At 39.9% G+C, this 72089-nt stretch overlaps 2 protein-coding genes across 6 annotated transcripts; one reads left to right on the forward strand and one right to left on the reverse strand.

Annotated features, from left to right (window-relative positions):
* Nucleotides 1–9291: 9291 nt before the first annotated feature.
* Nucleotides 9292–33446, reverse strand: LOC126483706 (uncharacterized). Of its 5 annotated transcripts, none has more exons than XM_050106798.1 (4): nucleotides 33423–33446; nucleotides 24362–24552; nucleotides 11258–11463; nucleotides 9292–11102 (listed from the first exon to the last, which is right to left on the reverse strand). In XM_050106798.1, exons 2-4 carry the CDS (start codon nucleotides 24370–24372, stop codon nucleotides 10612–10614), a joined length of 708 nt encoding a protein of 235 aa, XP_049962755.1. In that variant the 5' UTR covers nucleotides 24373–24552; nucleotides 33423–33446; the 3' UTR covers nucleotides 9292–10611. The 5 variants fall into 5 exon arrangements, with proteins under 5 accessions (XP_049962755.1, XP_049962752.1, XP_049962753.1 ...); XM_050106795.1 differs by lacking the exons at nucleotides 24362–24552; nucleotides 33423–33446 and adding exons at nucleotides 31253–31369; nucleotides 33120–33377; XM_050106796.1 differs by lacking the exon at nucleotides 33423–33446 and adding an exon at nucleotides 33120–33373.
* A 481-nt stretch (nucleotides 33447–33927) lies between these two features.
* LOC126484510 (uncharacterized) lies at nucleotides 33928–36632 on the forward strand. Its single transcript, XM_050108047.1, has one exon. It carries the CDS (start codon nucleotides 34074–34076, stop codon nucleotides 35625–35627), a length of 1554 nt encoding a protein of 517 aa, XP_049964004.1. The 5' UTR covers nucleotides 33928–34073; the 3' UTR covers nucleotides 35628–36632.
* Nucleotides 36633–72089: the final 35457 nt, after the last annotated feature.

The raw sequence follows: 72089 nt of genomic DNA on the forward strand, positions 1-72089 counted from the left end.
TTTCTTGGATTATCTCTCCTAGATATTTCAATTTTTTTAACCCCCTCTATCTGGCCAATATGTTTTCAGGAATTTTGGAGCATCCTTAATATTCGTTAAAAATTTTGTTTTTTCTAGAGAAATTCTTAAGCCAGTTCTGCTGGCTATTTCTTTCAGGAGATTATTTGTGTTATAGCAGATGCTACATTTTTCGAAAGTATAGCAAAATCATTTGAAAATGCAAGACAGTCGATTTCGGTCATTTTGCTTCCTCTTTCCAACCTTACTGTCGAAACACTGAGTTCAGTATGTTTTTTATTCTTAAGTCTCACTGTTTTCTCTAACACACTATTAAAAAGAATTGGGGATAGGCTGTCACCTTGTTGTACACCTGTTTTTATTTTGAAAGGCTGTGAAATTTCTCCCATAAATTTTACTTTACACACTGTACCTCTAAGTGTTTCACATATTAGGTCTGCCAGTTTAGACTTTATGCCAAATTCTTTAATTATTTTATCTATAGTTTCTCTACTAACAGAATCGAAAAGCGTTTTTGAAATCCACAACAAAAACTACACTGTCCTTTCAGTTAAGTAATCTGTGGCAAATTACTGACTTGAGATTACATATTTGTTCTGAGCACGACCTTCCTTCCTAAAACCACCTTGATATTCACCTAAATAACTGTCTTGTGTTTTTTCTATTCTGCTTAATAAAATCCTGGAAAATATTTTATACACTACTGGCAGTAAAGACATTCCTCTGTAGCTGTTCACATCCTGTTTATTATCTTTTCTGTGGAATGAATGTATCAAGGCAACTTTCCATTCCTCTGGGATTTTTTCTGTTTTCCAGATTTCTTCCAAGAGTAAATTTAGCTCATTTGCTATATTTGGCAAGGGCTATGTAATAGAATCTTCTTGATTAGCTTTGTTGTTTTTGAGCATTTTAATTACTTCTTCAATTTCTTTTATAGCGAGTGGTAAATCTTCTTACAAGTTTTCAGCAATATCTGAGAATTCCAATTTATGACTTGGTTCAGGACAGTTCAGAAGCTGATGAAAATATCTTGCTAGTATTTCACAATTTTCAGTATTGCTTAATCCAATTTTGATTTTTTCCGTTTTTGAAATGTCACGGGTATTATGTTTCACAAAGTTTTTGTTTATTTCTAAAAGTCTCTCCTTTTCAAAGGCTCATTTGGTATTTATGATTAACCTGGCTGTTTCCTTTCTTTGTTGTATAAATTGATCATACTCTTCAGTTTTTTTGAGCATTTCGATTTTAGTCCTCTTTGCTATGGCTTCTTTTCATATTTCATTCCCCCATATGTTTCTTTTATTTTTTATTGACCCAAATGTTTTCGGTGGATATTTCTTGCCAGTTGCCATGTTTAGCCACTTTAATTGTGGCTTGATAGTTTTTAATTGATTCTTTCGTTATAGCAAATTAGTCTGTACCATATTTTATTAACCTTTGTGGTTTTCTTTGTTGTTTATTAGGTAGGAGTCTGACTTTAGTTTTAGAGAGGTGACTAGAACCAAATTCACCATTCCTTACTACTTTCATATTCATATCTTCCATTGCATTTTTTTTGCAAAATAGCCACATGTCCCAACTGGAATTCTCCTAACATTGGGTTGGAAGGTATCCATGTTTTGGCTTTTCTTGGAGGTTTCCTAAAGAAGATTGACATTAGTTTCAGGTGAGAGCTTCGACACAAATTGATTAGTCTCATACCATTTGTGATGGTTCTTCTACTACATTTGTAAATTTCTTTTCTCTGCCTATTTGTGCATTGGAGTTGCCTATGGTGTTCACCTTTGGATCTTTCAGTTTCCAAAACATGCCAAAATTCCTCTGTTTTTTGTGGACTTTTCCTGTTGTCTTCATTTATTGGTGCACGGCAATTAACAAGTATGTATTATTGTTTTTGCATTTAATTGATAGGAAAGATATTCTCTCCGAGGTGAATTTAAATTCTGTTGCATTTCCTATTATACTTTTACGAGCACAGAAAGCTGTATCCAATAATGGAATCCGATTCATAATTTTGATTGCTGGTTTGCCTTTGAAGATTCTGTAATTACAAGTATCTACTACAATTTCATCTACGAACCTTTCTTCTTGAACTGCTTAAATCTGTATTTTGTTTGCTCTAAAAGTATTTCTAGTTCTTTTTGTTTACCAGTCTTGAGTAGAGAATTTACATTTAAAGTGCCTAGAAAGAATTTCTTTTCGAATTTTATTTGAGAAAGATTCCAAGGTTGTTCCAATTCAACCTTTTGATTGCAATTGTAGAGACTCCCCAGAACCTTTGGTCCGAATGCACTGCGTGTCACAATTGTGGATTTCTCTCTCGAGTTACCATGTTGGGTAGTGCACTCACTTTGCGGACTTTCCATAATGTAACTGAAACTGTAGTGCATACAAAATAAGGCATTAGATTCCAAGATAAGATTGGATTCCTATTCCGAAATTTGGTTTTTTGTTTGAGGTTTACTCCACTTATTGTTATTATTTTAGTTAAAACATTACTACTACTACTACTACTACTACTACTTTCTCAGTTAAAACATCAAATTGTATCCAAAGTTACACACCCACAAAGTGATACCTTGTGTAATTCTTTCTGTTACTGTTATCTTTATTTAAACACTAAGACAAAATATAATCTTCCCACACATAAACAACCAGTTTGTTTTGTCCATGATGTTTAACATTTGGCGTATCTTTATAGAGCGGGTACGTACACATATGAGCAACGTTCACTTTAAAGGAGATGTTCAAAGCAACCACCTCGCATCTGCAAACACTTCACCGCTCGCTGGTTCAAACTTTACTGGACTGTACACAACATATCTGCATCCAGCACTGCTGAAGCGACATGCACATTTGTGGGTTGAGTATTATAAACTTATTCCTTTATGTGTCCCCAAAAATGAAAATCTAGTGGATTAAGGTCTGGGGAACCAGGAGGCCAGAACACTGGACCTCCCTGACCAATCCATTTTCCCAGGAACACTTCATTTACATAGTTATGCATATTCACTCTGAATTGTGGAGGTGCACCATCATACTGAAACTGTAGGTGTCGCCATACATCAACTGAAACATTTTTAATGGGCAAGCAAAGAGTACATGTTCGGCAATAGGTAAGGGCCCAAAAGCAAACCTCCCAGGATTCCAGCCCACAGATTTATGCCAAAGCATGCCAGAAAGCCACATTCGCTGTTGATATGCGCCCTGTTCCAACCAACAATGGCTGTTGTAGAGGTTGGATATAGCTTCAGGAGTTAAGCTAGATTTGTCAGTCCATGTTGTTGTTGTGGTGATCTTCAGTCCTGAGACTAGTTTGATGCAGCTCTCCATGCTACTCTATCCTATGCAAGCTTCTTCATCTCCCAGTACCTACTGCAGCCTACATCCTTCTGAATCTGCTTAGTGTATCCATCTCTTGGTCTCCCTCTACGATTTTTACCCTCCATGCTGCCCTCCAGTACTAAATTGGTGATCCCTTGATGCCTCAGAACATGTCCTACCAACCGATCCCTTCTTCTAGTCAAGTTGTGCCACAAACTCCTCCTCTCCCCAATTCTATTCAATACCTCCTCATTAGTTATGTGATCTACCTATCTAATCTTCAGCACTCTTCTGTAGCACCACATTTCAAAAGCTTCTCTTCTCTTCTTGTCTAAACTATTTATCGTCCACGTTTCACTTCCATACATGGCTACACTCCATACAAATACTTTCAGAAACGACTTCCTGACAAACGTCTCAAAAATGAGATCGACAGGAAGTGCAAAATGGCTACGCAGGGATGGCTACAGGACAAATGTAAGGATGTAGAGGCTTATCTCATGAGGGGTAAGATAGACACTGCCTACAGGAAAATTAAAGAGACCTTTGGAGAAAAGAGAACCACTTGCATGAATATCAAGAGCTCAGATGGAAACCCAGTTCTAAGCAAAGAAGGGAAAGCAGAAAGGTGGAAGGAGTATATAGAGGGTGATGTTCTTGAGGACAATATTATGGAAATGGAAGAGGATGTAGATGAAGATGAAATGGGAGATATGATACTGCGTGAAGAGTCTGACAGAGCACTGAAAGACCTGAGTCGAAACAAGGCCCCGGGAGTAGACAACATTCCATTAGAACTACTGACAGCCTTGAGAGAGCCAGTCCTGACAAAACTATCTGGTGAGCAAAATGTATGAGACAGGCGAAATTCCCTCAGACTTCAAGAAGAATATAATAATTCCAATCCCAAAGAAAGCAGGTGTTGACAGATGCGAAAATTACCGAACTATCAGTTTAATAAGTCACAGCTGCAAAATACTAACGCGTATACTTTACAGACGAATGGAAAAACTGGTAGAAGCTGACCTCGGGGAAGATCAGTTTGGATTCCGTAGAAACACTGGAACACGTGAGGCAATACTGACCCTATGACTTATCTTAGAGAATAGTTTAAGGAAAGGCAAACCTACATTTCTAGCATTTGTAGACTTAGAGAAAGCTTTTGACAATGTTGACTGGAATACTCTCTTTCAAATTCTGAAGGTGGCAGGGGTAAAATACAGGGAGCAAAAGACTATTTACAATTTGTACGGAAACCAGATGGCAGTTATAAGAGTCGAGGGGCATGAAAGGGAAGCAGTGGTTGGGAAAGGAGTGTGAGAGGGTTGTAGCCTCTCCCTGATGCTATTCAATCTGTATATTGAGCAAGCAGTAAAGGAAACAAAAGAAAAATTCAGAGTAGGTATTAAAATCCATGGAGAAGAAATAAAAACTTTGAGGTTTACCGATGACATTGTAATTCTGTCAGAGACAGCAAAGGACTTGGAAGAGCAGCTGAACGGAATGGACAGTGTCTTGAAAGGAGGGTATAAGATGAACATCAACAAAATCAAAACGAGGATAATGGAATGTAGTTGAATTAAGTCGGGTGATGCTGAGGGAATTAGATTAGGAAATGACACACTTAAAGTAGTAAAGAAGTTTTGCTATTTGGGGAACAAAATAACTGATGATGGTCGAAGTAGAGAGGATATAAAATGTAGACTGGCAATGGCAAGGAAAGCGTTTCTGAAGAGAAATTTGTTAACATCGAGTATAGATTTAAGAGTCAGTCCATAACACATTATTTCTAAAAGGTCTGCTATCCTCCACTTGGTGCACAACTCATTCACAAAACTGTACTTGTAGAATGCAATCTTCTGGCCGCTGGTGCTGAGTTACAGTAATGTGTAATGATATGGACCCAGTTCTTCATCATGCAACACTATAACAACCAGTCTTTGAGACATCTGGAACTACCCTGCAATATCGTGGATACTTCACTGAGGTGATTGGTGAACGGTTTCAAGAATCACGTCCTGTTTTTGTGCGGTATGTCTACTCCTTGAGCAATCTCTGTCCATTACTTGTGGCCGAAGATTACTGGTTTCCCAAAGGCATTGCTCTAGGCGATGAAAAACATTCTCATTGGGATGGTGCTTTTGAGGGTACCACACAGCACACAACTGAGCAACAGCAGCAGCTTGGTTATCTGGTGCATCCAGCATCCGATTTTGCTTGATAAACTTTTGTCTTGATCTGGATGAGGGATTGCATGCCAACAACCCAGTGGGGAATTTTTTCTTCACCCCATATATAGTTAATTTTTCTTGGGCCTTTCTTGTGTACTTCTTCAGTTTAAAGTAACCACTTATGAAGTATCATAAATCTCTATTTTGCAACCCCAATATTAATATATTTAGTAATTCTTTCAAGCTTTCTTATTTCTACATATCATTCATTCTCCCCAAATGATTATTTTGAAATATAATAGTTGTGAGGTTCTGCACAGCTATATCCTGAAATACATTAGTCTGAGGAGCATTGGGGGGGAGGGGAGGAGGGGAGATGTAAAATTAGCAAATTCTGGCTTTGTCTAAACCATAGTTTAACATTCACATTAAGTATTAGATTTGACAATTTGCCTATAAGGAATGTTGCTAATTTAATACTTCATCTGACACGAAGCATATTAATCTCATTGAGTATGTAACTTGTCTTTTACACTTAGTAGAAATTATTATCCTTATGAAATGTATATTTATTGCCATATTGAGTGTTTATGTTTATGCCATGTAAAAGGAATTTATAATTTTGCTATGAGTTTGCATTTAAGATGTAAGGAAATCTGTAATTCATACCAATTTCACACATTCTTTACACTCCACAACACTTATCATTTTTACTAGTCAGATGCCAGTTTTCTGAAGTAATACAGCAATAAAAATATTTTCACAATTTGTATCTCAGGTAACAGAACAGCTTATACTAATGGAAGACGCCACATTAAGACAATTTGAACTGTTGTTTGAATGTTGAAGGCAAAAAGGGAACTAAAAGGGCTAAGACATCGGCTATGGTGAACAGATGTGGACCAAGTAGGTTATCATCGTGGACCAACTATTTTTATTTGTAAAAATATTTGTGAATCATTTAAAATATGATCTTTCATTTACACGAAAATGGACAATGAATCAAATGAAGTTGAGGGGGGGAAAAAATTCTTTTATGCTACACTCCTGGAAATGGAAAAAAGAACACCTTGACACCGGTGTGTCAGACCCACCATACTTGCTCCGGACACTGTGAGAGGGCTGTACAAGCAATGATCACACGCACGGCACAGCGGACACACCAGGAACCGCGGTGTTGGCCGTTGAATGGCGCTAGCTGCGCAGCATTTGTGCACCGCCGCCGTCAGTGTCAACCAGTTTGCGGTGGCATACGGAGCTCCATCGCAGTCTTTAACACTGGTACCATGCCGCGACAGCGTGGACGTGAACCGTATGTGCAGTTGACGGACTTTGAGCGAGGGCGTATAGTGGGCATGCGGGAGGCCGGGTGGACGTACCGCCGAATTGCTCAACACGTGGGGCGTGAGGTCTCCACAGTACATCGATGTTGTCGCCAGTGGTTGGCGGAAGGTGCATGTGCCCGTCGACCTGGGACCGAACCGCAGCGACGCACGGATGCACGCCAAGACCGTAGGATCCTACGCAGTGCCGTAGGGGACCGCACCGCCACTTCCCAGCAAATTAGGGACACTGTTGCTCCTGGGGTATCGGCGAGGACCATTCGCAACCGTCTCCATGAAGCTGGGCTACGGTCCCGCACACCGTTAGGCCGTCTTCCGCTCACGCCCCAACATCGTGCAGCCCGCCTCCAGTGGTGTCGCGACAAGCGTGAATGGAGGGACGAATGGAGACGCGTCGTCTTCAGCGATGAGAGTCGCTTCTGCCTTGGTGCCAATGATGGTCGTATGCGTGTTTGGCGCCGTGCAGGTGAGCGCCACAATCAGGACTGCATACGACCGAGGCACACAGGGCCAACACCCGGTGTGGGGAGCGATCTCCTACACTGGCCGTACACCACTGGTGATCGTCGAGGGGACACTGAATAGTGCACGGTACATCCAAACCGTCATCGAACCCATCGTTCTACCATTCCTAGACCGGCAAGGGAACTTGCTGTTACAACAGGACAATGCACGTCCGCATGTATCCCGTGCCACCCAACGTGCTCTAGAAGGTGTAAGTCAACTACCCTGGCCAGCAAGATCTCCGGATCTGTCCCCCATTGAGCATGTTTGGGACTGGATGAAGCGTCGTCTCACGCGGTCTGCACGTCCAGCACGAACGCTGGTCCAACTGAGGCGCCAGGTGGAAATGGCATGGCAAGCCGTTCCACAGGACTACATCCAGCATCTCTACGATCGTCTCCATGGGAGAATAGCAGCCTGCATTGCTGCGAAAGGTGGATATACACTGTACTAGTGCCGACATTGTGCATGCTCTGTTGCCTGTGTCTATGTGCCTGTGGTTCTGTCAGTGTGATCATGTGATGTATCTGACCCCAGGAATGTGTCAATAAAGTTTCCCCTTCCTGGGACAATGAATTCACGGTGTTCTTATTTCAATTTCCAGGAGTGTATTATTCATCTCATTTGTACCTTCTTATGTAAATTTGTGTGTGCACCATATGCATGGACATTGAAACAAATGCGAAAACATAATGATAATTTTTAAAATGTTTGCATCTTTTTCTTTCTTTCAGACATTCTTAACTGGGTTTGGTTTTTACACAGGATTCTGTTAAATTACAAAGTACAACTAAATCTGCCAAAATTTTTACGTTTCTAGATGTACCTAATTATGTTACTTTCAGAATTGTGTGTGTGTGTGTGTGTGTGTGTGTGTGTGTGTGCCGGGGGGGGGGGGGGATACGGGCTGGGGGGGGGGGGGGGGGCATGTGCGTGCGCTCACGTGCACTTAAGGGGAAAGGGATGGAGGTATTATAACAAAGCTGTTCTACAGGGACTTCTGTTCAATAGTAGACTAAAATACATATTCTGATTAATGAAATGTATGATTCATTCCATTTTTCTACTGTGTGTTTTGGAAAATTGCATTTTAGGTTCAAAAGGGGAGCCTTTGGGATCGATATAATGTGTGACAACATTTATTTGAAATTTGACCCTTTTTTGACATTTTCTGTAATTTTTTAGATTTATATATTTTATTTTTTACCTTTTTGTGTCATGAGATTTCTATTCCAAAATTAAGTCCAAAAATCTGTATCTTTAAGTTTTGTTTATATCCTGAATATTTTCTTGGTGTTAACTCAGGCTTATAGTGAAAATGTATCGTTGATGCACAGCACCAGAGGGAGGTATCTTTATTTAGTTTAGAAGTAGCAGCAGCAGCAGCAGCAGCAGCAGCAGCAGCAGGAGTAGTAGTAGTTAAGCGGGAGTAATGGAGAGAGGACAGTCATAAAAAAGAGAACTGTTACGAGTAATTTTCATGTAAGATGGAGTGAAGTTATATTTTGTAGATTTTAACTGTGACAATCTTAACCAAGAAGAATGTCAATTTTTATAATTCAGCATCACTTTAAAGGAATACAGTATAATGAATTACAAAACCAGTGATAATCTGAAACGGATTCTCTGTAACACAACTCTAAGTAATTGTTGGATACATTAAAGTTGGAGACAAACCACATTGATTTATTATCAGCAAACTAATATCTTCTGTAAAACATCAAAAATCTGGGCCTCTTGAACAATCATACCCCAAAATATACTGGACAACAAACTTAGCCATGATTTTCATTGAATAATCTGGATGAGTGTCACTATTATCTTGTAGTTTATAAAGCAATAAAAGAAAAACTTTTATCTACAGTGTAGTTTCCCAATATTTACTGATACTTATTTACACACCTGGAAGTTCGGATGAAGAAATGTTACTGTTAACAATTAAACCATTTTATTAATTTTCTGTTGATGGGACAATGGGGCTGCAACTGTTAGAACTGGATGGATAGTTAGTTCTTGGAATGTTTTCTGCGATACAGAGAGACATGCGCAAAATCTAACAGCGCTCTCATCAAAGAAAAAGCACACAGTCACAAGTGGCAACCAACTGTAAATCTCTCCAACACTTCATTTAAAGAACATAAGTAACTTAACAACTGTAACACTAATTTCTTAAGCCCAACACTTATTTCTTCATTCCATTATACTTCTGTACAATAAGGAATGTTTTCTGCATTAATACACTTCTACCTATCAACTTTTCCTACCACTAAACTGATTTTGTGCTTTTAGACAGAAGAGTGAAGGATACCACAGAACCTTACATACACAAAACTGAGCACTGAAATACATAATTTATGGACAAATATGTTGAATCAATTTGTATACCCTTAATTCAAACATCCACAGCAGCTTTCCTGTTTCTCAAACCAATAGTTTTATTAATATGCTCAAGAGTACTTGGGAATAATGATCGAGCATGTTATAACACAACAGCCTAATAGCTTGGAAACCATAGATTCATATGATTTACTGTCCATTTTTAAAGAAGTTATTGGTGCCTATGTAACATATGTTAAAGAACTCAAACATAAAATTCACACAGCGATGATCTGTAAGAAAAATGAATAATTTTTTCAACAAAGAAATCCCAAATTGGTGAAAATAGTGAATGTATACATATTTGAAGAACCAGTTGATTTGTACAGTAATATACAACACCAATATTTTAATTTTAGGTGTTACTTTCAATGTATTTCAGCTTATGGCATCTGAAAAATTCCTCATTATTATGGTAATTACAATTACGCAAGTACTAGGATTACTAGCAGACATTTACCCAGCAAATTCAGCTAGAATTTAATATGTTCAAATTTATGGTGGTCTGAAACACTAGACCACACAAGAAGTTTTTAACATTAAGCCACTTAACAAATTGATTTCTGACACTGATACAGTTGACGTCATCTTCAAGGATTTTTCAAACGAATCATCACACGTCTATGATTTCTGCCTCTGAAGTCTGTTGTTACAAACAGCAGTCTGTCCATTCACTTTCTTCAGGGAACTCTTCTGAACACTAGATGAAACAGTTTGGTACATGACAAATTTGGTAGCACTTTGGCGCTACAGGAAATAAGTGTTGTTCATATTTTTGTGAGATACATGCACAGGTCCATGCTTCTTCTCAATCTATCCTTAAATTGATTTTGAACTTTATTCCTGTTTACATTTCAGCTACTAATATTTCAAGGTCACATGTCAGTCTTGCTCACATCTTCCAACATTATGCCAGTTAAATGCATTAAAAAATCATCTGCTGAGAAACTGGCCCTTCTAGACGCAAAGTTTCTACTCAGTTTTTTAATATTTGCTTTCCTCTTCTTTTCTTTGGCTTTAGATATCCCTGTAAATATTATTTTTCTTGGTTTCTTAGGCCCAAGAATGCAACATGAACCATTTTTTCTAATTACTGGCTCCTCATATATAGTTTCCAGGTGTCTCGCAAGTGGTTTCTGAAATTTCTTATTCAAATAATAACTCTCAATATCTGCCACATCCATTTTGGCTGGTTTCAAACTGCATCGTCTGTTCTGTGTAGCAAAATCAGTTGGCTTTGAACAGCTTCTGGTGATCCTTCTTTGAGAGTCCATATTTTCCACGATTACAGCATCTGGTACTTCACTTCCAACATCACGTAACTTCAAATTAGCCATAATTAATGGAAGTTCAACATCACTGTCTCCTAGAACATAAATGTTACTCTAATAGTAAAAAGACAACATGATACTGTGAACGCAACACAGCATTAACCTGCAGTGAAAACTGAAGCAGAATCAAATTTTATGTAGTATTCCTGAGGACATCACAAATATGAATACACCACATAATATGAATTACCTATGGCGCTGTTAACAGAACTGCTGCTGTTGAGAATAGTTCCATAAAGAGGATCAGTAGAACATGCAATGTTATTTCTCTTATTATCTTTGGCTGATGTCACAGGGTTTGCAGAAACTGAATGAGACTGTTGGTTTGTTACAGAACACATCAGATGCAAACCAGGTACAGCACGTGCTACCTGGTGGGATACCTTTGATGGCCTCCTAGAGTAAACAAACAGAAAACTTTGTTGGCATTACAGCATTTTTTGTTCAACCGAAAAGAGAGAACTTGATTTTTACCTTCAAGACAGGATATATGCAGTGCAAGGCAGAAACAAATATTAATGGCAAATAAATAAACCTTCACTCTGATTTAAATGGAAACCAATCTGCAAAAAATGGGTTGTAATATGTGCATGATTTGTTGCTGATTTATGATGCAATAAATTTTCAGGAAAAATGCAGAAAAAGATAAACTCTTTATTAATATGTAGCATACATTTTAATGGCGTGTTTAGCTGACCATCTACCACTAATGCCTGCAAATACAAAACTATTCACTCACCATTAAGTACTCTTTATTTCATTTCTCTTTCAACTTGAGTCATTACTCGTTTTAGTCTTTCTTCAGTTTTTAAAATATCACGGCGCATTGCATAAATTTGTATTCACAACTGATTTTTACTTCTATTTCAATGTGAACCTTTACCCAAAATGGCCAGGGGATTAAATGAGTACTACACAAAATAGTACGCAACTAGTTATTGTTTATTACGGACTCTTTCATACCAGAAAGTGGATTAAAATGATACTTGTCAAAATTCATACTACAATAATTATGAATGAAAGCGGTTGTAGGGTAAAGGTACTCAAAATAGAAGACAAACTGTTATTTATTAAATTACATTAGAAAGTATACTGTGCAGGTGAGGAAGAAAAAGGGGGAAAAATTGATTTAAGAATCTAAGAACTAGTTTTAATCAGACACTGTTTGACACATCAAATAATATAATTTTACACTGATGCAGGAAGTTGACACCTGGTCCTAGCCTTTATAAAAGATTTGCCAAAGAAAAATACTACAGCTAATTGTAAAACAGGGACAAGCAAATGCCATAGACCAGAATACAAGAGATACAGTCATGAAACAACAAAACTGAAGAACTCAAAGCTTTTTGTTCACTGGTATATCTTCAGACTTTTTCAGGCTTTCCAGGAGGCTCGTCTCCCATAACAAGTTTCTGAAAGACGAGCTTACCGAAGTTTTTTTTCCACTAATGTTTTCTTCTAATTGGACAGCAAAGCATTACTATTAAAAATAGTTTCAGTTGCACAGATGGAGATAAAGAATGGTAACTTTAGCTGGTTAATTTGAAAGCATTCTTTCTTTCAACACAATGGGACCTTTCTTTTGTGAAATGGGAGTGTCGTGTCTGAAGCGTATCTGCAGGGTGTAGGTGGTTGTTACGAGTATGTATAGAGTTCGGTGTTACATTAGCTCACAAGATAAAAGGTGGAGGCTGAAATCCAGAGTAGACACACAAAGTTCATTCAAGCAGCAGCTTCCAACAGTCTCAGGTACACCTAGGGTGGAAAATTTTGCTCAAGCAGAGGACTCCCCAGCTCCAAACTGTTTGGGACTGGCCAGAAGCTGTTCGATCAGTGATCACAGACAGCTGGAAAAATTAACAACAAATCAGGATTTTTTTCTCATACAGATTTGCTAAAAACTAATATAAATTTATGTGTTATAACGTCTTTTCTGAAAATATTTGTCTGGAGTGTAACCTTGCACAGACGTAAAATGTGCCCAATAAACAGTTAACACAAGAACAGAACATAAGTTTTTAAAATGTGACGCAACAGAAGAATGCTGAAGATTGGATGTGTAGATAATATAACTAATGAAGAGGTTAAATCAAACTGAGGAGAACAAAAAAAATTATTGCACAACTTGACTAAAAGAAGGGACTAGTTGAAAGGACAAATCCTGAAGCATCAAAAAATAGTCAGTCTGGCAGAGGGTGGGAGGGGGGGGGGGGGGGAGGAATTGAAATTTGTAGAGGGAGACTGAGACCAAGTAGTGTCAAGATGTGGGTTCAGGTATTAACCACGAGATGAAGAGGATTGCACATGATGGATTAGCATGGAGAGCTGCATCAAACTGGATCAAAGACCACAGCAATTATTACAATCCCAAACCAAAAATCAACACATACGTAAAACAGTATGTATACAATCATGCAGCTCTCCTGCTAAATGAAATCAAAATGGGCTTTTGTGACTGAAAGCTGCCAAGTGCTTTCAAATACATTTCTTAACAAAGCCTTTTATTTCAGAGTTATTAGCAGAGCAACCAATGTTTTGCAGAATGTTGAAGATTTCAGTTTGAAAATTAAATTTGGCTTTTATATACTTGATATTTTTTTCATGTTTGCATCCCCTAATGGAGAACCACAATGAGGTCTCTTCTTGAGTGTGCCAGGTGCTGATCAAGCTGCCTTACATGGGTACGCATCATCTTCATGTCCTTCACAGTACTAGTCAGTATCTGATGCTGTCCACACAGCTTATGTAATTTACCAGGTCTAGCAAAACAACACTAAACACGAACAACACTAATGCACTCTGGTGGCTGTTCACCTGTCAGAGAGAACTGCAACTACAATCATTAGTTTACTTGTATCTGGATGAACAGACTTTAATGACAATTGTCGCCTGTCCAAAATTAATCCGAAATAAATTTGCTGACTGCAAATATCTTGGCATCAGCGGTGACATTTTCCTATATTATTAAAATAGGTTGAAAATCTACACCTAACACAGCTGATGCCAAGCTATTCGCAACCAACAAATTTATTTCGAACGTAATTATTTACATACACATCCGTGAGTACATAGTTACATCAACATCCAGCTGTATGTTCAGGGTGCTTCACTTTATTAGTCAGACAGTATAGTATGGTGCCTTGTACTTGTCACTCTAACTTACACACTGTTGTTGTTTAGAAAAAAGTAATGAGAGCAATGAATGGTACAAAACAACATGCACATATAGAAGACCTCTTATCCAACATTAATCGATTTCACATCTTGGCATACTAAGGACATCTAAGTTTTCTGGATGCAAAATATGTTCTAAATATGTAAAACGACCTCCCCATGAACCATGGACCTTGCCGTTGGTGGGGAGGCTTGCGTGCCTCAGCGATACAGATAGCCGTACCGTAGGTACAACCAGAACGGAGGGGTATCTGTTGAGAGGCCAGACAAACGTGTGGTTCCTGAAGAGGGGCAGCAGCCTTTTCAGTAGTTGCAAGGGCAACAGTCTGGATGATTGACTGATCTGGCCTTGTAACAATACCCAAAACGGCCTTGCTGTGCTGGTACTGCGAACGGCTGAAAGCAAGGGGAAACTACGGCCGTAATTTTTCCCGAGGGCATGCAGCTTTACTGTATGATTAAATGATGATGGCGTCCTCTTGGGTAAAATATTCCGGAGGTAAAATAGTCCCCCATTCGGATCTCCGGGCGGGGACTACTCAAGAGGATGTCGTTATCAGGAGAAAGAAAACTGGCGTTCTACGGATCGGAGCGTGGAATGTCAGGTCCCTTAATCGGGCAGGTAGGTTAGAAAATTTGAAAAGGGAAATGGATAGGTTAAAGTTAGATGTAGTGGGAATGAGTGAAGTTCGGTGGCAGGAGGAACAAGACTTCTGGTCAGGTGATTACAGGGTTATAAACACAAAGTCAAATAGGGGTAATGCAGGAGTAGGTTTAATAATGAATAGGAAAATAGGAACGCGGGTAAGCTACTACAAACAGCTTAGTGAACGCATTATTGTGGCCAAGATAGATACGAAGCCCACACCTACTACAGTAGTACAAGTTTATATGCCAACTAGCTCTGCAGATGACGAAGAAATTGAAGAAATGTATGATGAAATAAAAGAAATTATTCAGATAGTGAAGGGAGACAAAAATTTAATAGTCATGGGTGACTGGAATTCGAGTGTAGGAAAAGGGAGAGAAGGAAATGTAGTAGGTGAATATGGATTGGGGCTAAGAAATGAAAGAGGAAGCCGCCTGGTAGAATTTTGCACAGAGCACAACTTAATCATAGCTAACACTTGGTTTAAGAATCATGATAGAAGGTTGTATACATGGAAGAACCCTGGAGATACTAAAAGGTATCAGATAGATTATATAATGGTAAGACAGAGATTTAGGAATCAGGTTTTAAATTGTAAGACATTTCCAGGGGCAGATGTGGACTCTGACCACAATCTATTGGTTATGACCTGTAGACTAAAACTGAAGAAACTGCAAAAAGGTGGGAATTTAAGGAGATGGGACCTGGATAAACTGAAAGAACCAGAGGTTGTACAGAGTTTCAGGGAGAGCATAAGGGAACAATTGACAGGAATGGGGGAAAGAAATACAGTAGAAGAAGAATGGGTAGCTTTGAGGGATGAAGTAGTGAAGGCAGCAGAGGATCAAGTAGGTAAAAAGACGAGGGCTAGTAGAAATCCTTGGGTAACAGAAGAAATATTGAATTTAATTGATGAAAGGAGAAAATATAAAAATGCAGTAAACGAAGCAGGCAAAAAGGAATACAAACGTCTCAAAAATGAGATCGACAGGAAGTGCAAAATGGCCAAGCAGGGATGGCTAGAGGACAAATGTAAGGATGTAGAGGCTTATCTCACCAGGGGTAAGATAGATACTGCCTACAGGAAAATTAAAGAGACCTTTGGAGATAAGAGAACCACTTGTATGAACATAAAGAGCTCTGATGGAAACCCAGTTCTAAGCAAAGAAGGGAAAGCAGAAAGGTGGAAGGAGTATATAGAGGGTCTATACAAGGGCGATGTACTTGAGGACAATATTATGGAAATGGAACAGGATGTAGATGAAGACGAAATGGGAGATACGATACTGCGTGAAGAGTTTGACAGAGCACTGAAAGACCTGAGTCGAAACAAGGCCCCCGGAGTAGACAACATTCCATTGGAACTACTGACGGCCTTGGGAGAGCCAGTCCTGACAAAACTCTATCATCTGGTGAGCAAGATGTATGAAACAGGCGAAATACCCTCAGACTTCAAGAAGAATATAATAATTCCAATCCCAAAGAAAGCAGGTGTTGACAGATGTGAGAATTACCGAACAATCAGTTTAATAAGCCACAGCTGCAAAATACTAACACGAATTCTTTACAGACGAATGGAAATACTAGTAGAAGCCGACCTCGGGGAAGATCAGTTTGGATTCCGTAGAAATACTGGAACACGTGAGGCAATACTGACCTTACGACTTATCTTAGAAGAAAGATTAAGGAAAGGCAAACCTACGTTTCTAGCATTTGTAGACTTAGAGAAAGCTTTTGACAATGTTGACTGGAATACTCTCTTTCAAATTCTAAAGGTGGCAGGGGTAAAATACAGGGAGCGAAAGGCTATTTACAATTTGTACAGAAACCAGATGGCAGTTATAAGAGTCGAGGGACATGAAAGGGAAGCAGTGGTTGGGAAGGGAGTAAGACAGGGTTGTAGCCTCTCCCCGATGTTATTCAATCTGTATATTGAGCAAGCAGTAAAGGAAACAAAAGAAAAATTCGGAGTAGGTATTAAAATCCATGGAGAAGAAATAAAAACTTTGAGGTTCGCCGATGACATTGTAATTCTGTCAGACACAGCAAAGGACTTGGAAGAGCAGTTGAATGGAATGGATGGTGTCTTGAAGGGAGGATATAAGATGAACATCAACTAAGGAAAAACGAGGATAATGGAATGTAGTCAAATTAAGTCGGGTGATGCTGAGGGAATTAGATTAGGAAATGAGACACTTAAAGTAGTAAAGGAGTTTTGCTATTTGGGAAGCAAAATAACTGATGATGGTCGAAGTAGAGAGGATATAAAATGTAGACTGGCAATGGAAAGGAAAGCGTTTCTGAAGAAGAGAAATTTGTTAACATCGAGTATAGATTTAAGTGTCAGGAAGTCATTTCTGAAAGTATTTGTATGGAGTGTAGCCATGTATGGAAGTGAAACATGGACGGTAAATAGTTTGGACAAGAAGAGAATAGAAGCTTTCGAAATGTGGTGCTACAGAAGAATGCTGAAGATTAGATGGGTAGATCACATAACTAATGAGGAGGTACTGAATAGGATTGGGGAGAAGAGGAGTTTGTGGCACAACTTGACCAGAAGAAGGGATCGGTTGGTAGGACATGTTCTGAGGCATCAAGGGATCACCAATTTAGTACTGGAGGGCAGCGTGGAGGGTAAAAATCGTAGGGGGAGACCAAGAGATGAATACACTAAGCAGATTCAGAAGGATGTAGGTTGCAGTAGGTACTGGGAGATGAAGAGGCTTGCACAGGATAGAATAGCATGGAGAGCTGCATCAAACCAGTCTCAGGACTGAAGACCACAACAACAACATGTAAAACGAATCTCCATGTTCATACAACAGAAAACGTTGGATTTTATAATCTTTTTTTATCAGCATACCATCACCAACACCACCTACTGGCAAAATTGTTTGCATTATGCCATGGTGAACTACTTGTGTCAGTCTGGGCAGTGACAGTGTCAAGAAATGGAGTAGGAGGTGGCATTGCACCCATTGATTTTGATAGGTTTGTCTCTCAGCTTCAATGAGTTGCCACAATATATGTCTTTTAATATCTTGTCTTACATTGTACATTTATAACACAGATCTGATGAAACAAGAAAGGAAGGACATGAACAGAGTGAGAAAACATGTTTATTATGCTTATTGCAGCAGAAAGCAAGAAATAAGAATAAAAACTGACAACAATCAACACCAAAGGTTTTCAAAATTACAGCCCTGGACCGTGAAGCAGGTCTCACAGGCCTGGTGTATTGGTCAGCGAGATCGCCAGGCCTCACTTGTCTAGACTACTTCCTCTGAGTATATGTCAAGACATTTGTGTATAAAATCCCTATTAACAGTGCTGAGGAACTTTGTGTACACATTGTGGCAGCTGCTGGGGAAGTCCAGGGCATGTCCGGTGTTTTCCACGACATCATATCTTCCATTTGCCAGAGATGTGTGGCCTGCATTGTAGGGTGGGCCATAACTTGGAACACCTTCTTTAATGACAAGTGGTGGCTGTTTTAGTTCTTATTTTTTGGTTTCTGCTGTACTAAGGATAATAAACATGTGTTTTCACCCTGTTTGTGTCCTTTTTTCCTTGTGATTTTTGCTGTCAGTACAGCACCTAGAAAATGCTTTGACCATGCACATGTGATTTTGCATCATCTAGGTTTTACTCTATCTCACCTCAAAGTTTGTAGTCATGCTGAAACACCCTGTATACTGGCAATCAAGACAAGTGTATTACCACTTCAATACACTGTTGTACTGAGTGGTGCAGGTGACTGGATGGATGAAAATACATATTGTTTCAGTTTGCTGTGAATAGCCTGACATAATAGGTCATCAAGATTTATTTGTACCCAAATGTTGAGTAATGGGAGACAATTATCTTCCTTTATTTCAACTATGGATTTTCACATTCTCAGTGTCCACAACATTTGTTACCAGGGCCTGCTTGCCATGCAGCCTTAAGATGGAAGTGTTCAAACCCACATGCAGAGATAGATGGGTTTGAAACACATGTTTTCAATGGTAACTTTCTCAAACTCTTCAAAATATAGATTGTCTGCTTTAAGTTTCAGGATGGATTCCATAGTTACACTGTGCATTCGCTTATACTTTTGAAAATAAGTTGTGGGAAGAGTGAGTTGAAAAAGTCTCACCATGCATGGTCAGAGGCATTTGGTTGAATAACAACAACACTGAATTTCACCAGTTGGTGGTCTTTGCCAAGTCAGACATTCTTCAGCAAGTCTCACAAATTCACCCATGTTTTTCCACATGATGTCAACAGTTTCTCACAAAAGGCTCCAGTACTACTTTCTGATATCTGGCCATTTCATAGGTCAAACAGCTGATGACAGTGACAATCAGCCGTAGACGGCATTCTCTCCTTGCGAACTTTTGAAAGCTCCTATAAACTATTGAGACATTTTTGCCTTAAGAGGCCATCACACACTCAATATACTGAGTACTGCGTAATGATGTTGACTGTGTGAGGGGGGGTATTGACAGTGTGCACCCAGATTTGGGTTCCTGCTACTCCCTAAATTTTGAATCAAAATCATCTGCAATGTTGACAAAGTCTTCGAGCATAGGAAATCACCCTCAGTCAGCCAATGGCCTTGTCATAGAGGGCGGAGGAGTGGGCAGAGGTTCAAAGAACACTTTTGCCTTTAGGAGTGGGAAATTGCCCCTAAAGGTGAAGAATCAGCAATGATCGATGGCATGAGGGTGCCGAAGGCAATGGAAACATGGGAAACACCGCATTAAAGACACAATGTGTATCCATAGGACATGTGACCTATAACTGATGAAGTATCATGATGATCTCTCCATTGGCTTAAGATTCTGGAAAAGTCCACCATTCAGGTCTCTCTGAGGGGGCTGTCAAGAGGCAGATGACCATAAGAAAATGATTGAATAACCAATGAAAGGATAATGTTCAATAAGTCGGGACTTGGAATGTCAGAAGCTTGAACTTGGTAGGGAAGCTAGAACATCTGAAAAGGGAAATACTGAGGCTCAATCTAGATACAGTGGCAGTCAGTGAAGTGAAATGGAAGGAAGATAAGGATTTCTGGTCAGATGAGTATAGCATAATACCAACAGCAACAGAAAATGGTATAATAGGAGTAGGATTTGTTATGGAATGTAAGGTAGGGCACATAGTGAGTTACTGTGAACAGTTCAGTTCAATGATAAGTTTGTTCTCACTAGAATCTACAGCAAACCAACACTGACAATGGTATACATGCAATGTTGCAAGCCGATGATGAAGAGAGAGAGAGAGAAAGTATATGAGGAAACTCAAAGGGTAATTCAGTATGTACAGGGAGATGACAATCTAATAGTCATGAGGGACTGGAACACAGTTGTAGGCAAAGGAGTAGAAGAAAGGGTTATGGGACAATACGGGCTTGGTAGTAGACACAAGAGGAGAAAGACTGAGGAGAAAGACTAATTGAGTTCTGCAATAAATATCAGTCAGTAATAGCAATCACAAATACTCTGTTCAAGAATCACAACAGGAAGAGGTATACTTGGAAACAGCTAGGAGATACAGGAAGATTTCCAGTTAGATTTCATCATGGTCAGCCACAGATTCCAAAATGAACTACTGGATTGTAACGCTTACCCAGGAGCAGATATACTCACTTAACAATTTAGTAATGATGAAGAGCAGGTTAAATTTTAAGAAACTAGTCAGGAAGAATCATTGTACAAAGACATGGGACTTAAAGTAGTAAAAAATGAAAAGATGCATTTGAAGTTCTCTGAGGCTATAGATGCTGTGATAATGAATAGCTCAGTAGGCAATACAGTTGATTAGGGCTGGACATCTCTAAAGATAGCAGTTATAGAAGTTGGAAAGAAAACCTTAGGCACAAGGAAGACAACTGCCAAGAAACCATGGATAACAGATTAAATACGTCAGCTGATCGATGAAAGAAGGAAGTCAAAAATGTTCAGGAAAATTTAAGGATACAGAAATACAAGTCACTCAGGAATGAAATAAATAGGATGAGCAGGGAAGCTAAAGCAAAATGGCTGCATGAAAAAAAGAAAGCTTATAGGAAGAACAAATTCAGCATATCATAAAGTCAAGACAATCTTCTGTGATATTAAAAGCAATGGCAATAACATTAAGAGTTCAATGCGAAATCCAGTCTTAAATGCAGAGGAGATAGCAGATAGATGGAAAGGGTGCACTGAAGGCCTCCACAACAGTGGATGATGTGATAGAAGAAGAAACAGGAGTCAACAGGGAAGAGACATGAGATCCAGTATTGGAATCAGAATTTAAAAAAGCTTTGGAAGACTTAGCATCAAATAGGGCAGAAGGGATAGATAATATTCCATGTCCAGAATGAGATTTCCACTCTGCAGTGGAGTGTGCGCTGATATGAAACTTCCTGGCAGATTAAAACAGTGTGCTGGACCGAGACTCGAACTCGGGACCTTTGCCTTTCGCGGGCAAGCACAGCTTGGGTAGCTCAGTTGGTAGAGCACTTGCCCGTGAAAGGCAAAGATCCCGAGTTCAAGTCTCAGTCTGGGACACAGTTTTAATCTGCCAGGAAATTTAATATTACATCTGTTCTAAAATCATTGGGGGAAGTGACAACAAAACGACTATTCATGATGGTATGTAGAATGTATGAGATTGGTGATATAATGTCATGCTTTCGGTTAATCTTCATCCACACAATTCTGAAGAGCCAACAATTATAAGAATTATGGTACAATTACCTTAACAGCTCATCCACCCAGGATAATATACAGAAGAATGGAAGAGAAATTCAGGATCTGTTAGATGACTATCAGCTTGGTTTTAGGAACGGTAAAGGCACCAGAGACGCAGTTCTGACATTGTGTCTCATAATGGAAGAAAAACTGAAGAAAAATCAAGGCTAGCCATTGGATTTGTCAAATGTGAAAAAGTGTTCGACGATTTAAAAGGGTGCGAGATGTTCAAAATTATGAGAAAAATAGGGGTAAGCTATAGGGAAAGACAGGTAATACACAACACATACAAAAACCAAGAGGAAACAATAAGACTGGAAGGCCACGAATGAAGTGCTGTAGTCTTTCACCCCTATTTTTCAAGCTATACGTTGAAGAAGAAATGAGAGATATAAAAGAAAAGTTCGAGAGTGGGATTAGAATTCAGGGTGAAAGAATATCAATAATAAGATTCGCTGATGACATTGCTATCCTTGGTGAAAGTGAAGAAGAATTGCAGGACGTGTTGAATAGAATGAACAGTCTAATGTGTACAGAATATGGATTGGGAGTAAATTAAAAAATAGATGAAAGTAATGACAAGCAGCAGAAATGAGAACAGCAAGAAACTTAACATTACAATTGGTGATTATGAAGCAGACAAAGTTATGCAATTCTGCAACTTAGGCAACAAGATAACTTACGACTGATGGAGCAAGGAGGGTGTAAAAAACTGACTAGCTCCAGCGGAAAAAGATTTCTGGCCATGAGAAGTCTGCTAGTGTTGAACATAGGTCTTAACTTGAGGAAGAACTTCTGAGAATGTACGTTTAGAGCACAACATTGTATGATAGTGAGACACAGACTGTGGGAAAACTGGAACAGAAGAGAATCGTAGCGTTTGAGATGTGGTGCTACAGAAAAATGTTGAAAATTAGGTGGACGGACAAGGTAAGAAATGAGAGGGTTCTCCACTGAGTCGGCAAGGAAAGGAACATACGGAAAACACTGACAAGAAGAAGAGGCAGAATGATAGGACATCTGTTATGGAATCGTGGGATAACTTCCATGGTATTAGGAGTTGTAAAGGGTAAAAGCAGTTGAGGAAGAAGATACTGGAATACACCCAGCAAATAATTGAGGCTGTAAGGTGCAATTGATACTCTGAGATGAAACGATTGGCACAGGAGAGAAACTTGGATGGGCTGCATCAAATCAGTCAGAAGGCCAACGAAAAATAAATAAATAAATAAAAATTCAATTAGGTCCAAACAAATTTCCACAAGCAACTGAAAAAGTAGCCAATGAAAAAAGATCAGGAAAAATGCTGGAAGATGTATATCAAGCAATATTCCTTACTTTGAGAAATGGGGTCCTGACTCTGTTTAGGAAATGCAAACTACCCCGTTGTCCACAATGGAAAAGGAAACTGCAGATGATGGTGTCACAAAAGTAAACAGAAATGTTTATTTTATCTGCAGTTATTTTCAGAGTTGGCAAAATAAGATCAGGTCAGTTGTCCAGTAAGCTTACTTTTTTCCCCATTGCAACAGTTGTCACACCACTGATATAAGCTCATATAAGCTTTCAATCAATAATCACTACATAACCTTTCACAAGTCCTTTGCATGCTGGGTCTCCGGAGCAATGGGCTTATTTTTTTGTTGATATTCAGAGACACTCAACAAGATCATTGTAGTGCCTCCATCCACTAGCAGCTCTACAGTGTCTTTATTGACACACAATGTATGAAGCACTTTGCTTTCTGTCTGCATTAACATTTGTTTTTGGGACTTTCAACATGCTGGTGATTTTGCATGTTTAATGTCTACTTTTGAATGCATCCACATACAAATTGTTAATGATCAGTTCCATTTCACTAATGATCACTAGTTTAGGCAATGACATTAAGCTATTATGAAATTATGACCTTTCGCAGCACTGCTTTTGTTCCTTCTCTACAAGATTTATTACCACCCTATGAGCAGGGAGTTCTATGTTCTGTGTCCGCACACATGTCATTCTGCCATGCTTGTTTTGCTGTCTCTAACAATCCTGTTGCTTATGCAAATGTTATTTCAATGCCATCTACCCAGTTCCACATATCAACTGAAAATTCTTTGGTGAAATGCCAATGACACAGAAACAGTATATGTGCAACCAAGTCAGGGTCCCTAAGAGTTTAATGTATGAGCTCTCTCACAATGGCCATCCATGCCTTGAACAGAACTGTTTTTCTTAAATAAAATTTCCTCGATGCCATAGTTATGTTAACCAAGGGGGCGGGGGGGATCTCACAGTCTTGGCACAGTTAGATAGCTATGCAGCTTAGTCTTTCTGCGCCACAGATTGACACTGCAGGGCTGTCTCCTCCAAAATGCTCTCACTACTACTTAACCACTTACTTTCAATGTGGCTAACAATATTATGAGGAAATGGATGATGTGGCTATGGGGTCTTCCCTGATATATAGAGAACACTGAATCTATACATAGAGGAAATTGTTGATAAAACTGCACAACTTAAATCCGTGCATTTCAGCAAGTACATCTGAACGCTTAGTGGCTGAAGGTCAGTGAAATGCACGATGAATTTATTTACATGCATTCAACTGCTACCATCCAGCCCAATTATGGGTGAATAAATACAGTAATTTGAAATATTTTTACATCTCACAACACTATTCGGAATTTTACATTCAAAAAAGCAAAACTGAAATATCTTTAAAAAAAAAAAAAAAAAAACACCAATCCCTGTATGCTATACTTACACCATGTTCATGACCTGTCAACTGACAATATGAGGAGTCATGAAATGAACCTTCATAAATAATTTGAGCTGGTACAATTCCTATGATGTTCCCATATGGGCACAATATGTAGTACCACTGACATATGCTGTCTGGTCCATATTTCTTGACTTTTGTAACCAGCGCAGATTTTCAGTCAGTATCTGCAGTCACTGTAAACAAGACAACCACAACACTAGACCTCAACAGCTTTAAAAATGATATTTAGTCTATTTAACGAAAGAAAGTTGGGTGAAAAAATTCATGTCATCCAGGTAGTATGTGTGGACAAAGAAAAAAAAAATCCTATATTTTTCCCAGACTCCCGGTTAAAAATACACTTTTTCCCTGTTAAGTGACAGTATACTTTCCCTTGGAACCATAAAACTTATCAATCCTTTCAATGGTTAAGGTTTTATAAGTTGGTTTAACTTCCCGGCAGTTTAGAAAACTAAACACGACCCCCCCACCGCCCAAGAGTGTTTTGGAAAGATCTTTTGTGTGCAGCAACAAGTAAGCTGTATATTTTTCGTATTATGAAAGTATATATTTGAATTCCACCAAAAACAGCACCTTAGTTTCCAAAACATTGGAATCGAGATTGTGATGCACTTTAATAGACCAATCATAGCTCATGACATGTAATCTCGCCAGCCGACAATGGCAGATATTCCGAGCATAGGACACGTGATGTACTCAGCCAATAGCAATAGCAACATCACCACCAGTAGCGTGAACACGCAAATGGTTTAAATTAATAAACATAGTGTAGCTACAAGTAAAGCTAAGCTTTCATGTATAATATCGGACTTTTTTGTGTGCATTACACTTTAATATACAGCACACAAATGTGCCAGTAAAATTTTAAATAATGACATAAATGTCTGGTCTTCTGCGCTCAAGTTTCTTTTCAGTGGCTGGCTCTCTAAGTGTTTACGCGAGAATCAAACGCTCTGTGATTTAAGAAGTTAAAATGAAATTTACTTTGAAAGTAATGTTTTTTAACTACCATTCGCAATATTTTCCCGCAATCTGGAATTTGTTTCAGCAGTTATCATAGAGTGCCAGGAAACGGCATTAATGCGAGTGCGCAGCTCGATGACGTAGATTGCCCAAATGTTCGTACATATTTGCATTAAAAAGATCATACATTACATCGTAAACGAAGCAGGACATCAGGGGATACTCCAAGAGCATCGGAATTTCGTAAACCACACTAAAATGGATAACTTGGCCGAAAATGCACATCATATGTCCAGATTCACAAAGACGTAGGCCCCACCCTGATATTATGCTTTTCAGTACGGTATTAGGGCTGCAAATTTTCTTGGAGTGCCAGTACTGTATTATTTCTAGTTTGTTTCTTTATTATGACATAATGCCATGCGTGTCAAAAGATAAAAATGGGCACTTTTAATTCAGCAAACAGCTGACACTAGCCAATAGTGTGTAATGAAAAACTTCTTTCCAAACAAATTGACTGGTTCTGCGGTAAAGATTAATAAAAGCCAGATTTATTTTGCAAATTTAAAAAAAATAATTTCATTGTTCTGCAAGGCAATTAATGTTTGACTGCCAAAAAACTAGAAATAAAAATAAAATAAAAAGTCAGAAAATTGAAACTAACAACATATTTGTGTCTTCTATAATTGTGTGAATGTATTTTATTCATTGGTAGCTCCCGGCCATAGAAATTCACTTTGTTGTCATTTGACGTGACAGCTGTAAAGGAAGAGGAAATAAATTACTAAACCTTAACACGGGTCACGTGGAGACTGCCCCCTCCCCACTATAACACAGACTAATCTGCGCATGCGCGAATCTGACAGGAACATTTCTGAAGTCTGGCTGCTTATTGCTACTGCTGATACAGCTAACAGCCGCACTTAAAAGTAGCCACATGTGGAACAAGTAGTGCTCATACGTGACTCAACTGTGCATGAGCCCTCTAGCAACTGCTCAAACGAACCTAATGTAAACCGTTTTCACGTCACACTCCTTTGAAGTAATTTTTTTGTTATGAAGTACTGCATAGTCTTCGTCCTAAAGCCTTTGACACATTTTGCTGTTGGCAGACGCTTGAGTGTGCACTGTGTTTTGTTGATGTAATTGGCGCATTTCCCTTGCAATTTAAGTTTTATTTTGGTTTTTTCCCCTTGTTTGTGTTTTATTGGTTCAGTATTATTCTGCAGTAGTGGGCTAAAATAAAATTCTTTGTTAGAGCATTGGTTCTTACCAGTCAAAATCACAAAAATTCATGGAATTATAAAAAATTCCCGGGTTTTCCCGGTTTTGTCCCAGATGAAAAAATTCCCAGGTTTTCGCCGAATATTCCGGGGCATATACACCCTGTTGTCACATATTTTTGTGCCGTGGTAGGAAGCAGTGCCAAGAGCAACAGTATACTACAAATGCTAACTGGTGGAATGGAAGCGTGGGGAACGTTTTTCAGGTCACTATCTTATGTTTTCTCGAATAACTAAAACTGAGGCTTCCAGTGAAAATTTTTTCTGTTACAAAATTAAACTACATTAAATTTCCTACAAAAAGGCCCTATTCACTTTTTATCTATGACTTTTCAGTTTTACAGGCAGACTATACCTTGCCAACATTTCCTTCGAGTTCTCTTATGTGCGTAGACAAAATAAATTCACTGAGCACATGTTTATGTGGTGGAGTTATTTTCAGTTTATTAAATGAATACTTACTTGCAGTTGTTAAATGGGTTTATACATTCATACAAACGGTGGTTGAGAAATGTTTAATTTGTAAGTGTGATGTTATCAGTGACCTATGTAGTGTTGGTGGGAAAGGGATTGGATTGTTAAATGTGGTATCTTGTGTCTTTCTATCATTGACAGTGTACTGTGAAGTTGTGTTGTAGTCACTTTGTGGTGAATTAATGATTGACAAGAAAGTTATTGCATTTCAAGACGGTGTTACTGGTAGACTCCATAAATCTCTTACATTTAGGAACTGCTTGCACTTGTGGAGTGGGCTGCACTGGGTGGGGCCACTTACCACAAATATATTGTACATCTTCTATGGTGGGTGTGAATATGTCTGATAGAATGGGACTGATTACATTCAAGTCTAGAATAGTAATCTGCTCTAATGCATCACTTGACTTAAATTGAAGCCTCTGGGCCTCTTTAGACATCGGGAAGAAAGCTGATGCTGGGGTAATAATGCATTTGGTACTCCTCACACTGTGGAAGTATACCAGCCAGTGGTAGCAGTGGCAATGAAACTGCATGTTGAACACACATTGCCAGCATGTTACACTTGGGGTATGCTTCTATAACATGGTAGATAGTTACCAGCTCCAACTGCTGAACTTTTTTACATAGCTCACTTAACAGCTGCAGACATGTGAAATAAATTCACTATACAAACATGAACTCGTGAAGACATTTTGTCTGCTCTCATAACAGAACTGAACAGGGATGGCTGGAAGGTACATTCTGTCTGTAAACTGAAAACCAAGCATTGCCCGTGGTGGGGGAAGTTGACCTTCCCGGAAGAATACTACGCCGCCATGTAGGATGACTAAGAACCAATTCCCCCTCTAGCAGTATAAAACAAGGTGTAGAGATTTACACAGATTCTGTCCATATGTGAAATGCTGTGTGCATGTCTGCACGCATGCATGTTATGCTTTGGGACTTTTCAGTGACAATGGTCATCAGATGATTGAAAACAATTTTGATCATAAATTGACTGTGGGCTAAAATAATGGTCATCCTAGTTTATAAAAAGCCCCAACAGGCCATTAAATAATGTTGAAAAATACTTGCTTGAGTGGGTGTAACCATACGCCTGCCATGAAAGGCATTAGCCTGAGAGAAAAAAAAAGTTGCTATTTTAATTTGCTAATACTGATCATTTCTTCCAACCTGATGAAGGAACTACATAGTCCCAAAGCTAGGTAGTGTGTCTCTTTAATATGTGTCTACCAACACTACCAGACATTTCACCTCCTGAGGATAACTATGACACAATTTTATCATATACTGAGTCATTTCATGTCAAGTGGTCAATGGTTAATTTTGGGAACATAACTAGATTCTGTTCATATCTAACCTATGGCTGCATATATTTATTAAAGGTAATTTCACATATTCTTAGATCTCAATATTCGATACTTGTGCATTTTTAAGCCTCATAAGTCAATGCTATTGAAACCCCATGGTTAAGGATGTAAAAGTTTTTACTATTTTTCAGGTGACCATTAATTTCAGATAGGGCAATAAAAATCATCATCATAATGAAAAAGGTTTGGGAGGTTGTTCTCCGTTAGGTTCTTTGTGAGACTTGGAAAAATTAGGTTTCCGGAGTGGATAGTTCGTGAGATAATTGGAGGCAATTAAAATGTTTCATTGACATTTAGGTAACTTTGAACTCATCTCAGAAAGGCCACCTCTAACGAAATTAATTCAGCATTAATTGGAAACCGCAAATTTTTATTTCCAACATACCTTAACTTCATTTTGTATGTTTTCTGATATCCCCACAACTATCCAAGAAGTGGTCACACACAGTATTTGTAACAAAGAAACACAATTGTTTATCGTTTTCAGCATACTGCCTCATAATTGTAAAATGTATTCTGATAGCAACAGAAAGTGTACTTTATCGTGCAGTGAAAAATTTCTAAACACCATGGTAAAGTACACTTTCATACAACTTAACTCATTTTGTGTTAGCATGTAATTTTCACCAAGTCCATTATATGCAAGGATTTGTTACTGATCCTGGAGCTATCTTTCAGTGTTAACTTGCGTTGTCTGTGGTGGCTTAAGTGCTACAATTATGACAGAAATATTAGGTTAAAGCCAAGGGGATACACCTGACTACCATGCGAGAGAAGCCATGTGTGGGGCACTTTTCCAAAGTTTCTAAGACTATTAGTGGATTGTTTACAAGAGATTTCCAAGTCTCCAGTGGTCCACTTAGCCAGTTCTCAAACCACAGATGGGTTACCTAATGGATCCCATTCTGGAATTCTGTCACCAAAATTATTTATCAGTGTTACAACAGTTTACATTCTGCATCGACTTTTTAATGAATTCCTCAGGAAATCACAATTTTGACCCAAAGAGAATGCTTCAGGAACTGAGTGGCAAGTGGAACGAATATGAAGAACTACAAAGACGTATGAAAGTAATCCAAACATAATATTCTTCAAACAAAATTCAGTAAATGTTACCAACCCACCAGCTGATGACATAACTGCAGACTTTGAATTCTGGTTGACACTACAGAGACTTAAATTTTGGCAACAAAAGGCACCAAGTCTCAAGACACTTATTTCACGTGGATCCCTTGAAAAATGAATTGGAACAAACAGCTGATCTCTCTCTTGCTCCAGCAATCATGTGTGCAAAAGACAGTCATTCTTCTTGATTTATTCTAGATGATTCTATCTGAGGCTTTTCAACCAAAATTAAAGTAAGTTTTGTTGCATTTTTGGGACTAATCAAAATATATTCAAATTACCCATTTCGGTATTCCTCCAATGCCATCACACACAGACACTGCTGGTACTAAAGAAGTTCTATTCAGCTTTTATACCAAAATCTTGGTGATGGTGGTGCAAATTGACGTAGTCTTTAAAATTTTCGTATGGGGCACCAAATATATCACTAAAGTATAAAATTCTCTACAATTCCGTCACCATCTACCACAAAAACATGAACAGCTACTTTCAAGGTTGATACTTTTAATGGGATCGTTCCATGCCAAGTGGTCCAATTCCAGAAATCAACCCCCCCCCCCACACACACACTTCCCACCTCAAGAGTCTTTTCATATTAAATGCCAAGATGCCTGTATGCTCTGAATGTAATTTCATGAATTCTTCTGGTCCATTCCTACCCCACTCCCAACCCTTAGTCACAGGGGTCACACTCCTGTGGAAGATCAAGGTGAGAGACCTACCTGATTCACCCACTCAGCACATCCTACTGCTGTCTTGTCATGGGCTTCTCCTACCCTGTCAGCGGCAGAGCCACCTGTGAAAGCAGTCATGTCATAAACCAGCTCTGCTGCAACTTTTCCGCAGCATTTTATGTAGGCTTAACTGCAAACCAGCTCTCCCACAGAATGAATGGCAATTGCCAAACTGGGGCCAAGAACAGAGTTGACCACCCAGTGGCATGACATGCTGTTAGGCACAACATGCTCGAATCCAATTGCTGCTCCACAACCTATGCAAACTGGATCCTTCCCTCCAGCACCAGCTTTTCTGAACCATGTAGATGGGACTTTCACTTGCAACACATCCCTCACACATGTAATCCTCCTGGCCTCAATCTCTGCTGACCCACTGTTCCAATACCATTTGTTCAACAGTTTCCCTTTCTCAGTCCTGTTATCCCCTCTCAATCTTCATTTCCATATCGTCTTCATCCTGTGCTACTTGGACTCACCAGGTCCCATATGTTCAAGAACCTTGCTGCTCATTTTTATGTTAATGGTGTTACAAACGCCATTAAGATTAACCTCACCCTTTTCACAGATGTGATTATCTACCAAATTAATGTCCAAAAAAAGTTGCGCAAATATTCAGTTGGATCTTAATAAGATTTCGAAGTGGTGCAAGGATTGGTGACTAGCTTCATATGTTCAGAAATGTAAAATGTCACTCCCCCCCCCCCCCCACCCTTCAAAAAAAAAAGTAGTATTTAACTACAATAGCAACAAGCAACAAATGGAATCAGTAAATTCTATTATATCTGGGTTTAACGATGCGTAGGTATATGAAAATGGAATGCTCTCACAGGCTTAGTTGTAGGTAACGCAGGTCACAGACTTCAGATCATATGCAAAATACTAGGATAATGTAGTTAGTCTACAAGAGAGATTACTCACAAAACTCTCATGTGACACATTCTAGAATACTGCTCAGGTGTATTGGATCCACAATAAATGCAGATGCATCACAAATGGTCACAGGTTTATTTGAAGTGTGGGAGTGTCGCAGATATGCTGAAACAAATGAATTATCAAATGAAGAGGCAGACTATACAAAGGGAGCCTAACTGGAAAGTTTCAAGAACTAGATTTAAATTATAATCTCTGAATATAGTAAAACCCCAACCACATATCACCCACGTAGGGAATGCCAGGACAAGGTCAGACTGCAGACAGGACAATGGAAGAATGTCCCGGACACTTCACACCAGTGCTAGTTTGAGCTCTAGAATTCATAAATGATGCCATGGTGATAGTCCCACATTGCTACCCCTAAAACTGATGGTTGCACATAGCCTACTGAAAGTATACCAACATGGTGTAACACTGAGTGTAGTGACATTGACAACCAAGCCACCAGCTGTCATGGGCGTTCTTTCAGTGGTTAGATTATAATTACAGTGCACACAGAGACATTTAGGCAATCATTCTTCCAGTGCTCAACACACAAATGGAACAGAAAGAACTGGAAGTATCCTCAGCCGTACACTTCACAGTGGTATCCAGAGATGGAATAAACAATGGTTTTGTGCACCTCGAGTTACAACATTGTATTTACTAATCTCGTTAAAAGTATAATTTGAAATTTTTAGCATTTTTATTAGGACTTTAATATCTATTTTGAGAAAATGGTCTCAAAATGTTTTGAGTCATCTTTATTTCAGCCGCTTTAATTGTCATTATGAAAAAACTGCAAGATGATAACATTAGATTTCAAGCAGTTGCTATCTATATTTGTGTATGTCTAATCATTTTCACTGTGTATAAAACAAAAAATTTAGGAACCAAAGAACATTCAAGAATAAATCAGTTTGAAGCCTCCAAGAAAAGTACATGTAATCAGCATAAAGAATACTAAAGTACCAAATTTTGACTTTTCTTTCCTTATCTCAACGAGCATTCTCCATGGGATCCATGGAATACAGCCAATGATGATTACAATCACATCACACACTTTTTCCGAAATTGCATAATTCAGATTTATTCTGCATAAGGAATATTATCTTTCATTTGGTTCTGATAATGACACTATGAATCACCTCATATGGATCACAACCAGGATTTCAGAGGAAGGGAGGATGATGGCTATCAAACTCTGGCCCAAAAGATGTACATCATGTTCCGACTCTCGAATACTTTTCCATTTACAACAAATACAAATGGCATTCCTACTGCATGACTTAATATAAACAATGAATCTTCATGAATTGCACATTACTACCCAAAATTGTACTAATGAAGTGCTTAATTCTTAAGTTGTGAACACCATGACAGGTAAATATGTTAGGGTGCACTTTGGTTCTCATGAGTTTTCTGCATCAGAATTTTAAATTAAGGAAATAAACAAAATAAGCTGTTTCTTTTATTGAGCCAAGTATAGTAAAATGTATCAACAACAAAACCCTCTGCAGATTCTAGTCTCTGTCAGTATCAAACAGTTCTCATGAGAAATGCAAAAAATAAAACGGAGTTTAAGGACGTTGACTTACAGTCTAAACATCACAGGATAGATTTAATATTTTGACAGCAGTCGAGTCAATCGAAAAAAGAATTCATTGCTTGCAATAAAAGAAACAAATTACAGAAGCCATACTGCCTAAGGGGAAAACAAGTGATCGTCTTGTAACGAAGTTATTTCACTGTATTTAAATACTGTATCTAATTATGTAACCCAATGCTGAAAAATACAATAAGAGAATTTCGTAGCAATTTCCATTTTCACGGGTGATAGCTTCCCATCTACATACACTCGAGTGACCCTTACCTGTAGCTTTCAAACGTATTCCACTATAAGCTCAATAGCAAAATAAATGTATTCTTGCAAAAAATCTACTACATTTATGTCTTAAAATAGTTTTAATAATCGGAGAAGCATCTGTTTCGTCCATACAAAACTTGTTAATGATACAAACACATCAACGACGCTAATCCACTTCGTTTAAATACACTTTCGCACAGTGTAAACTGTAAACGAAGGTTCACAACGTTGTCACGTTGTGGGTCGCACGGACAGACACCAACAACAAACTGCTCAGAACTAACTGAGAGCATTGTTTATTTAACTTACACGGCGCTAGTACATACAAAATCACAAGACAGTCACACGTGATCAATATGTACGAATAGTGAAAATGTACAGGGACGAAACTGCACAATTTGGCAACGTAGGGCCAACATGTCAACATGTTTGAAATCTAGACCATCATCTATGATGTGGGTGAAAATATCGTAAAGTCTTGATCCAAGTTTATATTTGCCTCTGTTGCTATGAATTATTTTTAGCTCTTTCAAATTTTTTAAATATGATTTTACGTATTGAGGTATCTTTTAAATTGGAAAAGAAACCAACATGCTTATTTAAACTACAATATCAAAAATTAGTAACTCTATTCCTTGTAAAACTGAAGATAATTGAGGGGAGCATGGTCTTTAAGCATAATAACTAAAATGTGATGACAAGAAAGTTACTTCGTGATAAATTTTAAATAAGTGACTATCACAGTCTAGTTAGACTATGGCTGTTACCGAGACAGTACGTGATATCTTTCTGCTGAAGTTCGCTGGATGGCGTCTGCTATAGATATACAAATAGTTCAAGGGGCGTGCGAGTTTTCCGTCGTAGCAAAAGGTTATGAAGAGACGAAACTTCTTGTGGATTATTTACGATCTGACGGATGTTATAAATTTTTGAGTGTGTTTTAAAAATACTGCTCTTGTGATGCCTTCTGCCAGGGACCCAGAAACACTTTTCGCACTCAGTCAAAAAGTAATTGTTGATTTCTTGACATTACCTTGGCGAAGTAGAAACCAGTTCACATTCGAAATTTCGAACCGAATCAATTCTATTTTATCATGTATACCGGCATCTTTAATAGATTCCGTCGTATCTGGTGTGATAGAAGAATTCTCGCGACTTAAAACTGTAACAGAAGGAGGCGCTGCCGAACTTTTACTGAAAGCTGTGGCCGTACCACAGTTGCAAGTGTTGGACTGCCGGACGCTTGTCAAGCTTGGATACGTTTCAGATGAAGTACGACATGGTTTTCAGTATACTATAGCAGGTTTGATTCCGTCATTGCGCAATTTAGTGCAGTTGTCGTTTTCAACTCACAAGAATGAATTCACACTTCCAGTTTGTGATGATGAAGTGCTATGGAACATAGGCTGTAATTGCCCTCATCTGAAGTCTTTAAACTTTAGATGTTGTAATCACGTTACAGATGAGGGATTAAAGTGTTTAATACCTGGGTTCTCTGATAGTACAGGCTGTAAACATCTCGAAGAATTATACGTGTTCGAAAGCTCTGTTACTGAAAAAGGTGTTACTCTCGCACTGGAACATCTAAAAAAGTTACGAATAGTCGATTTCAGAGAACTGTGCACTTCGCTGATACTTCTGTACAATAAGTGTATGACGAATGGTTCACGCTTGTTGGAGGATGGACTAAAAATAACGCATATAAATAATTTGGGTGTCTGCCGACCAGCACAAAAACTACAGTTCGACCAGAAGATTGTTAGAATTTGTCAGATTTTATGCCCCAACTTGAGAAATCTCAAAGTCAGGGTAACTGATTTTGATGTTGCACATTTAAAAAAACTTCCATCATTGACAGCTGTAGAATTCGTCTATAATATTGGTAGGCCGCTGTCTCCTGGTGAAGGGACAGTAAACTTCCTGACACAGTATGGCCATCAATTGAGTGCTCTAACAATAATATGCAATTTATTTGCAGTAGAACTGTTTGTCACTATAGGTGACAACTGCCCAAACTTAAAAGAGTTATGGATCAAATGTAATGAACTATTATGCAACCCTGAGTGGGTTGCTCCTGTTTCACAAAGAATAGTGTACACCCATCTAGAGTCTTTGTATGTGAGAATTGGGGAAACTGAGGATTCGGAGTGCTTTTTACCAGCAGAGGTGTTGGTATATATTTTGAGATGTAGTTGGGGCTTGAAATCTCTGCAGCTGATTTTTAGAAGTGTGTCAGTGGCAGATACTTGGTTTGATTCCATACTGATGGAGATAAACACTGGATCATTGGAAAAAATATTTATAGCGATTCCTGGCAGTAACTGCAATTATTCTGCTGTTATGTTGTCGATGGAAACTGTTGAGAGTATTATGATACACTGTCCAAAACTGAAAGTGTTGGGAAATTTGTTGGTATGGAATGTTACTCGTACACAGGTTAAGGAATTGAGAGACTGGATTACTGCCAGAAATTTAGATGTGATAATTGTATACAGATTCATGAAAATTAAGTAATTTCATTGCCTGTAGCCTTCTAATTGAACATTTTTTAAAATGTAGGTTATTGATGTGGACAAATGAAAGTTAAGCAGTAACTGAAGATTGGAATTTGAGAATTTCATTATTGTTTTTATGAAGGACTAAGTAATTGCCGTTTGCACAGTGGCAACTGACTCATTCCAGTGCCTTACCCTGCTTTGTTTCTAAGATTTTTTTAGGGTGTAAGAAACTGAGGTTTTGTAGTGTTTTAGACCTGTTGCAAATAGAATTTCACAAATGTGTATTGAAATTTTTGCATTTATTGTTGATTTTTTTAAAAATCATGTACTTTGGTAAATGGTTAGACACAACTGGTTGCATTTGACAGAGCATATTGTGTAACAAATGCTTATAAGTACTTATCTATATTTTCATGTGTGTTGTGTAATTTGCATTTCCTTTTGTGCTGATAAAATCATCTAGCAATTTTAATGGCACTAACAATGAAATCATTAAAACATTAGTTTATTGCTCATCTCGAAGAGATAAGATCTTCTATGAATCACCATTTCTTTAATTCTGCAGATAGTGCATTGATTTCAATTACCATTTTTTATTTAACTACTTTCATTTTTTGTTCACAGATAATTTTGGAATAGTTTTTCTGCAGTCTGTGTTCCAGTAACACACTGTGTTTCATGATAATGATATCATATAACTGTGTAAACTTGTTTTGTTTTCTTATATTCTTCATTAACTATATTCAGTTCGGTTAGACATTGATCTCATTAGTCTTTAAGTAGACGATGTAAGGATGTCAATCGCTTTACTCTTAAATTTGTGAAACACTGGTTCTGTCTGAATAGAAGCTTAATGGTGCTGCTTTGCCATCAAGTTTCCATTGTTAGTACAGCCAATAAGTAAAAGCTCATTTACTTGCTCTTTTTAATTTTAAAATCACTCATGGAAAAGTACTTTTAGGTAAATTTTATTACAAAAATTGTGTTATATAAATAAATCTAGAATTTTTTAACATCAAAATGCCTGTATTGATGTCATCCTAGGTATATTGGGTTTATGATTGTGCAAATCACTAACTCACAAGGAATCAGTTTTGCCTGGACCAAATTAAATACACTATAATCATCTCATGGATTTCAGTGTGCTGATAACAGAAGCAGAGAAGTAGTGTGTTAAGCCAGAAGGCGACATGAGTTGTTAAAGCCAATGAATGCAGTGTTATGGAAAATAACTAAAACTCTTTGTTCTGCAGGTTACAATTATTAGATTTTGGTGGGTGGCATATGGCTGCTATTTTTAGTCGCATCATTAGTCAAAACAGGTGGTGCAATACAGATAAATTATTTCTGGCAGTATCAGTTAAGGCTGGAATGTGGTAGTAAATTCCACAATCTAAAGCCAGACAACAGCTTAGTGTGGCTTTTACAGTGTTCTGAGGTTTCCTCTTGGAGTATTTATTTAGTTTTGTAAAAAAATAATAAGACTAACTTTAACAGCATTTTAATTAACACAGTATGAATAAATGTTTATAGTTGAGATTTCCTTAAGTATTTATAAGGAAGCTGTGCATCACAAATGTACCTGTACGAAATTTTGCTCAGTGTAAAGTACCTACAAATGTGTACCTATTTAATCATAGAAATTCATTTTAAAAATTTTGATATGTTGTAAAGCATATCAGTGTGAAGAAGTCAGTGGACCAATAAATAATTGCAAGGTAGTAAGCTCTGCATCAAATAGTGTGTTTGCTATCAGTGTATAAATTTATCATCTCTGCTGAAAGTAAGAATTGCTTGGCATCTTTATACTAAAGTACATACTGTTCATTTTCTTTATGTTCGATGTTAATGTATTACATACTGCCCAATTGTAAATGACATTGAGGATTTCATTTACTTAATCTAACAGGAGTTCTGATGGATCACTGACTACTATATTGCTGTCGTTGACAGAGAGAACTCTTTCTCCATGGCGTACACTATCTGGAAGAACAGCATTGGACCCTATACAGTATACAGAGGATCTCCTATTTTGTATGTTTCTAGTCTAGCAATTGTTTCACTAAAAATTCATCATCAGCAGATATGTGAACAACCTTCCCCCTTTCCACGCTGTTTACCAAGTAAGGCTGACACCATTTATTTGCTGTTCCTTTACAGCCTGCACTTCTATTTTGCACAATAGTATTTTATGGTCAAGTGTCAAAAGCTTTAAAGAAGTCTGTAACACAATCGTCCCTATCCAGTGCTTCAAGTACCTCTTCCGTGAACTTTGCAATGGCCTACATTGTTCTTCTCCAACTTCTGAAAACAAACTGTGCTTCGTAAAAGAGGTGTTGTGTAGTATACCCTGTAACAGTACCAATCATTTCCTTTCCTGATTATAAAGGAGGGAGAAACGACTGTCTATGTGCCTCTGTATGAGACCTAATTTCTTACACCTTATCTTCGTGGTCCTCACATGCATTGTATGTCAGAGGCAACAGAATCATTCTGCAGTCAGCTTCAAATGCTAATTCTCTAAATTTTTCTCAATAGTGTTCCTCAAAAAGAACATCGCCTTCAGTCCAGGGATTCCCATTTGAGTTCCTGAAGCATCTCCTTCAGTGTTGTCCTTTAATCCAATCTTGTATGGATGCCAAACACTCGAGCAGTACTCAAGAACAGGTCGCCTTAGCATCCTATGTACAGTCATCTTTTTACAGATGAACCACACTTTCCTAGAATTCTCCCAAAAACTGGGTCGACTATTCACCTTTCCTACCACAGATCTCGCATGCTTGTTCAGTTTTGTATTGCTTTGCAATGTTATGTTCAGATATTTAAACGATGTGACTGTGTGAAGCAGGGCACCACAAATACTGTATCTGAACATTACGGGTTTGTTTTGCCTGTTCATCTGCATTAACTAGCTGCCATTCATCTCAACAACTAGAAATTTGGTTCAAGCCGTCCTGTATCGTCCTACAGCCACTCATCTTGGACGCTTTATTGTACATCACAGCATCATCAGCAACCAACCACAGATTGCTGCCCATCCTGTCTGTCAAATCATTTATGTATATAGAGAATAATAGCTGTCCTGTCATTCACGATTGCTTGAACTATTTTTGAGAATGAAGACTGCATTGCATCTGGCGTGTAGTTTGCAGTGATTTCTGTATTACCTTTCTTTAGTAAGGCCACCACTCGTTCATGCTTTACTCTAGGAAAACACCTAAACCATAGGACTATTTTTTTTAAATGGGGCTCATACACTATCTATGCAAATCTTCAGAACAGATATGAACCTCATCTACTCCTGCAGACTTACTTACTTTTTTAAATATATACTTCAAGCTCTGTAATGGGAAACATCACCATTGTGCTAGCTGTGTAAATCATTGCGGGTGCTACATGTGTTTTAGGAAGATTTTGCTGTAGCTTCTCTGAAATACTAGAGAAATAATTGTTTACATAATTTGCTAATTTCTGGGGATTTTCTATTATTTTATCCTCATCTTTGATGTGAATGTTATACCTATACCTGCTTTTCTAGGTTCTTGTTTTACAACATCCCACACAGCCATGCTTTTGTTTGCTGCATTATACATTATTTTGTCATTGGAAATTTTTTTTTTTTTCAGCAATCGGTACCCTCGTGTACAGTTTTATCTTGCTGTTTCCTTTACTTTTTACATAACTTCATTGATGTCGCACATAAAATAAGTCTGGCTACGAATAAGAATATGAACATGTTTACATTGAATATTCCTGTGCGTCAGATAATGGGACTCTTCTCTCTAAACAACGTAAACATTTCTAATTAGTTATTAACATGCTGACTGCTGCATGCTTATTTCATTACCAGCCCTTATCAGGAGGGAGGCTCTGCTGTAGCTGCTGGTGGACCCATGGTGTCTGGCGTAAGGTTCTGCTGTGGCCACTGGCAGTATCATGGCAATCAATTTATTAAGGCAGCAAATTTAACACAGGGTAAACAAATACTTTGTATTATATGATCGCAGTAGATTCTGGTAAGGACATGAACTATATGTTGAAAATTTTTTCTCATGCTTTGGTCAGCTACAAACTAACTATAATAAAGACAAAAATAATGGTGATGGATAATGAAATGAAGTGAGGCAGTTTGGATCTGCAGAGGAAGCCAGTGACCATTGTATTGGAGCAGATTGTGTGTCAGTTTATTTACCATATGCTACTTCATTAAAGTTGGATTCTAATTTTGGCTTGGCAGCCATCAGTGTATCACCGACTCCTTGCCTGTATGTCACTGCTGTAATCATTAGATCTGATGATGGCTGCAGTTTTAATAAAGTAGCCAAGACATAGGCATTCTGTACGCTAAGGTGATGGATAAATTGAACAGACAAGCAAGGGCAAACTTTAAGATAGGAAATAAAGAAATTTGTTTTACTGCTTGAGAAGCATAATCACACATGACAATAGAAGTATAATGGAATTGCAGTAACTAAAAAGGCTTTCTGAAAGAAGAGTAATTTATTAACAACCAACCATCTCAATATAGAAAAAAAGACACAAATTCACTAAGGCACTTTGAAGCATTTTAAGCTATGGCTATGAAGAGTGGAAAAAGCAGTAGAGATTTGGATATAGAGAAGAGCCATGAAAACATGGACTGAAAGAAAATATAATCAACAAATCCTAAAAGAAATTAAGAGAAAAGATGTCGATAGGCATGATACAAAGAAGGAAAACTAAATGAAATAGGTACCAGAATCTACATAATGGCTTCACAAAAACACATTAGAAAGGAAAACCCTGGGGGGTAAAAAAAAAAATATAATTCAGGCCAAAAACATTCGTTATAGGAAGTGTTTTCAATTGAACGATCTGCAGAAATTACATTAAAGTGGTAAAGATGGTGAGATTAGGAGAAAGATGGCTGCACCAACAAGGCAAGCCTTTTGTGTCCTGATAATATTTTTAAAAATTTTCTTTGGAATGTACAGGTATTTTCAGTTTCTCGTTTTGTCAGGTGTGACCTCTTTGAAGAATTATTGGAGTTCAATGTAGTAAATGCATGTGAATACCAAATTACATCAATAGTACATCTGATGATTTAAATAAATTGAAGTAAGTGCATACATAGTATGTGTAGTAGCTGATAAATTGCAACAAATGTTAATGGGCACAAATTAATTTTTTTAAAAATGTTTTTGGGGGGGAAGATGGTATAGAATGTACAGGTATATTAATTTGTCAAAGTGTGGTGCTTCAACGTAATTTAGTACATGGAGGCTTCCAAAAGGTAAATATTAAGCTTCATACAAACATGGCACTATCACTTGATAGACTGTGGTTTGTTACAGAATTTATGTATGAAAATAAATACTTAGTTGTATGTGCAGGCACAATCCCTTAAGTCCTTGTTTATTGTGCGGGTTGCATTTTCTGTTGTGGGAATAGTGGTGATATTAGTGGGACATTGGTGCTTAAATTTCCTTAGTCTGTTTCCCGATGCAGTATCCCTCTCAGTGTAATAAATTGTGGTATAATGTATTGACTATCACACAAATAGTGATGGATGTTTCATTGCCAGGCCAGTGGACACACAGTCAGGTGTGAGCGAGGCTGTGCTGCAGCCTCTAATAACCTCATAACAATCGGTGTGTTTAACCACTTTGTGATGTTACATCACATGGAAACAATGGTGAGTATCTGTTGCCTGTCCTGTGTATGTGACTGAGGAAGTATCCTTATAATTAATTTAAATATTTTGTACTATAGATCCATTTTCCAAACCACTGTCTTCTGGGTGTTCAGGTTGTGCATTATAGTAATGGTTGCCTCTGTGCTATAATATTGATCTATGCTCATCTTTCCACATGTTGTACACCCTCCATTTTTTTTAGGGATAAGTAAATGCTTGTGCATTCTGCCCTTTGTAAGGCTGTCCATTTGGGCACCTGTTCTGCTCAGGACTCTGGTGTGACGGAAAACGAAGAACGTTTACCAAAGCTTCGTACTGCTTCAGCTCAGTTACCTTCTGCATTATGCTTAAAAGATGAACACTCTCTGCATTCCTGTGGCATCGAGAGCTTACAGTGTGCTTGTAGCTTGAATAAAACTACAGTGACTTATTCAGTCCAGTGGTTTGATAGACAGGAGAGCCTGCTTGATGGCTGCTGCCTCTATGGTTAAGACTGTTGTGTTATGAGTGAGGAGTGTGACCATTCTGTTTGGATATCTGGACAAAGGAAGGCATTGTATGTATAGGATTAATCAGCACAGGGTTATGGAACCACACTTCGAATTTTAGGCAGTGAGATAAAGTGTGCATGAAAATTATATTTGTTTCCTATGTTGTTACTGTCTATATAAAATATAAACTGAAAGTGATTTTTAGAATTGAGAGCAAATGCTGTAAGGCATAAATATATCACACATGATAGTAAGAACTTAAAGATCTTGGGAAAAGCTTCTGTAAGCTTTCCCAGTTTTCCTGGATAATGGCTCAAAAGCCAAAATCATGACTGTGGAAATAGTAAAAACACCATACAGTTGAATGGCTGCAATCTTATCATTTAAACACTCCTGCAAGACATTTAGTTACCCTCTTTATAAATATTATTCACTATTGCTGAATAAATACTTTAATTACATTGATTTAGAAGATAATTCCACCAAACAGGAAGGAGACGTATGCAAAATAAAACAGCAACCTGGTCAACGATGTGAGGGCTACTCCAAAGAGCAAGCCATGCCAAACTTATCTTCTTGATTGTTTCTGTCTTGTTTTCATTTCAGTTTGTTATCCATTTATGCCTGACCTCCAAGGAACTTTACACACTTTCTTTTAGAGTATGACTATCAATGCCTGCTGCTGGTACTAGGAGATTATATTTATTTGCCAAAAATTGCATTTCTGAAATCAAAACTCATGATTGTGATGTCAAGCAATTATAGATATGTTAATTAAAAAATAATAATATGCATCTGTGCTTTTTGTTAAATTTGGACCCTTAATTAGTAGCCTTGTGTGATCTGCAGATACTAGGCTGTAAATTGGAAACTTGTTTATATAGAGCAGGAGTAGGAGTGCAATGCTGTACCTTGTGAGACTGTTTGGTGTTCATTCTGAGTTTAGGTTTGTTTCTGTGGTGCTATTTGTTGTTGTTAGCCTATTCTTCCTTTAACACTGTATTCATTCCCCAAGTGCCATAATATTTAGTGTCCCAAGCCTAACTTTAAAGTCCACACAAGAAAAGGTGTTGGAAGAGCCACAAAATATGCCAACAGACTTGTTTTTGTTGTTCAGTCAGGCAGGACTTCATTTGTTAATCACATACTTCTATCTCTTTAGAGCATCCTCTGCAAAATCCAGATCGACAGGAAGAAAGGGCTTACACGCAACCATCTGATTTGACTCATGTTTGGCAGGTTGCTTATGACCACTTAAAATGAAGGACCTGAGGTATTTTTGGCTCACTGTTCCCCGTTCTTGAGAAAATCACTGTTAAAGTTCATGGTGTGTAGTTGACTCAAAATTGTTGGGATCAATAGATACTTGAAAACTGAGCATTTTTCACTATCATGAATGATGTACGCTAATGCCTTTTTTTTTCCCCCTGAGAAATCAAGAAAAGAAGATTTTACAACTGCCACCACTGTACCCATAATGTTAACATCTGTCAATCATCAAGGAAAGCACTGCTGGCAGAACTACCAAGGCTGGGGAGTGGAGGGCATATATTTGATTTGATTTGATTCCTACATGCATTCTACAGTCCCCCCCCCCCCTGCCCCCACATATATTGTCCATGTATCAAAATTTGGGGGGGAATAGAAGAGAAAGTAACAAGATATGTAAATAAATTTCTCAAAGAACTTGAATGAGTAAAGAATTGAAATTTTAATCTTGTCATTTTACAGTCTCTCTGCTACTCACTCTGTTAAGTATCCTCACATCCTTTCAGTTAGCAAGATGGGTAGTACTTATCACATAAATGATCAAAGCAAATTTATTTGTGCCACTGATCTAATAATGCAATCTTGGAGCAACTGCATTGTTTCTTCCCAAGATTTGGTGGAAACAAGCTTGGTTTACATCCTACTCTATTTCTTTTTTGGGAATTAATTTTGTGGCATATTGTGCATAACATAACATTGCTTGAAAAATTGATGCTGAAAGCTGAATGAAGCTTTGGATAGTTATTGCATCTGCTCAATGGTGCACAACCCCCTCCCCCCCCCCCCCCCTCCCTCCCCTTCCCCCCTGAACGTGTCGTTTTCCAGAAGAGATTTGCTATCATAAAGCATCAACATAAAGTTATTTGTGATCCTTTGTTACAAATTTGGAGCAGTCCTCCTTGAAGTTGTTTTCATACAATGATTAAAATTTTAATTCTTAACTCGCCAAAGTGCTTTGAATTTTTTTTTACGTATTTGGTTAGTATTCCTTATTGATTTGTTTCTTATTAACTATCCTGTTACCACCATTTCCAATATGGAGGAAATACATGTTAAAAATAATTTTTTTAAAAAACTACAGAATCCATGTAGAAATTGTCACTTGCTTTCTTTTACCCAGCCAGCTACCCTGGTTACTTGGCCAGCACTGTTTTTGTTGATGGATGTTAACCTTATGGGTACATAAGAAGCAGTTTTAAAAGTCACTTTCCTCAATTTCCCAGAAAATAAATGTTTGTTGACCCATATATAATGGTGAAAACTTCTCAGTTCTTCAATTATCTGGTGATCCCATCAATTTTGAGTCAACTACACATCATACTCTTTAGGGGCAGTTTTCTCAAAAATGGGAGGATAGTGAGTCAAAGTATTTAAAGAGTCCTTTATTTTAGGTGGTAAAAAAGTGACTTACCAATCATATGCTGAATGGATTGGCTGTCTCTGAGACCTTCCCCTTGTAAAAGGCAATTAGCAAGTCATTCTGTATCAAATGTGCGTGTGTTTTAATGTTGCCTACTTTCTCAAGAAAGGACTAGGAGTGTGCTAGGTCTATATTTACATGTTTTGCTTGTCAAGAGTGGAAACCTTATTACCATCAGTAAAGTACAATTCCTCAGTCATTGGACATAAAAGTATGCACTGTGTCAAAGATGTTGAATGATAAAGAATAAATGATCAGTAGAATTATTGGAAGTTTCGAAAATAGCACACACAAAAATTTGATGACAGATTCCTAAGAGTGGAAGCAAGGGTAGGTGCTGGTTAGAATTGCTTTCGTGTCAAAGTATTACTGATATAAACTAAATTTCCACACCCACTCGCCACTCCAATTTGAGCTGTCTTAGTAACTAGTCAGTAATCAACTCTAGCAAAATGTGTAATAGTAACGCCCAACTATAAAAAATGAGAAAACCAATTATAATTACAGATAAAATCACTCATATTTTTATCAAAAATTTTTAGCAGTACAAAAAACCCTTTAAAACCCTTTTTTCTGATTTTTGACCTTACAAAGGTATTAGATGACTTGGCATATAAAATTTAATTTGGAAAAAAAAAAAAAAAAATTGCCATTAATGACATCCACCCTGCCTGTGTAGATTGTGATTTTCATAAGTGAATGTCTCAGCTTCTACGAACTGTACTATAGAATAACACTAACCTTCATATGTCAGCAAAAATAACAAATTTTTTAAAATATAATGTAATTGGATAGATAAAAAATCTACTCACAAAGTGATGGCATAATATGCAAATGCGAGTTTGGGTTATATGCTTTGATATCTTTGCCATATGGACTCATGGTGAGGCTCACCTTTTAAAATTCTTACTATCTCTAAATACATTCTCCCAATTAAATTTCACATGGTCCTATGCCAAATCCTATGCCGTTCTCCTTGATTTTGACCTCATCCTCAGTGAAAGTCAGCTATACACTTGTCTGACCTTTTACATCAGCATGACTACCACCAAGTCATCAGTTAGGATGAATGGACGTAAGCAGAGTGTGTATACTGGCAGCACATAATATGTTGTTGCAGAGCATGCTCGACAACATGACAGTCATGACTACGGTGCCTGGTCCACCACACTAACCATCTGGATTCTGCAGGTGGGGAACTGGTGTTGCAATATGTCCTTGGTTCTCACCACCCACCTGGCCCTAATTTGTGTAAATTTCTTTGGTCTCAGCATTTCTTCACTCCCTTGTATTTTTCTATATCTTTCATTTTCTGACCTGTCTGTTCCCCCTTGTACACAGTGATGATAAAAGGCTTAAAACAAAATCCTTGTGGACTTTGCTTTCTTATGAAGGTTTCATAATATGGTTCTGTATTTTGGTGCAAGATGAGAAGGTACCACTGAAACATTTGTCTAAGAGATCTGAAGAGAGTTCCAAACATAAATATAAATGCCCATTTAGGGGATTCAGAACCTTTTACCAAGTGAGATGGCACATTGGTAAGACACTGGACTCATAATCTAGAGGATGCTGGGATTGTTTCTTCAGCTGACTTCCTTCCTAAAATTCCCTCATAAGAGGGATGTTATACCTTAATATTCCTTCCCATCCTTACTCAGTGCTTTGTCTGTAGACGTAAAGCAGGAGGTTAGGAATCCCTGAATACTCAAAATATGTTATATTAATAAAACCTACAAATTACCTACATTTGACAGTTAAAGTTCATGATAACAGTGTGATATGTAATAATTAACGCTGTAAGTTGGCCTCTATTCTTGTGTGTAGGTGGTAACTGTTATTCTTTAACAGTTGCCAGTGTACTAGTGCAAACATTAATAGATGAACAGCAGCTGCACAATATAACTAAAAATCAGCATACTTTTCCTAGCTAGTGGCTTTCCTGCTAGTTGTATTATGATGATTTGTGACCTTCATGAAAAAAACACAGAAATTCTGAATTTTTTGACATCACCTTAGTTGACATGATGTTTGAGTTTCAGAATAATTCTTTTGAAGTTTCAGGTAGTTTCTTGATTGTAAATTGTGCAGTGTTTCCATAAATCGTGTAAGCAATTATTCTGTGAAGTTTGGAAGGTATGAGTAAGACTGGTGGGAATAAAGCTGTGAGATTGTGTCATGAGTCGTGCTCAGGTAACTTAGTCAGTAGGGCACTTGCACAGGAAAGGCAAAGGTCCTGGGTTCAAGTCACAGTCTGGCTCACAGTTTTAGTCTACCAGAATGTTTCAGTCACGGTAAGTTGTTGTACTGGTGACCATTTTTCACTAAATGAACTTTCCAATTTTTTGTACTCAAGTGAATCCTTACCTGACTGGAGACGTGGTCTTCACTCATCTTACCCTGAACTGCATATGAAAACTATACTTTGTGGTCAAAGGTATAGTTGTGTGTCATACCTTTGACTGGAAGGTATTGTACCTTTGACGATGTGGTAGTAGAAACTGATAGTTAGATACAAGTTATTTAATTAACATTTTTATTCAGAAATTTATACAAGTGGCAGGTATATCTGATTCAAAGGAGGTTAATAAAACATGAAATAAATTCCAATTTCTCAATAATCTTGCGTGTTTACATTATACAGTGAAAAAATCAGCTCCAAAAGATAAGCATTCTTTTAATAGATTTGTGCCAACAGCTATGGTTGGATTTTGTAGCCCGGCCACAATATCTTGTAATTTTATATCACAGAGCTGGTTATCTTCTTGGATAAATTTTGCCATCTTTGGTAGTTTTTCAAATATTTAACTTCTTTCCCCCAATGAAAATTCAGTATCAGACTGAGAATCATAGGCAAATAATCGATTTTTTCCCCTTTCTTTGGATAAGATTTGATTTTAATTTCTATTTCTTTTACATTATGCTTGCTTCCTTCTATTTCCTTTTTTGCAGCCTCGGTATTCAGTTTTTTGGGAGTGTCGCTGAGAATTTGAGACTTTCAAGTTGGCCTTCCCTTGCTTCTTTTTTTCCCCTCCTTTGTGCTTTGGGAAACAGTCTTACAGCTTCTGGAGTCACTAGAATAGCTTTTGATGCAACATTTCTGTCTCTGAATTTGATGTCATGGCTGTGCGACAGTTTCACTTGTGCAATATCTCATCTTCCGTGAAAGTATTCTCATTATATGTACAAAACCTGTCACTTTAAATTCTTTCAAAATATTATTTTGCTTTCACTTATGCAACACCAGCTAGTTGAGCAATGTCATAAATTGTTGAGAGTTTCACAGCATTTCCTGGAGTCAGCATCCAGTTATTAGCCACCTGATTATAGAACATATTGAATGGCCCAAAAACACCTCTGTCAAGCATTTGCATTTTATGACTGATGTGTGGGTGGAATATCGTCAGTGTCACACCATTTTCCTTTGCTAACTCAGTAATGGGAACAATTATGTTGACTTCATGATTGTCTAAATTTAACAGAATAGGCCTAGCAACACTTGGTTTAACAAAGGATATAAAGTGTTTCATGAATGGTAAGAAAGTTGTTTCATTGAACCAACCTGATGGATTGGCAGTCCCAGTAGAGCCTGGAGGTGCACCAATAAGCATAAGGGGCATGAAATTTACATGGGAAAACACAAATGAGGATATAATACTATTCCTGCTTGCACTTGTGCAAATCACAGTCAATGTGGTTCCTCTTTCAGCAGGTGTTATTGCTTTGATTTGTTTATTACATTTTCAAGCAAGCACTTCTGGGATTTCATGAAAGCGTTGATTCCTGTCTTGTCACTGTTCCATATGTCACAGGCTTCAAACTTGTGATGTTTCAAAACACATTTATAATTTTCAGATACATTATGTTTATTGAAAGCTGTTGCACAAGCCATGCTTGTGGCTCGGCGTTTCCAAAGTTTTATGCCTTGGTCTTTCAAGGTGTCAATGACAGAACATAAAGTCAGTGCAGTAGTTACAAGAAATGAACACTTTTAATGGTAACACAAAAAATAAACAGTACACAATTCCGATATGGAGGTTGCATAAGTAAAGCTACTTTGGTAGAGAGAAAGATTTCTCACGGTAGTTCAAATAGGTGTCTTGATCGGTGTTGGGTCCATGTCTGATTTGTGTGCTGGTTGGTGATATGGACGGTGCCCTGGTCAGTGATGTTGCCGGTGTCCTGGCAGGTGTCCAACTCGATTGGATGTCGGCTGGTTGTTGTGTTGGTCAGAGTCTCTGGGCCTTGTTGGAATGACTTCTGGTCGAAGGTTGCTACTGATTGGTGGTCTGTAGGCAGCAGCCGGCATTGCGCTCGGAGTGAGAGTGCAGATAGCTGTGACCATGCTGTGCCTTATGTAATCCAGCAGATGGATTTCAATGCTGGCCATGTGACATGAGGACCAAATTTAGTGCCCCAACTTGTAACACTGCGGTCAGCTGTGCGCCCTGCTCGTAGGGGTGATGGCCCCTCTCACATAGCCCACTGGAGTCTCGCCTGTACACAGAGGACAGTTTATGTTGCTGTTGTCCTTCAAGTGCACAGCAGGAAATGTTCTAGAATTGTTTCTTTCAGGAGTGCTAGTTCTGCAAGGTTTGCAGGAGAGCTTCTGTAAAGTTTGGAAGGTAGGAGACAAGGTACTGGCAGAAGTAAAACTCGGTCCAGCACACAGTTTTAATCTGCCAGGAAGTTTCAAGTTGCAGGAAATGTCTGTTGTGGTCTGGTATGTACTCAGCGCAGTGTGTACAGCCAAACTCCACATATTCCTTGCTTCAGTAGGGGTGCCTAAGAGTGTGGCAACCCATCAGCTGCAGATGTGTTCCATGGTGTCATGTGCCCAGGTGAGTGGCCAGATGCTACATGAAGAGACAACATATCATTGTGCTTTTTTCAGAAATTCCATTATCATTGCTTTTCAGCACTTTTATCTGCCAGCCAAGAGGTGTCCATAGTTTTATTATTTGGTATTGCAAAGTCATAAGCCAACTTCATTATCTGAGTTTTTGATAATCTGTAATGCATGTTTGCTGCCAAAGTTAAATTATCAATTAGTAAGAACTCCTTTTCATCAGTAAGATCATCTTTGGCATTTTTGATGGATTTTTATAGGCTAAGGTACCAGGTTCCTTGAACTTTTTAAGAAGGAAAATTAAAGTTGATTTCTTCACCAATAGTCAGTTTTTTTTCCCTGGAACTAACTTAATAGCAGCTTCCAGATCATCTTTGTTTATTGTCAAATGTTTAATAGCCGTTTTGCTTCTAGTCATCTTTACTCAGTTTTCAGTAGTACGTAGCAGAAAATGAACCCAAAAATTTTTAAATGTCCATCTTACATAATGCTAGAATTTGTAAGGAAGTATGTGCACATTAAATGCACCAGCCACCAACAGTACATGCCTTTTGACAGCTGTCATCTCTTCCACACCAAAAAATCCCTCACACACAGTCTAGTCACTGGGGCATAGCATATCTGCAGTGACAAGAATTCATTTGCCCAGTATGCTGAAGGTCTTCCCAAGGCCTTCACAGATAGGTACCCCCCCCCCCCCCCCCACACCCTCTCCAGACCTAATCTGCAAACAGATTTCCAGTGCCATTTCCACACAAACAACCCCATCCTCCCACCACCCACAAAAACCAACTACAAAGAAGTGTTCCCTTTGTCACACAAGACCACCCCAAACTGCAACAACTAAAGCAGAGCATTCTCAGGGCTTCAGTGATCTATCATCGTTTCCTGAAAAAAAGGGACATACTTCCAATGGTCCTTTCCACCCCACCTATTGTGGTGTTCATATCCCTGTAGAAGACCCAGGTGCAAGACACACCCTATCCACCTACCCAGAACTTCCTATTCCACCCCTGCCACAGGCGTATCCTATTCCATCAGACGCCAGGCCACCTGTGAAAGCAGCTGTCTCATGTAGCAGCTGTGCTGCAGTCATTGCACAGTGTCTCGTATTAGTATGACTACCAACCAGTTGTCCATCAGGATGTGAATTGCCACTGCCAAACGGTGGCCAAGGGCAAAGCTTCATCCTATCGTGGCAGTCTTGTCCTGCCTCCATCTAGGCCGTGTATACGTAGCCAGCTATCTTCTCTGCTGCCCCTTCCCCTTCCTTGCTCTCTCCAGATTTCTGCTTTCATTCAACGTGACAGTTGCATTCTGGTCCGAGCTGCCAGGGATGGCGGTCATCTGTGCATGAGGTGTGCTTGCTTGTGTGAATGAGTGTTTGTGTGTGTTTTATTTTTTGAAGAAGGCTTTGGCCAAAAGTGTAATGTGTAAGAGTCTTTTTGTTGTAACTGTCTGCAACTCATTGTGTCATCTGTACGATGAGTTGCAATGTATTCTTTTTGTTATATTGTTGTAAGTAAAAATATTTACATATTAATAAATGATAATTTGCCTTCAACGTGATCAGAGCAACAGCACCCTGTTGTGGTCAAAGGTACAGCACATTACATTTCACACCTCACTACAGTTCTGGGGTAATCCAATAATCTTAAAAGTCCTAACCACCAATCTATAGGCATACATTTATTACTCATTCTTGTTAAAATAACAATCAAAAGAAAACAATGTTATTAAAGAAAGTTCACTTGCAAAATACTTACTTTTTGGTGATGGAATTGTAAAAATATTTTTTACTTCTTGCAAGTCAAAGATCTAACTGCTGCTAGGGGTGAAAACTGCCTCTAGTGGAAGTGTATACATTAAACACAAAAGTTTTTAAAGTATACTGATAAATCATAGCACTAGCAATGGTCATCAAAAATACAATCAGTCAGAGGTACAACACCCTCTGCTACTATGGTGTGTAAGTGTGGAGTTGTTCCAGATACTATTTTACTCCTTGTCTAATTGATTTTGGTACTTTCTCTGCTCTTTGTTCACAACTTTTGGACACCTTTCTACAATCATTTATCATATTCTGTAGATCCCACTATGGAGGAGGCCTCCAGGAATGAAGAAGAAGTCAAGGTAACTTATGTGTTGACAGACAAAGAAACTCCTATTGCAAATGAATTCTTCACACTTTATTAATAATTACCTATAATTCATATGCTACATACTATTTGTAATTACACAGAGTCCAGAGTAAAAAAAAAAAAAAAAAGCATTAATTTGAAAAAGGGGCTACTTTCTTAGTTACATGAAGTGTAAAGTAGCTGCTAACTTAAGATTTGTGTTTCATTTTTCAAAGAATAGCCATTATCTGTATGCATTAAGAAAAGAGGTATGTTTTCAGTTAACATTGTTAACTGTTATGCAGCTGACAGAATTGTAAGAGAGCAGTTTTGAGAGAGAGAGAGAGAGCGCGTGCGCGAGCTGACAAAGTTCGCATATGCCTGTTGACATCTCAACAATTCAATTGGTCTGTGTAACCCCGCTCCACTCTTAATCCTAGATAACATTTGATATTGTCTCATGCTGTAAAATATAAAAAAATAAGAAATATATTCCCAAGTATGTAAATGTTAGAAGTATGTAAAAATATTTGTGATGAACAGAACCATCTAAATAATTTTTGGCTACAAAAGTTCATTGGAAACGAGGAAGAGTGACTGGATGGTTCATGTTTTAATGAATAAAAGTCAATCACAGTAGTAAGTGAAGTATTTAAAGTTTTGTATCCGGCAGGGCTAAAAAATCTGAATACATAATAATGAAATGTTATTCATCTAATTAAATAGAAACTGGGAAGAACGTTCATGTAAATAATGAAGAGAGGATAAACATGAAGCATTATTTTTTATAATTATTGCACTATAAAAGATACAGCAAATGATATTCTTTCATTAGATATAATGTCATTATTACAAACATCATTTTAAAATGAAAAATAGCCTAAACTGACAGGAATTATTCAACACTGTTGAAGAAATGCCACCATTACTATCAGCAGCATCTTTGAGGAGCATTCAGTGAGTAATGTAACCCCTTTTTTTCCTTGACCAATTTCAGTTGAAAAATTATGGAATTTGTTGTGGGGCATCATGGAACATTACTGCTTCAGCCCCTATAGTTTCATGAAGATTCAATGCATGCTGTAAGCAGCTTTCAAAATGATGTCTGTAACGGAGATGAGCATTCCAAGCAGTGTGCTGACATTGAGTTTGTTTTTGATGGAAAACCAGAGCATCACAAGTATTCACAGGTGCTTGCTGAATGTCCGTGGAGACCTGGCAGCGAACAAAAGTATGGTGAGTTATTGGATGAGGCATCTGTCATCAGTACAACAAGGTCATGCAAACCTGCCCGATCTCTCACGTGCTGGCTGCCCGCACACAGCTGTGACTCCTGGAGTGTTGTAATGTGTGGACACTGTCATTTGAGGTGATAAATGGATGACAATCAGACACCTCACTGCTCAAATGGATGTCTCTGTTGGTAGTGTTGACACATTCATCCGCCAGTTGGGGCCGACCAGTAGAGTGGTACCATATAGGCATACAGGACCCCCCCCCCCCCCCCCCGGCCATTGCATTGAACGGAAGTTATGTTGAAAAATAGTGTTTTGTAGCCAAAAGAGTGGGGGAATAATGTGGTGTATTGGAATCTTGAGTAAAACCAGTCCGCTCTCAGAAAAAAATGTGTTACCTTATTTACTGAGCAACCCTCGTACTTTATGTAGACCCAGGTTTGCTTGTAGATAATAAAGTGAAATTTCCAAGGTAGATATGTGGTATAAATTTCAAGAAATTTCATATATTCCTCTCCACCTTCTGGATGATATTCAACCTCATGTCCACCATAAAACTGGAAAGTGCTTTAAGCATCCCATCATTTTCATTAACAAATCGGTTTGATTGATTGGCATATGTACTGAAGTATTGACTTACTGCAATTTTTTTAATAACAGATCCCGCTGCTTGAATCCTCCCCTCAGTGTGCTGTTGGCGCTGCCACCTCTGCTTGCTACTAACTGAACAGCTGCCGATGAGAATGGCACTGAGGCATGAGGGTTGCTTTGTCTGAATCTCAAAGTATTCACACAACTTATCCATTGCAAGGATTGATCACCACAAACTCACTTCATGAACATGCTGTTGGTGACTCATGACTACAGGCATGTATTTTAGCTGGCCACACACGAGCAGAATTCTGTGACAGGTCAGAACTGCTGGCCAGTTCTGCGGGTATCTCCAATGGGTAGGACCCACTGATCTGAGGCCGGTTATTTGCCACTAATATGCAGGCCCTGCCTATCAGATATAATTTCTCTGATCTGCCCACAGACAAGGTACATTCCTGTATGGCTTCAATCAGTAGATTTTCATGATTTATCTGCAGACCCATGACTGCAGTACTTGCTCAACGGGCCAGAGGCCAAGGGTAGCAGATTTCAGGAGTTGCAGCTGCCTCTCACTGCCCGTATGTTGTACAGTATGCCATTTTATATGAATTTTTATTTATTGTAGTATATTTCACACTTTGAAAATAGTTTATATATTTGAGAGACAATATGGGCCCTGCTAGGAAGAAAATTGCGGCTCTTGCCATTGGTTTGTATACTATGAACTCGTACATTTCCTGAAACAAAAATTACACAATACATGTAAGATAATGGACATAACACAGTGGGGAATAGCATACAATAGTGAATAGAGTACAAACAACATTTTATTGGTGCTCACTATATTATCAGTTTATACAACTCATTCCCCCCTGTTACATTTCTTTCAAGGGGCCTACATCTTTCTATGCATATTTCTGAATTTATTGAAGGGTCTTTGCAACTTCAAGAAAGTGCATATTTTTATCACCAAATGTGTTCCATTTTATTGAAATAAAGTGTCACCAGTGGTCTGTAATGAAACATATTTACAATTTGACTCACTTTTTACCCCTAAAATAGTACATTACAAAAGATGATGATGATATTTACAGCATGTTATGTCTGATCTTCGCTCTCATCAGAAAACACTGTCTGCTTGCTGTTTTTTTCAAGTATAGCCTGCTTTGGTGCTGTTGTTTCTTGTACCGTAGTTGCAAAAACACATTTAAAATACCTTCAGTTATTATAAAGTAGCTACAGACAACATGGTCACACAAACAAAGACTTTTTTCTGAAATTTTATTTCAAATTCTGTCCTTGGTTTTTATAACACTGTGGTCCACATTTGGGACACCATCTAGAAATGTTTAACCATCTCATTGTACACCCAATTTTTACAGTCTTGTTTGTGTATTGCTCATGTGTAAGTTTTCACATACAACGTATTTTATGATACAATACATAAGCTTTTTGAGATGTCACCTAAAAACCACTCATTCATCAGAGACGAATTTCAAGTAACACCTACATTTCTCTTGTTGTTATGTTAAAGTTTATTGTCTTTGACAAAACAAACTGTAGTTTGCACTTTGTTGCCTTGCTAACATCCTAATCCTGTTGCAGTTGTGACAGAATCCTGAAACAGGGATTTTTTAAATGAGAAACTGCGGATAATTCAGGTGAAAAGCTTGTGAGAAATCACATCTTAGTATAAAAATAAATGTGTAATTTCCTCACGTATCTTTTGGAAAGCCACATGAATTTTCATTTCACTAGCTATCGAAGCCCCTTAAAAAATTACATCACGCCACTTCAAAAGTCTGTGGTTCCTCATACATCACGGTGGATAAGAAAGTTCTGCATGTTTATCATATAGCAAAATACTCTCTTCTTTCTGTTCTATCATTTGCTTAAATCTTTTTCAGTATTTTGAACCTTTTATGAGACATAGGGATGTGAATATTTCATTCTTGCATGTACGCGAGTGGAAAGGAATGCTCTACATATGACCTATTTTTTGAATCTGGATTTAGATATTGATCTCCTTCCAAGTTCAAAGAAAAATTCAATGTAATAGCTAAATTTCATACACAACACTATGGTTGATCTACACCCGTCGTCTAGTGGTAGCATCTTTGATGAGTAATGAAAACGTCCTCAGATTTGGGTTCAAAACCTGCCACTGCTTAAATTTTGATTAATAATCAGCATTGAGGGCCGAAGACTTCCGTCATGAGAAGTAACTGTCATTCTGGTAATGGCATTGTCAAAGAGGGCAGAGGAGAGGACAAAAGTTTAGAGCTCTCTCTTGTCCTTTGGTTTGGAAACTGCCCCTAAGGTGGAAGAATCAACAATGATCAACAGCGTGAGGATGTAGAAGACTGTGAAACCACTGCTTTAAAGACACAAAATGTATATCCACAGGATGTGTGGCCCTGTAATTGAAAGAGTGTCATGATGATCTCTCCGTTGCCAAAAGATCCAGAATAGTCTCCCATTCAGATCTCCGGGAGGGGACTGCCAAGGGAGAGGTGACCATGGTAAGGACAACATTCTATGAGTTGTGGTGTGAAATGTCAGAAGCTCAAATGTGGTAGGGAAGCTAAAAAATCTGAAGAGGGAAATGGAAAGGCCCAATCTCAATAAAGCAGCGGTCTGTGAAGTGGAATGGAAAGAAGACAAGGATTTCTGGTCAGATGAGTATAGGGTAGTATCAACAGCAGCAGGAAATGGTATAATGGGAGTAGGATTCGTTATGAATATGGAGGTAGGGCAGAGTGTGTGTTACTGTGAACAGTTCAGTGATAGTGTTGTTCTTATCAGAATTAACAGACAGCAAACCAAAACAGACAATGATAGTTCAGATGTACATGCCGATGTTGCAAGCTGAAGATCAAGAAATAGAGAATGTATATGGGGACATTGAAAGGGTAATACAGTATATAAAGGTAGACAAAAATCTAATAGTCGTGGGGGGACTGGAATGCAGTTGTATGGGAAGGAGTAGAAGGAAAGGTTACAGAAGAATATGGACTTAGGACAAGGAATGAGAGAGGAGAAAGACTAATCGAGTTCTGTAATAAATTTTGGTTAGTAATAGCAAATATTCTGTTCAAGAATCACAAGAGGAGGAGTGTACTTGCAAAAGACTGGGTGATATGGGAAGATTACAGTTCATTACATCATGGTCAGACAGAGATTCTGAAATCAGATTTGGACTGTAAAGCGTATCCAGGAGCAGATATAGACTCATATCACTATGTAGTAGTGATGAAGAGTAGACTGAAGATTTACGAGATTAGTTAGGAACAATCGATACACGAAGAAATGGGACACAGAAGTACTGAGCAATGACAAGATATGCTTAAACTTCCCTAATCCTATAGATACAGTGATAAGGAATAGCTGAGTAGGCAATACAGTTGAAGAGGAATGGACGTCTCTAAAAATGACTGTCACAGAATTTGGAAAGAAAGACATAGGCACAAGGAAGGTAAGTGTGAAGAAACCATGGGTAACAGAAGAAATACTTAAGTTGATTGAGGAAAGAAGGAAGTACAAAAATGTTCAGGGAAATTCAGGCATAGAGAAATACAAGAGACCGAAGAGTAAAATAAACAGGAAGTGCAGGGAAGCTAAGATGAAGTGGCTGGATGAAAAATGTGAAGAAATCGAAACAGAAATGAGAATCGGAAACCTACAGTGAAATTAAAATCGAGGGTGGTAACATTAAGAGGCAATGGGAATTCCACTGTTAAATTCAGAGGAGAGAGCAGATAGGTGGAAAGAATACGTTGAAGCTCTATGAGGGGGAAGATTTGTCTGATGTGGTAGAAGAAGAAACAGGAGTCGATTTAGAAGAGAGAGGGGATTCAGTATTAGAATCAGAATTTAAGAGAGCTATGAAGGAGTTAAGAAGGGGTAGATAACATCCCATCAGAATTCCTAGAGTCATTGGGGGAAGCGACAACGAAATGATTATTCACGTTGGTGTGTAGCCTGTATGAGTCTGGTGATGTATCTTCAGACTTTAGGAAAAATATCATCCACAAATTACGAAGACTGCAAGAGCTGACAAGTGTGAGAATTATTGCACCGTCTGCATAACAGCTCAGGCATCCAAGTTGCTGACAAGAATAATATACAGAAGAATGGAAAAGAAAATTGAGGGTGTGTTAAATGGCTATCAGTTTGGTTTTAGGAAAGGCAATTCTGACATTGCGTTTGATAATGGAAGCAAGACTAAAGAGAAATTAAGACACGTTCATAGGATTTGTCAACCTGGAAAAAGCATTTAACAGTGTAAAATAGTGCAATATGTTCGAAATTTGAAGAAAAATAGGAGTAAACTATTGGGAGAGACAGGTAATATACAATATGTACAGAAGCCAAGAGGGAATAATAATAGTGGATGACCAAGAACGAAGTGATAGGATTATAAATGGTGTGAGACAGGAATCTAGTCTTTCACCCCTACTATTCAATATGTACATTGAAGAAGCGATGATGGAAACAAAAGAAAGGTTGAAGAGTGGAATTAAAATTCTAGGTGAAAAGATATCAATGATACGATTCACTGATGACATTGCTATACTGAGTGGAAGTGAAGAAGAATTAAATGAACTCCTGAATGGAATGAACAGTCCAATGAGTACAGAATATGGACTGGGATTAAACTGAAGAAAGGCAAAAGTAATGAGAAGTATCAAAAATGAGAACAGCGAGCAACAAGTTAAGGAATTCTACTGCCTGGGCAGCAAAATAACCAATGATGGACGGAGGAAGGAGGAAATCATAAGCACACTAGCACTGGGAAGAAGGACATTCCTGGCCAAGGTATGTCTACTAGTGTCAAACATTGGCCTGAATTTGAGGAAGAAATTTGTGAGAATGTACGTTTGGAGCACAGCATTGTATGTTAGTGACACATGGACTGTGGGAAAACTGGAACACAAGAGAATGGAAGCATTTGAGATATGGAGCTACAGGTGAATGTTGAAAATTAGGTTGACTGATAAAGGTAAGTGATGAGGAAGTTCTGTGCAGATTCGGAGCGGAAAGGAATATGTGGAAAATACTGACAAGGAGATGGGACAGGATAATAGGACATCTGTAAAGACATCAGGGAATGACTTTGTGGCGTTGATAGGTCACATCGACCATGTAAAGCATGAACTTTGAACTCTTAACTGCTCTGGCGAGCCGCCATGTTAATGTTCTAGTCAGCCTTTGTACCTTGTACAGTGTACACATGTATCTTTCTGTGTGCAGAAAGATATGTATCTACAGACATTTATGGGAACAGTTTGTTGCATATACAGTTATCGGTATTCCTGTTTCCCATATTGGTGACCCCAAAGTTTCTACGTATTCCGCGACTTTCACGCCGGCTGTGTGAAATCAACAGGTTTTACGTTTGACGCCATGACTGCCTCACCCAACATTTTATACGAGGATTTGGAGGCTTAGCTACTACTACCAGGCCACTCCAATCCCCTGCCAACGGTTGTTTCACCGCTAACGGACAGTGATTCTCAATCTCCAATGAAGTTAACCTCGAACTTTGCAGCTCTACAACGGCCGAGTGTTACGCCGTTACCTCAAACAATGGACTCAGGTTTCATGACACCGGACTGTGCTCACCAACATGTGATAAGTGAAGTGGACGTTTTCCAGAATCGTGTAATGATCGGCCGCTCCTGTAGTGTTCGAATGTACCCAAATTTGCACACTTACTTTGATCCTCTATGCACCGCAATGTCGGTTACAGTAGTGTTGTGTGCAATGCCACGATTTGTGCAAAACGCACCCGCGGTCAACTGCTATCAAGCTATGCCAGTTTTGCCTTCCTCACAATTTAATAACGGACATTTTTATACATCAAGTTCGCCAGGCTCAACCACCAGATCTGTCGCCCACTTTCTCAAACACATGGGTTCAAGCACACCTGATTGTACTACGACAATGTGATGCCAGCACGTTTCACCAGTGATTTATGGTCCTAACACATGGGGTGCACAGAAAACTCTCGCTGTAGCCACACCAAGTACCAAACCACCCACCCTACCTCACCTCACTCACCGGGGGCCCCGATTCCGACCATACAACTGCTCGCTCCTTCTGCAGTACTGTCTGCACCTGCTGCACTGGCCTTCTGCGTCATTTCCGAGGTGGACAATTGAAGTACTGTGCCTTTAACCTGCGGTCCATGTTACTGACCTACCTCACCACCAAGGGACAGCAAGCCTTCCAAGATACGCCGAAGCCTCCCTCGCACCCCTGCCCCCCCCCCCCCCCCCCCCCCCCCTTCCCACCCTGGCCATCTGCTGAAGTTACCTCCTTTATACAAGGAAAACCCCGTTTCATGGTTCGCACTTGTGAAGCACCTTTTCAAGTTACATCAGGTGACTGATGACAACTCTAAATTTTTATGTCTTGTCATGCACCTCCATGATCACTCAGATTTAATTTGTGACCTCCTCCTTTCATCACCGCCGCTGCCCAAAATACAAGTTCGCCAAGAAGACAATATTGGACCGACTCACCTGCACGCCACAGGAATTAATAATCAAGATCCTGTACAGGAACACCTGGGGGACTGCACTCCATCACATCTCTGGTGCTGCCTTCGGCTACTTGTGAGTGAACACACAATGCCGGATGTTACCCTGTGGACGGCATGGTCTGCCAAGTTACCTACCGACTTGCAGATACACCTGCCACCGCACTCCTTCAAGTCTATCGTCTCTCCCTTCGCATCGCAGATCAGCTGTATGCACTTCTGTGACAAAAACTTCCAGCACACCTCTCGCACACCTCTCGTCGCTGGTTGGCACTATGCTACCTGTTTACTGGCCATCTGCGGGCAGAGGCAGGGCTCATTCTGCCTCCACACCACCCACACCACTGGGCAGTACTCATTCGCTCTCTCCTCTTTTTGACCACTCAGGAATCACACATGCACCATACGTCGTGGTTTACATTCCAGAACAGCTCAACGAGGACAAACTTCCTCCGCTGTCACAATTACTGCCACTGTCACATCCGGCTCATCTGTTCTGTTGGTACCACAGGATTTTTGGGAATGAGGCCAAGAAGTATAGATTACCTTGCCAGCACCCAAACGCCGACCGCAGGATCTAAAAGATGATGAGTCCTGCGGGGAACTTCACTCAAACATTGCACTCCGTCCACTCGGGTGATCGGTCGTTTATATGTGACCGACATTTCGTCGCAGTTTGTTTACCTAGTCAACACAGGCGCTGATGTGTCCATCATATGTACATCATTGGCCCCTCTCATTTTTTCACCAACGAAGTCACTTCTACGTGATTTCAACGAATCAACATTACAAACTGTCGGCTCTTCTAAAGTTATTGTGCATCTATCTCCTTCTTTAGGTTTCCCGTGGACTTTTTACATCGCCGCCGTTGACGAACCAATTCTCAGTATGGATTTCTTGTCCCATTACAAACTCTCCCTGAACATAGTACTAGGTTCAGTGCTACACCACCCTTCTGACACTCAGATACCGTGCTCAGGCACTTATGCTCGTAGTTCTGTTTCTGTCACAACATGTGATTTGGTTCGCAATCACTCCACCCTCGTGGACAAAATTGTGACCTGCATCACTAATCTACTGTCAGAGTATGACGCAGCAGCGCAACTCTGTCAGCAAAACGACGAGTGGAAACAACGCATTGCTCACACTTTCGACGAGCTCACCGCAGCTTGTATCTCGCTACTGCAACTGCAATCCACAGTTCCTTCACCTGATTGACTTTCATCAGCAGACACCAGCACGAATACTTATCAGGTTAGTGTTATATCAACAGATTAACACCCATGTGCGAACAAAAATTTTTATTAGGTGGAGCAAGGCCACTGCTTAATTTTACAAAAAAGATAAACTTTCTTCGAAAACAAAAGGCTTCTTCTCCTACCAAAATTTTATAACAAGCCAAAGAATATGCCACCTTATTGAATTGAAATATTAGCAACCGAACTGAATTTACATTCCTTTGTCTGGTTTTCTCTCAACGCTTTCCGGCGGGTGCCAAGGAAGTAGGCGGGTGCAGAGTCCTGGGTCGGTGGCCAGCATAGCGAAGATGTGGCACCTGGACGTTCTGGCTGCGTCGAAATATCTTGCGGACAACAGTCTGCGGTGGATCGAAAGATGCCTGTTTCCCTTTCTTTTGGCTATTTAACACAGCGGCTCCTGTCTTCCTCCACTGATTCTGGAGTGGTAATTGGTGGCTGTTGGCGATCCCTGACTGGTGGATAGTGATATCATAGTGTGACCATCTGCACCGGAAAAAGGCTCATATGCGTGCGTAGTTCGCGGCTGATTGAATGTTTGGCGGGAACGGCTCTAGTACCGGCTGGCGGAACGTGCTGACACTAAGTTGCAGGTTCCGCTTAACTCTGCCACGGTAGCCGACCGTTGCATTTGTGTGGCTGTGTGCACCATGACAGTTAGTTCAAAAACATTCATTGTGTGTGACAATTCGTGCTCAGTGATCTCTGCATTCGCCACACACCTGCTATGCGCTGTGCCATGTGTTTCAAACAGTGCTTCTAATGACAGTCGCGCACATGATGCGAACACGCCCACCCCGCAGGCAACCGCCCTGCATGCTGGTAAACATTCCCCCCTCTCTCGCGCGCCAACCACGTGATACTGCGGCCATCGCCGTTCCCCCATGATGCCAGTGCCTCTCTCGCCCACACTGGTTACTCAAGGCAGAGTTAACAACAGACAATCACTGCATGCCCCGTCCGCTCCATGCTGCATGTGCAGCTGACCTCTCCAAACAAGTGCACACCACACTCGCGTAATAGGCATGTGAATTTTGTGCTGCCTTTTCTCACTTGCGCTAACGGCTACACCTCATCGTGCCCTACTCGTCCCAAAACTTCATGTCAGGACATTACTCAGCCTTGTGTGCAGTTCTCAGTCTCTTTCGTCACTGGTGGAACAACATACAAAATAAGTACCACTGCTGGCCCTCCTGTTAGGCACAAGGTTAGACACCTCAACCCCATTAAATTGCGCATGGCCTGGCAGCAAATTAACAAACTTCTGGAGGCAGCATTCTACAGCCATCAAACAGTAATTGTTCTCCACCTCGTCACCAGACACAATGGTTCTTTTCGAATGTGTGGTAATTACAGACGCTTAAACGCTTGCACCATCTTGGACAACTACCCAATGCCGAACATAAATGTTTTCACCCATATTTTATCGGGTGCCACAATCTGCAGTGTGATTGACTGTAAATGTGCCTATCACCAGATTCCTGTAGCGCCGGAAGACATTCCAAAGACTGCTATCATCATGGCGCTCGGTTTGTTCCAATACAACTTCATGCCATTTGGCTTAAAGAATGTGGCACAAGCATGGTAACGTTTCATTGACTCAATCTTACGACAGTTCGAGTTCTGCTTTGTATACCTGAATGAGATCCTCATTTTCAGCAAGTCGACTGAGGACCATGTAGATCTGAGGACCATGTAGATCATTTATCCCTGGTCCTCCAGACCCAATGGTGTTGAGGTCAACAAAGATAAATTCCAATTGCACCAGTCTTCTGTGACATTTTTGGGTTATACTGTCTCTGCAGATGGAATACAGCCTACCAAATGTCATTGCCACCCCGGCTACATACAAAGAACTCCAATGTTTCCTGGGTACTGTAAATTACTACCGCTGACATCTACCTTCTGCCGCCACCATGCCAGCCCCGCTGATGGACTCGCTGTCTGGCAATAGACTTCGGACCTCAAGCCACTCCTTTGGACTGAACCTATGCTAGAGGCCTTCAGGGCTCTTAAGACAGTGTTAGCTCACGCCGTCGTACTCGCCCACCCTGATCAGTCTGCCAAGTTGTTCGTCACTATGGATGTCAGCAACATCGCGGACGGGGAAATATTACAGCAACGCAAAGGTGACACAGTTTCACCCCTTCATTTCTTCTCTAAAAAACTGTCTACAGCACAGAAGAAATAGTCCGCTTTTGATAGAGAACTTCTGGCAGTCTATGAAGCCGTCAAACACTTTCGCCCTGACATCAACATCCATTCTTTCTTAATCCTTACTGATCACAAACCACTGGTGGATGCCTTCTGCAATCCTCCCGAGGCCCCACTCCCTTGGTATTTCCGCCACTTCAACCTGGTCTCTCAATTTACTGTGCACATACACTACATCAAAAGCATGGAAAACATCCGCGCTGATTTCTTTTCGTGGATGAATACTGTCTCAGGTAACATTGATTTATCCGACCTCACTGCTCTCCAGGCCTCTGACGAGGAATCTCAAGCTCTCTTCACGGATCCTCAGACATCGCTTGTGTTTACCAAAGCCAAGTACCCGGTGGTTTGGGTGAAGTGTGGTGTGACTCTTCTACCGGCACTCTGCGGCTGTTGCTCCCTCCCACTTTACACCGACAAGCCTTCGACGCCTTGCATAACCTCGCTCACCCTGGCGTCCACACCACCACATGCCTCGTCACCGAGCATTTTGTTTGGAAAAATGTTAAGCAGGACTTCAAACCTGGGCACAAAACTGTATTTCCTGCCAACGCAACAGAATCGGACGCCATACCTCTCCCCCCCTTAGCAAGTTTGACATTCCGCAAGATCGGCCCTCTGCCACCATCAGAGGGCCACAGATATATCCTCTCCACAATTGACCGCATGTCTCGTTGGGTGGAAGCTGTTCCTTTGCCCAACATCACAGCAGAAACCGTAGCCAAGGGATTCGTCTCATCATGGATCACAAGGTTTGGTTGCCTGTCCACCATCACCACCGACCAGGGTCGACAGTTCGAGTCTGCACTTTTCATGATTCTATGTAACCTTTGTGGTATTAAAAAAAATTTCATACAACAGCCTACACCCACAAAGCAACAGTTTAGTGGAACGATGGCACCGCACCCTTAAAAGAGCACTCAGGTGCCATGACTGCCTCTGCTCTGAGGCACTTCCTGTCTCCATTCGACCTTTAAACCAGACTTACAGGGCACCATTCCTGAATTCGTTTTCGATGAGAACCCAGTTCTACCTGGGGAACTTACCCTGCCTAAGCACCCGAGGACTTCCCAACCTTCCCAGACTTTATTAGTAGAATGTGCACCGACTTTAGACACGCACGGCTACACTGGCCTGTCAGTCATTCCCCGCCGGACACTTACATGCCAACTGCACTCAACACATACTCCCACGTTATGCTCAGGGATGATTCTAAATGATTAATGGAAAATCTCATATAAAGATGTGCAACAAATACTAACAAAGAGATAGAGGGGCTGGCCAGTACTTACCTCAGCTCAGTACAGCCGATAGATACACATAAAACAGAACTGAAAATGTACGTTCCTAGCTTTCGGAACTTTGTTCCTTTGTCAGGGAGGAGAGAGGGGAAAGAAAGGGAAGAAGGGAAAGTGGATTCAGTTACTCACAACCCAGGTTATGAAGCAACAGGGAAAGGAAAACAGGGAGGGTAGCAAGAATGAAGGCATGGTTGTCAGAGGGAAGCCAAAGATATTCTACTGTAAGTACTGTGCCAGCTTCAAACCAAAGAGGATGCATACAGAAGTAAAGAGGTATATAGTATAAAGATAAACACAACTATGTAGGATGAGAAGATGCGTGAATGGCTAAAGAGGAAAGGGAAAGAGGAGAAGACTGAAGAGTGAATGGGAGTGAGGTTGTTTAACGTAGGTTCAGTCCAGGGGGATGGCGGGATGAAAGGATGTGTTGGAGTGCAAGTTCCCATCTCCGCAGTTCAGAGGGACTGGTGTTGGGTGGGAGAAGCCAAATGGCACGTACGGTGTAGCAGGTTCCTAGGTCCCTTGAATTATGCTGGAGGACATGCTCTGCTACTGGGTATTGGGCATCTCCTAGGCGGACAGTTCGTCTGTGTCCGTTCATGCACTCAGCCAGTTTAGTTGTTGTCATGCCGATGTAAAAGGCTGTGCAGTGCAGGCATGTCAGTTGATAAATGACATGTGTAGTTTCACACGAAGCCCTGCCTTGAATTGTGTATGTTTTACCAGTAGCGTGGCTGGAGTAGGTGGTTGTGGGGGGATGCATGGGGCAGGTTTTGCAGGGGGGTCGGTTGCAGGGGTAGGAATCGCTGGGTAGAGAAGGTAGTCTGGGAATATTGTAGGGTTTAACAAGGATGTTACGGAGGTTAGGGGGGCGACGAAAGGCAACTCTGGGTGGTGTGGGGAGAATTTTGTCAAGGGATGACCTCATTTCAGGGGTTGACTTGAGAAAGTCATATCCCTGGCGGAGTAATTTGATGATGTTTTCGAGGCCAGGATAATATTGGGTGACGAGGGGGATGCTTCTGTGTGGTCTGGGGGCAGGAACGTTGTTGTTGGACGGGGAGGAATGTATTGCTCGGGAAATCTGTTTGTGGACAAGGTCTGCAGGATAGTTGCAGGAGAGGAAAGCACTGGTCAGGTTATTGGTGTAATTGTTGAGGGATTCGTCACTGGAGCAGATACGTTTGCCATGAATACCTAGGCTGTAGGGAAGGGAGCGTTTGATGTGGAAAGGATGGCAGCTATCAAAGTGAAGGTACTGTTGTTTGTTTGTGGGTTTGATATGGACAGAGGTGTGGATGTGAGCTTCAACAAGATGAAGGTCAACATCCAGGAAGGTGGCTTGGGTTTTGGAGAAGGACCACGTGAAATTCAGATTCGAAAAGGAGTTGAGGTTATGGAGGAAATTAAGGAGTGTTTCTTCACCATGAGTCCAGACCACAAAGATGTCATCTATAAACCTATACCAGGCCAGGGGAAGCAGCTGTTGGGTCTTCAGGAAAGTCTCCTCCATGCGGCCCATGAAGAGGTTGGCATAGGACGGAGCCATCCTGGTTCCCATGGCCGTTCCCCTGATTTGTTTGTAGGTCTGGCCCTCAAAAGTGAAGTAATTATGGGTGAGGATGAAGTTGGTAAGTGTGATAAGGAACGAGGTTTTTGGAAGATCTTCGGGTGGGCGTTGGGAGAGGTAGTGCTCAAGGGCAGAGAGACCATGGGTATGTGGGATGTTTGTGTAAAGGGATGTAGCATCTATGGTGACAAGAAAGGTTTCAGGTGGGAGAGGAGTGGGAATGTATTTGAGGCGTTCTAGGAAGTGGTTTGTGTCTTTGATGTAGGATGGGAGTCTGCGGGTGATAGGTTGTAGGTGCTGGTCTACCAGAGCTGAGATACGTTCGGTTGGGGCTTTGAAGCCTGCTACAATGGGACGGCCAGGATGGTTCTCTTTGTGGATTTTGGGTAATAGGTAGAAGGTAGGGGTACGTGGCTCAGGTGGAGTGAGTAAGTCTATGGAAGCTGTTGTGAGGCCTTGTGAGGGACCTTGGATTTTTAGGATTTTTTGCAGCTCAGTCTGGATGGAGGGAATGGGGTCCTGGGTAACAGCTTTGTAGGTTGAGGTGTCAGAGAGTTGACGCAGTCATTCTGCCACATACTCCACACGGTCAAGTACGACAGTTGTGGAGCCTTTATCCGCCGGCAGGATGACAATAGAGCGGTCTATTTTCAGCTCCTTAATGGCACTGGATTCAGCTGGGGTGATGTTGGGGGTTGTCGGTATGTTCTTCAAGAAGGACTGGGAGGCAACACTGGATGTGAGGAATTCCTGAAATGTCTGCAAGGGATGGTTTTGGGGGAGGGGAGGAGGAACCCTTTGAGAAGGCAGTCGGAACTGTTCTAGACTGTGTTGCCTTTCGTCGCCCCCCTAACCTCCGTAACATCCTTGTTAAACCCTACAATATTCCCAGACTACCTTCTCTACCCAGCGATTCCTACCCCTGCAACCGACCCCCCTGCAAAACCTGCCCCATGCATCCCCCCACAACCACCTACTCCAGCCACGCTACTGGTAAAACATACACAATTCAAGGCAGGGCTTCGTGTGAAACTACACATGTCATTTATCAACTGACATGCCTGCACTGCACAGCCTTTTACATCGGCATGACAACAACTAAACTGGCTGAGTGCATGAACGGACACAGACGAACTGTCCGCCTAGGAGATGCCCAATACCCAGTAGCAGAGCATGTCCTCCAGCATAATTCAAGGGACCTAGGAACCTGCTACACCGTACGTGCCATTTGGCTTCTCCCACCCAACACCAGTCCCTCTGAACTGCGGAGATGGGAACTTGCACTCCAACACATCCTTTCATCCCGCCATCCCCCTGGACTGAACCTACGTTAAACAACCTCACTCCCATTCACTCTTCAGTCTTCTCCTCTTTCCCTTTCCTCTTTAGCCATTCACGCATCTTCTCATCCTACATAGTTGTGTTTATCTTTATACTATATACCTCTTTACTTCTGTATGCATCCTCTTTGGTTTGAAGCTGGCACAGTACTTACAGTAGAATATCTTTGGCTTCCCTCTGACAACCATGCCTTCATTCTTGCTACCCTCCCTGTTTTCCTTTCCCTGTTGCTTCATAACCTGGGTTGTGAGTAACTGAATCCACTTTCCCTTCTTCCCTTTCTTTCCCCTCTCTCCTCCCTGACGAAGGAACAAAGTTCCGAAAGCTAGGAACGTAAATTTTCAGTTCTGTTTTATGTGTATCTATCAGGGATGATTCTGTTAGACAACCACTGCAACCCCCATACCTCAGTCCCTTTGAAGTACTCTGGAGGGGTGAGACAACGTTCTACATTATGGTTAAAGATCGCCCACAGACCATTTCACTACACAGGCTCAAGCCTGCTTTAGTGGACTCCGATGCCCCTCTGTCGTCCCAGTTGGACCATCCAGACGAATTTTCCATTGCTGAGCCCGATAACAAGTTAGCTCATCCCATGGTAGGGTCTTCACCTTCTGATGATTCGTCACCGCAGTTCACGGGTTTCCCAAGCATGTCATCCTCAACCCCATGTACAGGTTTTGATGATTTTTCATCTAGCGGAGAGACTCGCTCCCTGACTTTCAACTTGCACTGCAATGTACCACCTAACCACGTTGACGACATCTCGATTGTTGCTTTCAACAACAGTGTGCTCGTGCTCCTTACAGACACTGCAGACTTGACACTCAACAAGGAACTAGATGTCAAGGTAGTGCATAGCCTGTCCTCCTTCCGAGAGTGCGATCCATCAAGAGTTCATGCATTCATCTTCTCGGATGGCTCGATCTACATTAGGGGCTGGCATGCTCGCATGCCGCATCCCTCCACACACCTCTACTCCTGGGCCGGCCAACGCATCGTCCGCCCCCCGCTGGGTGTCTGATTATGATGTGGACCTGCAGCCCGTCACCACGCCTTTGCATGCCGCCCTGACCGAGGTGGAGCTTCCAGTCATGCGCCTGCCACCTCACACTACTCACTCTGATGCCGATGCCCACACAACATCCCCTCAGGCCTCACAGGCTGTACTCCATACTACAGGGAGGAGGGGGAGGGGGTGCTGTGTGGCGTCAATAGGTCACGTCCACCACGTATGGCATGATCTTTGAACTCTAACTGCTCTGACGAGCTGCCATGTTAATGTTCTAGTCAGTCTTTGTATCTTGTACAGCGTACATGTGTATCTTGCATTGTGCCAAAATATATGTATGTATAGACATTTATAGGAACAGTTTGTTGTGTATACAGTTATCCGTATTCCTGTTTTCCATAACTTCCATAGTAATAGAAGAAGCTGTAGAGGGCAAAAACTGTGGAGGAAGACAGAGACTGGAATACATCCAGCAAATAATGCAAATTTGTAGTGATTCCTATTTTTCATTGCAAGGAATCTGAATTTTACGCAATGTGCTACTTATATGCAAAGTATTGCAATAACTATAAACATTAACGAAGTGGTACCCACTTGATCATGAAGCTGAACATATAAAGCTATAACTAACATAAAAATCATTTTTTTTTATCGAATAGTTTCTTTAAAGTCACATGAGAAATATTGTGAGGTAGCTGAGGCGAAAGCAGTACTGTGAGAGTGACAGAAACCAGTGTGTGGGCAGATCGGCTTGGTGAACTTCCTGACTGGCTGTGGCCTGTCTCAAGACCCAAACGTGTGTGTACCTGGCTATAAGGCTGGATCGCCAGTCCTGAGGACTGCAGGTGTGGTCTCAAGGATGTTCCTCCACAAATGCACAGTTGGGAACTGCAGATATCCAAAACTTTGTAAGAAATATCTGTGGCCCATCAGGAAAAACCACTTGCGTGTAGCCAGCTGATGTGGTGGTAGGTTGTAGCTTGAACCAGAACCCTTGTATCTTGCAAGCCTTTCTACAGCACTGGAGATATTCTCCTTCGACACAATTGTTATTTGTCTGCTTGCTTGTGTTCTGACTCACCTTCAAAGGAGCACCAGTTTTTGCATGCTGCGAGAGTGTTGTCAACAACTTTCAGTCATCAGTCCAGTGGTAGCCCTTGTGTCATTCAGGTCGCAGATCTGCTGAATGACTGGAGACACCGGAATTCCAGGTGTTTGTACATTATGCATCAATTCTTTCACTCTCAGCAGCTTTGGAAAGATAGCTCTCATTAATCAGGTGGAAGGAGTTAAGCACTCCAGTGCATTTGTGGTAGTATTTAAGAAAGCGGCCATTCTTCTTTTTCTTCTGTTATTGGTTATTGAAGTGCTATGATCATTAAGTGAAAGATAGACCCTTAGAGGCTACACTTGCATCAGAACGCTAGGGGGCAATGCTTGCAAAAAAAGTTTCAGGAAAGAAAAAGCACCACTCTGGAGCTGGTATTTGAACCCAGGACTGACATTTGAGGACATGTTTTAAGTAATGTTGCCACCTCACAGTGCCCTTCATTTACACTCACTGACCCTAATGAGATTTTATTTTTGATGACTGCATTGTTTTACCCTGTCATTTTGGTGATGTACTATGCTGTTAAAAGGGCATTCCAATAATATTTTAAAATGTAAGGAAAGAGAATGGGAATGCTGGGTGACCTGGGAACCCTTGCCAACAGGGTGGCACTCCATAGTGACCATCAGACTTTGGCATTCTCAACCTATACTGGTGCAGCTTGATGTAACATACTCTTTCTTTTTCTTATGTCAGGTTTTGGCATTCATTGTGGAAAATTATCATTGGTTTTGCAATGAAGGCAGAGGAGCAGCAAGGTACAAACCGCCACCTCACTTTCCCTATGTTTTTGTCTTTCTCGCTTCCTCTTTAGATGAGGGGGCCGGTTTTCTCTAATTCCTTCTTCATTGTGTGTGCATACTAAAACTGGACACACCAATATGTCGATGACCACTTTTCTTTCCTTGATAGTATCAGACAGGTGATGTCATTGTCTTATTGGGATATTTGACTGTCTTCAGGGCTCTGTACTTCTGAATCACACACCCTATCACGTGGCAAGATAGGCAGGTGTGATGAAGATGATCTGTTGACATTTGATGAGATGGTGGCGACTATGAATCAGGAATCTCAATGTTGACAGCCAGTTCATCATCCTCCTAGCAACTGCATTCATTGTCGCTTCCTCCACTGCCAGTCGTACTTCGTATTACCTGAGCCAAGATGGACACAAACATAATGGACTGCAGGCTGTCAAAAACTGTGTGTCCTTTTCTACTGTAAGCAAGCCAATTGTTTTGTTTCTGCTCACATTCTCTAACAATAAGTATGCTAGTAACGTACAGCTTGGGCAGACCAAGAAAATTATACAGTATCATTTATGGGTTAGTTCCTTAGATCTTGAAGGGGACATTCCACTTGTAATCTCATTTGTGAGAACCTTAAAAAAGTTGGCTGAGTTGCAGAAAATTGGTATTACTCTCAGATATTGGCACAAAGTAAACAAAGAAGTTGAAATGCACTACTTTTCATGTGCATTGTTAGTCTTTACACTGCCAGTTTGTTGGGTGGATTTATGAAAGAAACGTCTATCTTACCAACACAGCGCAAGTATCAATGGATGTGCCAAATGTCAACTGGGCATTATTGAAGGACCTCCTTCTTGATCTGAATTCTGAAGTGTCTCCACTAGCAGAATAGAAATGCGGAAAACACAAGTCTGAAAACAATTTATTGGACTCATCAAAACGAAACAATAATACAATATCCAAAAGAACGACTGACTTGCTCCCAGCTGAGGATCAACATAAATACAAAATAAATAATAATAATAAAGACCCAACTCTTAACAGGGAGTAAACACAAACATTTCTACAATGTCTAGAGGTTTGTCGACTATACCAAGAGATCGGCCAACTAGAAGAGACATCTGGCCATGGCTGCTGGGGCAGCAGCTCTGTATCCTTCTGAGTGGTGCGTTGAACTGCCTTTTGCCAACAGTGCGCCACCTTATAAAGCCCGTTGGCAGATGTATTTGCTGGAACTATTTCTAATCACATGCCTGGCGTAGTTCCTAGGCTAGCTGTCACCTCTGTTGAAGCTGTTCTGCAGGCTCCGTGAATGGGTAGCAGTCCCTGGCAGCCATTTGTGGAGACCTGGTGGTGTGTTGTGTTGTGGCTGCCAGTAAGTCGTTGTTTTGACAACACAGATGACGTAGGTTTTCCTGGTGAATATGCACCCTGTGATGCAGGCGTCCCATGATGGTTGGACGTAAAGTGGGATGCTGATGCAGTAGACGCTATGATGCTTAAAGTGTGCAGCCACAGAAAATTCTATTAATGAAGACACTGAATCAATTTTTATTGAAAAGGAATCTTGTAGTCTCCATAACGTTCACCAGAGCTTCAAGAATGCAGCCTTAAAAACTGACTGGTGTGCTGTGCCTTTTCTGATCAGATAATAAAGTGTTGAAGAATGGAACTGCAAGAAGAGCTGATTATAAAAGATTTAATAAGCTCGAAAATCCATTCAGTGCA

The sequence above is a fragment of the Schistocerca serialis genome, chromosome 6 (genome assembly GCF_023864345.2).
Source record: "Schistocerca serialis cubense isolate TAMUIC-IGC-003099 chromosome 6, iqSchSeri2.2, whole genome shotgun sequence".
Lineage (NCBI taxonomy): Eukaryota > Metazoa > Arthropoda > Insecta > Orthoptera > Acrididae > Schistocerca > Schistocerca serialis.

Bases quoted from the DNA above. Each gene is read 5' to 3' on its own strand.
- LOC126483706 (XM_050106795.1), bottom strand. From the start codon at position 31,272: ATGTGTCACATGAGAGTTTT. The intron at 11,464-31,252 runs GTGAGTAATCTC...TGTTTACTCTAG, and splicing joins ATGTGTCACATGAGAGTTTT to GAGGCCATCAAAGGTATCCC. The intron at 11,103-11,257 runs GTAATTCATATT...TTTATGTTCTAG, and splicing joins TTCTGTTAACAGCGCCATAG to GAGACAGTGATGTTGAACTT.
- LOC126484510 (XM_050108047.1), top strand. From the start codon at position 34,074: ATGCCTTCTGCCAGGGACCCAGAAACACTTTTCGCACTCAGTCAAAAA.